The sequence below is a fragment of the Cherax quadricarinatus genome, unplaced genomic scaffold (genome assembly GCF_038502225.1).
Source record: "Cherax quadricarinatus isolate ZL_2023a unplaced genomic scaffold, ASM3850222v1 Contig2595, whole genome shotgun sequence".
Lineage (NCBI taxonomy): Eukaryota > Metazoa > Arthropoda > Malacostraca > Decapoda > Parastacidae > Cherax > Cherax quadricarinatus.
In genome coordinates this window covers 1-57,900 of record NW_027197621.1, presented here as the reverse complement: position 1 = coordinate 57,900, position 57,900 = coordinate 1, and the positions used below count along the sequence as shown (strand labels likewise).

Below are 57,900 nucleotides of genomic sequence, written 5' to 3'. Positions count from 1 at the left end.
GGCTTTAATGTTTTAATACACTGTTTGTCTGCTTGTTGTATGAGTTGTGACCAGTGATTGTTGTGGTCTTGGTCTAGGCTGTGTAGAATGTTGTTTCTAAGGTAACTGAGATCTAATCAGACTTGATTAAATCTATGTGTGTTGTAGAGGAAGTGGTTGTGGAATCAGATAATTAGTCTTCTTGTTCTGATTGAGGGTTTGAAGGAATAACGAGTAGTGTGAGTTTTCTTTGGTATTGCGATGTTGGCTGCTTGTGTAATGGTGTCCTGGATGAGATCAAGTTGAGTGTCGATGTCAGAGATAGGTTTGTTGTTGTAGTCATAGGTGAGGTTAGTACTGCCTATGTGTTGTTTGAAAGCATCCCAGTCAGCGTTCTTGTAGGAGAAGGAAGGTGTGGCCGGGATGAGGATAGGGTTGGAGGAGATGTGTAAGATGACTCGGATGTGATCAGAGCCTGTAATAAGGCCAGGTTATATGTAGTGTTGAAATAGAGAGCTGGCTCGGTTTGCCAGAATGATGTCTGGTTTGCCTTCGCCCGTGTGGTTGTAGGTGTTCAAGTCTGGGCCGAGATGAATTAGGTGTTTATGGTTTGTGAAGTTGACTAATTGGTGACCAAGTTGGTTGTTTCTGGTGTGATGAAAGGTGGTGTGTTTGGCATTCGTATCAGCTAGTAGGTATGTTGATGTGTTGGTGTAGTTGAAGACTAAAAAAAGGTTGTGTATGTTGTGAATAGTGTGTGGGCGAGCATAGGTGGTGAAAAAGATAAAGGGGCCAAGGTGGGTGTGTATTCCGTCTGCAAGACAGTGTTGGTGTATAAAAGAGATTGGGAGAAATTCGTGTTTTATATTGGATTTGATAAGGATGACAACCCCATCGTGGGGATCATAGGGGGACTGTAGTGCAGTATAACCATAATGGCAGATACGTTGAGGGGCTTTGAGGCAGGTACTGTTTAGCAAAACAATATCTGGCCTCTCTGCTTCAAGGAGCTCGGCCAGTAGGTGTCTAATTGCAAAGTAAGAACGTATGTTGAACTGAATCACCTTAAACATGATTTAATGGTTTCGTCATAGCAAAGTTGGTGTCATGGGAGTTGACATTTTAGCCCATGATAGCAGTGCCATCAGTGGATGGCACCACTATCAGTGGAGGGGCAGGAAGAGATGGATCTGTTTTTTATGTTCTTTGGTCTGTCTGTCAGAAGTTGGGGCAGGTTCAGGTTTGAGTGGATTTTGTCTGGAGAAGGTGGAGTTGAACCTGGATGAAGTTTTGGTTGTGGTGGAGGAGTGGGCGAAGGTGGATGCAGAGGAAGTGGAGGCTTTGGTAGGGGATGAGGAAGAGGAAGCTATGGCAAGGGGTGAGGAGGTGGAAGCTTTGGTAGGGGATGAGGAAGTGGGTAAGGAGGTTTGGGGAGGGGTGGTCGTAGCAGCAGGAGTAGGGGTGTTGGTGGGAGGAGTAGAAGTAGTGAAGATGAAGAGGGGTAGTAGAGGAGGAGAGCTGGTGGGAGTAGGAAGTGGGGGGTGGGAGAGAGGGAGGAGGGAGAGTTTGTAGGAGACTTAGAAGAGAAGCAGGAAGGAGGGATAATTAAAGATGGAAGATTGTTAGCAGACAAGATTAGGTTAAGGACATGTGAGTAGTCTGATTGGTAAGCTTGAGAGATTACCATCGCAGAGTGGGCAGCAGTGGCGAGTTGACAGTTAGTTTTGTAGTCTAGTGTGGGTGTAGGTGTAGAAGAAGTGCTTGTATTCCAGAAGCGGCCAGTTGCTGAATATCTGGAGCAGATTTGTGTGGATATGCATGAGTTTTTGTAGTGGCCGAATTTGTAGCATTTCAAACATTGTGTGATGGGGTGAAAATTCGGAGTTAAGAGAGTGTTTGGAGGAATGCAGATGGTCTTGGCAAAGATTCCTTGATTGAAGAGTGTAGAGGCGTCAGAAGGAGTTGAACAGCGTATTTTGAGGATGGTGGAGTTTTCAGGTCTGTAAATATCGTCAACAGAGAGACTGTTTTTAGTACTAATGTCTTTAATTAAGTCTTCTTTGTCTGTGTCGTAGGCAGTCAGGAGTGTTTAGCAATGACTGTGCTTTTGGCACGGTGCTCAGGAGTCCAAATAATAGTGAAGCCTGCGTTGAGAAGTTTTTGTCTGGTCTCGGTTGAGGTGTACGTTTCGTAAGAATGTCTGTCAAGAAGGAGTTTGAAGCCTGAGTTGGTTTTAAAGACTTTCAGCTGAGGTGTGCCAGTTATCTGGTACAATAAATTTCCTGGACAGATAGTGGCATGATCAGAATTAGAGTATTTGAGGTTAAGCGAGAAAGAATTGGGTTTGGAAGAGGTAGAGGCAGGGTAGGCCTTAGAGGCAGGAGTAGATGGAGTAGAGGCAGGTGTTGGCGGTAGAGGAGGAGTGGTAAGGGGGAAGGAAGTGGAAGGCATTGAAGGCATCGTAAATCAGATGTGGCGGCCAAATCTGTGAGAGTACTCGGCTAGGCAAGTACGTGTGAAGTAGACACATGTACTTGCCTGGCTATAACTTTAAAGTTTTCTTGTAGAGTCCATCGCTGGATTCACAGGACACTGAGGAGGTGAGTTGTAGCTTGATGGAGCACTGTACGCCCTGAACTGCGAGGAGAGGCAACACTGGCTGTGAGCTGCGAGTAGAGGCAACACTAGCTGTATGGCATGGAGACTTCAGACAGCATCAGGAGTGCAGAGGGAGGCTTCCAGCCCTTGGGTAGGCAGCCACCGACGCACCAATCCTGATGGTGAAGACGAAGGTCCAGTAACCACCACTCGGTGAAGAGAGGCAACACTGGCTGTGAGCAGTGAAAAGAGCCAACACTAGCTGTATGGTGTGCAGACTTCACATACAAGCTGAGGTGTGGACTTCAGACAATGGTGAGGAGAGGCAACACTGGCTGTCTAGTGTGTAGACTACATGTACAGTCTGAGGCATGGAGACTTCAGACAGCAACAGGAGTGCAGAGGGAGGCTCCCTGCCTTGGGTAGGCAGCCACCGATGCACTAATCCTGAAGGTGAAGACGAAGGTCCATTAACCACCACTCTGAGGAAAGTCACTCTCAACACGGGGTAATTAGAGAAGCAAGAAGACTGGCGGTTATATAGTGGATATGGACGGGTAGCAGATGAGGGCATAGTCATTGGTAGGTGGGATTCCCCAGTGGAAGCAGGTCATACCCAAAAGGGATGGGTTAGTTGTAGCAGTCGTGAAGAAGGTCTTGTAGATGTCCTCTGAACCAAGATTCCATGACGCAGTGTCTGACAAGTTGTGCAAGAAAGGTATAAGATACCGACAATATGAAAGTTAAGACACATGTGCAACATCTGGATATCTTTATTGTAGACATTTCGCCATCCAGTGGCTTTATCAATACATATTCTAGGACATAATTAGAAGACAGTAGAACTAACTCCAAGGCTGAGGGGCTGATTACCTCATCTTTTGTATATAGTTCTACTGTCTTCTAATTATGTCCTAGAATCTGTATTGATAAAGCCACTGGATGGCGAAACGTCTTCAGTAAAGATATCCAGATGTTGCACATGTGTCTTAACTTTCATATTGTCGGTATTTTATACCTTTCTTGCAAAACATTTATGCTTGTAGGAACGATAACTTGAACAACACCTGTGTACAACACCGAAATTCCACCAATCATCTCATGAAATTCAGGGACGCCCAATTAGTGATCAAAGAAACTATTTCCGCAGATTCAAGTGCTTTGAATCAGCACTAGTCGCTTTTTCGAATACAGTTAAACAAAACAAAGGCAGCTTCACCATCTCTGAAGTTTTAGCAAGAATCCTCCTGAAAACAGAAAACCCTGCCATCACATAGTCTCTCCTGTTAATAATACACAAAGCACATTACAGAGAGTGAACACTGAAACAGGCCTTCCCTATCCAGTCTATTTTTGTCTAACCTACTTTTGTTACCCAAGTAATAGCTTTTATATCCTTTTACTCACGTACAAGCTAATTGTTTTACCATATTGTATTACTACTACTACTACAACTTATGTCACTACTACTACTACTAGTATTGCACCTCACTCTGAGCCTACAGCCTGTACTGTCTGCACAGACAGTCCATGCTGTCTGCCAGCTTAGTTCATATTTCGCGCCATGCTGGTGCTGCCACCTATAGGCCTTGCCACTTCAGTATGCCCAGACTTGCCTCGCTCTCACTCACACAGCGGCCTAGCAGGAAGACACAAGTACTAGTAGCTCTCTCTCGTGGGATGGCCCTGCCCGTGCCATGGGCACAACACAAGCCTGTGTACCCACCACTACTTAACAATAAACGAAGAAGCCTCCGAAGGAGTTTATCATTAACACCGCGCTACAGCCTACCAAACAAATTCATTATAAATGGTGACAGCAGTGCTCACAGCAGTTGTGTTTGCCTGGAGAGAGGGAGGAAGAGGTATGAAGTCATCTTCACTTCATCATCCCATACAAGAAGCATCCGTCTCTCAACGAGTTATCCTGATGTCGTGTCTGCACTTTTGAGCATCCAGACACAGGTACAAGCAGGATCCAGCCGAAATTTGCCGAAATTCTCCGAGAATTGTATGTGACCCCACGCTACAGTGTCCCACGCTGTTTCTCAAGTCACGTGTTCAGTGTCACTTGTATGTTGCTGTTGTTGTTCAGCTCAGCACAGCTGTTTCAGCAAGCCAGAGGTGAGTTTTGTGGTGATTTCTGCGTCCAGTGTGAGCTTCTCCACGTGTTCGTGGGTGGGAGAGAAGGGGAGGAAGTGGCTGTTCCTCACCTTGCCCATGCACGCCCTACTCACGCTCACCCGTCTACCATACACTCACCACTGCCCACTCCCTCTGCTGTGTTTTCTGCTGTTTTCCATGTGAATTCATTGCCAGAGCTGTGTATCCGAGTGCCCGAGGCCACTCGAAGCTACGTAGATCAGCATGCCACGTAGATCACAAGACGTAGATCCATGCCACGTGATCAGCAAGCCACGTAGATCACGCGCCACGTAGATCACGACGCCACGTGGGTGTGGGCGATGTCACGTGTATCTACGAGCCACGTGAGTTACCAGATGTCCCAGGCCACATGCTGTGGTCTGCTGCCCGCATCACATTGACGTCACCGACGATGCTGCCCGACTTCATGACGTCACGATGTCTGCCTGACGTCACCTCGAGATGTCTGCTGACATCACAGTGCTGCTGACGTCACCTCGCACCATCAGTGTTCAGTAATTATTAAAATATTGTCGAGAAGACATCGGGTTTGTTTGTACGGGGAGTAAATGATAACCTGAGGCTTCTTTGTTTATCACATCGAGAGAGAGCTACTGTGTTTCTAGTAATTATTTTGAATATTGTCGAGAAGACAGTTGAGAGAAGATATATGTTGTGTTAATTAATTCCTCTCAGTCAGTGTTCTCACATTTTAGTATATGTCTTAGTGTCAGTTTTATGCACAGAAAAGCATCATTTGCTAGTTTAAGCCATGTTGTACCATACGTACAGTGGTGTGTTTAAAGTTTCCGTGTGTCCAGTGAGGTCTGAGCCAGACCTGAGTAGCACCACTGTGTTAAGTCACCCGTGTGACCAGTGTGTTTGACAGCTGATGTCAGACAGCCCCCGAGTGACCGAGCCCTCTTGTACAGAAAGCTTTTATGCTCGTCGCTCGTGATGTTCTGCAGAATCGTACCTGCTACGATTCCCATCGAGATTTGTTTCACTTCACCTCCAGACCTTCAGAGTGCAGTTATATGTAGAGAAACAAGTCTGGGGACGCTTAGACTAACCTCTACTATAACTCCAACTGCCGAGAGATGATACTCGCCAAGCCGCAGTTAGCCACTGTCGGCAGGTGCTGTGTCAGCCTCGTGTCACAAGCTTCAGTGAGCAGCCTGCACAAAGAAGATGTCACTTTGACTGCTAGCTCTCTCACTGCAGTCTGGTGTATGATGTTACGACTCCCAGATGTTTCGCCCAGTCGTCTCTGCCACGACTCACTCCACAACTCGCTCCACGCTCGCCGGCAGTGACAGCCCAGCGACAGTACCAGTCGAGAAGTGTCCTCCTGAGTCGCTTGCCAGAAGTCCTGCCCAGTTGCCGAGTTTTGTCGACGCCTCACTCGAGGGCACCAGCATGTCGTGCCCCAGGTTGAGTGAAAACCTGCAGCGACTCCTACGATGACTGCTTCACCGTTCCAGAGGAGACCGTACCCTGTTACGTCACAGCTCAGCCGCAGCGATGTCTCCTGTGTTGCAGTATCTGTCCAGACGCAGGAAGGCGTGCAGTGATGCCCTTCGACGCTCACTGCCTATGACCACGATGTTTAGCACACCCCACATGTTTTTTTCTTCCCTCCCTGTAGGAAGTTTTTTTTTTCCATGTCCATATGTATATATATGTTTTTATTTTGTGTTCTGTGCCCTGTTCCTACGAGAGAGAGACCGAGTTTCTTTTACCACCAGTATTGTCGCGTCGGGACGACGCGCGGTAGGTGGCCGAGCGTATGTAGACAGCCTGTACTGTCTGCACAGACAGCCCATGCTGTCTGCCAGCTTAGTTCATATTTCGCGCCATGCTGGTGCTGCCACCTATAGGCCTTGCCACTTCAGTATCCCCAGACTTGCCTCACCCTCACTCACACAGCGGCCTAGCAGCAACACACAAGGCCTCTCAGCTCTCTCTCGTGGGATGGCCCTGCCCGGGCCATGGGCACAAACACACAAGCCTGTGTACCCACCACGACATTAACAATAAACAAAGAAGCCTCCGAAGAAGATTTATCATTTACTACCCGCTTACAGCCTACCAAACAAGTTCTGCTAAACAGTACCTGCCTCAAAGCCCCTCAATGTATCTGCCATTATGGTTATACTGCACTACAGTCCCCCCATGATCCCTACGATAGGGTTGCCATCCTTGTCAAATCCAACATAAAACATGAATTTCACCCAATCCCTGTTATTCACCAACACTGTCTTGCAGTCAGAATACACACCCACCTTGATCCCTTTATCTTTTTCACCACCTATGCTCGCCCAAACACTATTCTCAATATACACGACCTCTCCTTAGTCTTCAACTACACCAACACACCATCATATCTACTAGCTGAAAAGAATGCCAAACACACCGCCTTTCATCACACCAGTAACAACCAACTTGGTCACCAGTTACTCAACTTCACAAACCATAAACACCTAATTCATCTCGGCCCAGACTTGAACACCTTCTACTACCACACGGGCGAAGGCAAACCAGACATCATTCTGGCAAACCGAGCCAGCTCTCTATTTCAACACTACATATCACCTGGCCCTATTAGAGGCTCTGATCACATCCCAGTCATCTTACACATCTCCTCCAAGCCTATCCTCATTCCAACCACACCTTCCTTCTCCTACAAGAACGCTGACTGGGATGCTTTCAAACAACACATAGACAATATTAACCTCACCTATGACTACAACAACAAACCTATCTCTGACATTGATACTCAACTTGATCTCATCCAGGACACCATTACACAAGCTGCGAACACCGCAATACCAAAGAAAAATCACACCGCTCGTTATTCCTTCATACCCTCAATCAGAACAAGAAGACTAATTATCTGCTACCACAACCGCTTCCTCTACAACACACACAGATTAAATCAAGTCTGATTAGATCTCACTTACCTTAGAAACAACATTTTACACAACCTAGACGAAGACCACAACAATCACTGGTCACAACTCATACAACAAGCAGACAAACAGCGTATTAAAAAACACTAAAGCCTTCTGGAACTTTATAAAAAAAAATCAGAGGCACAACTCCCACCAACAAATTCAAACACATCACCCACAACAAGACACACATCTCAGACCAGCAGACTGCTACCAACATCTTCAAACACATCTGGGAGAACATCATCCACCCTCACCCACCTCACCCTAACGTTATTCGACACATTCAGAATATAGAACACTGGAACACTGCACACACACAAGAAACAACACCAGATAGCCACATACATCTAGACACTCTTACCTCCTTCCAAGAGCTCGACACTCCTTTAAACAACACAGACATTAAAACTGTCCTCAGACACCTTCCTCCCAAGGCTCCTGGTGCCTCTGGCCTAAACCACATTATCCTAAAACACCTTCCTGACTCTATCATTACTGCCTACACAAACCTCATCAATGCTTCCCTTGCCTATGGATACTTCCCTTCCCTCTTGAAAGCTGCTACTGCTATCCTCCTTCGTAAACCCAAAGAAGACCACTCTGATCATAGAAACTATCGCCCTATCAGCCTTCTCAAAACTTTAGGAAAACTCTGAAAAACTCATCAACCCTCGCCTTCGCTGATACCTGGAACACAACTCTCTACTTTCTGATGGCCAGTTTGGCTTCAGAACACAGATCCACACAGGATACCATTAACATCATTCTCAACTACATCCACATCAACACACAACAAAGAAAGAGGACAGCCCTGGTTGCAAAAGACGTTGAAAAAGCTTTTGACACTGTCTGGCATGAAGGGCTCATGTACAAACTTTGCACTAACTTTAACCTGCCTTTCACTACTCGTAAACTCTTCTGCATCTTCCTAGACGGCCGTACCATGAGAATCAAATTCCAAGGCTGTTACTCTGACTACTTCACACTAAATGCTGGAGCACCCCAGGGATCTGTCCTCTCCCCTACCCTCTACATTTTATACACTAACGACATTCCAACACCTGTATACCAAAACTCCATCACACTAGCCTATGCAGACGACATTACACAACTTATCACTCATGCCAATATAGATACTCTCACACACAAAACATAAAATGAGGTCGACATGATAGCCATATGGGAACAAAAATGGAGGATCAAAACCAATGCAGCTAAATCCAGCATTACATATTTTAACTACAGGAAACGTGATCTTCCATTACCTGTCGTGCTCAGAACAGCTGACACCCGCACTTACATCCCCATCACACAATCTGTCACTATCCTTGGCGTTAATCTTGACTACCTTCTTCGCTTACATAGACACATTCACTCAAGATATGCAATAGCTAAAAAGGCCATTGCGGGAATCTACAAGCTGAAACATGCCTCCCAACGCACCAAACTACACCTCTACAAATCCCTAATATTTCCTCTGATAACTTACTCTCCTCTGGCCCTCTCTGTTGCAGCTAAAATGAACTTACTTAAACTGCAGCGTGTCCAGAACAAGGCGCTGCGCTGTGTGCTTGATGTCAGATGGGAAAACTTCGCCACAAGCGAGTCTCTCCATGCCCAATTAGACATCACTGCGCTGAATCTGTACTGGAAGACGCTCAGTGACAGACAGATAGACAAACTTGAGACACGACGCGACTACTAGACCCCTCTCCTTGACGAAGACATTCGCAGACCCAAAAACCAACACATACTTTTCTACTCCTTGTATGATCCTGCTCCTAACCCTATTTACAAATAACCTTGGATTCACTGACAGGTACCATTATCTGACCCACTTTCGCCTTAGCTTTAGGGTTAAGACATACCTCAATTCTACACTCCTCTCTAGTGCTAATCTTTGCCTGTCCCGTCCTCCCTGCTCACCCCACCGGAGTCCCAATAGAAGAGCCTGAATTTCTCTTCTCACTATCTGTCCCGCGATCGCCTTCGCTGCTGGGTTAAGCCCTGGCTCTATTTCTACTACTAAGAACAGTCCTCTCCAGCACTATTCTTCGCCTGTCCCGTCTTCCCCGTTCATCCCATTTGGGATCTTATCTGTACTATCGTTCGTTCGTTCGTTCGTATGTACTGTTTATACAGTCAGTTCACCTCACACGGTCATTGGTCATCGACGATCTCGCCTTTCTCGAATTACCCCATGTTGGGAGAGACTTCACTTAGATTGGTGTTTGCTGGACCTTCGTCTTCCTCTCCACCATCAGGATTGGTGCGTCGGTGGTTGCCTACCCAAGGGCAGGAAGCCTGTTGCTGCCTGAATTCTCTACACCTGTTGACTGCATGCCATGCAGCCACTCTCGCCGCCGCTCGGGATATTCAGTGCTCCATCAAGCACAGTTCACCTCCTCAGTGTCCTGCACCAGGCAAGTACATGTGTCTACTTACACGTACTTGCCTAGCTGAGTACTCTCACTTTTTGGCCGACTGTCACAGCCAATTTCATCTTTTCGTAATTAGACTATGCCTTCGTTGCCTTCCACCTCCCACCCCCCTTCCACTCTTCCCCAACCGCCCACACCTTCCTCTGTTTCTTCTAAATTCAATTCCTTCTCGCTAAAATTCAAATTCTCTAATCCTGATGCCACTATCTGTCCTGAAAATTTGTTATATCGGATCACTGGTGCATCTCAACTTAAAGTTTTTAAAATCAACTCAGGCTTCAAACTCCTTGACAAACATTCCTACGAAACGTACACCTCAACCGATACCAGACAAAAACTTCTCAACGCAGGCTTCACCATTATTTGGACTCCTGAGCACCGTGCCAAAAGCACAGTCATTGCTAAACACGTAAACTACTCTCTCCTGACAGCCTATGACACAGACAAAGAAGACTTAATAAAATATATCAGTACTAAGAACAAAGTCTCTGTTGACGATATTTACAGACCCGAAAACTCTACCATTCTCAAAATACGCTGTTCTACTCCTTCTGATGCCTCTACACTCTTCAGTCAAGTAATCTTTGCCAAGACCATCCGCATTCCTCCAAACACTCTCTTCACTCCGAACTTCCACCCAATCACACAACCCAAACCCTATTTACAAATAACCTTGGATTCTCTGAGAGGTACCTTCTCTGACAGGTACCATTCTCTGACCCACGTTCTCCTTAGCTATTGGGTTAAGACATGGCTCAATTCTACACCCCTCTCTAGCACTAAACGTCGCATGTCCTTTCCTCCCCTCTCACCCCACCAGAGTCCCAACAGAAGAGCCTGAATTTCTCTTCTCAATATCTGTCCCACGATCGTCTTCGCTGGTGGGTTAAGGCCTGGCTCTATTTCTACGACTAAGAACACTCCTCTCCAGCATTATTCTTCGTCTGTCCAGTCTTTCCCGCTTATCCCATTTGGGAACTTACCTGAACTTTCGTTTGTTCGTTCTTATGTACTGTTTGTACCTCACGAGGTTATAGCCAACCCTGTGGACTGTGGGGAGGATGTCAAGGTACAGGCCATCCTTGCACACATACCTGAGGCGCCCATTACCATCTATAACATTCACAAGATCCCAAGACACACCCTCGACATTGCAGAGCTCCTCGCACTAGCATGCTCTGAGTGTATTATTGTGGGTGGAGATTTCAACGCACATCACCCAATGCTGCACTCTCACTCAGCAACCAATGCTGTTGGCAGACACATAGCAATGCTCCTACACGATATTCCAGAGTTAAAGTTGCTAAACAATGGAGACCCCACACACCTGTTGGGTGGCTGCCTCGACCTTACCTTCGGGTCAAGACAACTCGTAGCAGGAGCCACATGGGAAACTCATCCTCACCTTGTCAGTGACCACTTTGCAGTGATCACCACCTTCAACATCAACAGGCCTCCCACAGTTGTGCTGCCTCCTAGATGGGACGTAAAGAGGGCCAACTGGAAGGTGTTCCAGGATTATCTTCATGACTGGTGGTCCACATACTCTCTATCTGAAGACTGTGATACGGCTGAACAGGAGCTAATCACTGTTCTCATCCAGGCAGCAGAGTGCGCAATTCCAAAGAAGTCCACAGGACGCACTCACAAAAGAGACTGGTGGTTCTACAACGACGAGGTGCGGGAGCAGAACCACCGCATCAACTCTTTTAGGAAGCTATACAGGCGTAACCCTACGGCAGAGAACAGGAATACTCTGAGAGCCATTGTGCAGCATGCCCGCAGAGTCTCTCTCAGAGTAAAAACTGAGAAATGGCTGGAGTGGTGCTCAACATTCGGGCATCACACCACCTTATCTGAGATATGGGGCAAGCTCAACATAGCAACTGGCAAGAGCAAGCCGAGGCCACCAGCACACCCGAACCCATCCCAGGAAGCTGAGAAACTAGTGGAGCTTTTCACTTCCAGGGGAGCCTCCACTCAGCTCCCACAGGACATCCGGAATATACAGACAGATCTTCTGCCACAGCGCCAGCTAACGATACAAGCTGCATGTGAGTCGGAAGATGTGACTGATGAAGACCTCACGGACTTGGAACTCCGACGTGCCATTAAGAACACAGGTGACACTGCCCCGGGCATCGATGGTGTTACGTACTCCATGATTGCACGGGCTGGGCAGAGTGGATGGGAGGCCATACTAGACGTCATTAACAAGTCGTGGAGGGCCGGGACACTCCCAGCAGCTTGGAAGAAAGCTACCATCGTACCAATTCCAAAGCCCAAGGACCCAGGCAGTATGAGACCCATATCGCTGACCAGCTGCTTAGCCAAGACTGCTGAGAGGATGGTGTTAAACCGCCTCCTATGGAAACTTGGACCCTCTCATCATCACATATTTGGCTTCACCAAAGGAGTGGGTACAGCAGAGTGCATAACCACTCTACTAAGCCAGATTGCTGATAGTAACAAAAAACCTAGTATCGTCGTCTACCTCGACCTTGAGAAGGCATTTGAGCTAGCCAGCCCCACAGCAATTCTAGCAATACTAGCTCGGAAGGGAATCAAAGGACGCCTCCTGGCCTGGATAGAGTCCTACCTTAGGGGCAGGCAGGCCTGTGTCAGCTTTCAGGGACACTACTCTTCCTTTAAAACCCTGGAAAATGGCACGCCACAAGGAGGTGTGCTCAGTCCTACCCTGTTTAACATCCTTATGCAGGAACTTGTGAGCCTTCCCTTTCATAGTGGTACACAGCTCCTCAACTATGCTGATGATCTTGCACTCGTAGTGAATGGGAAAGGTAATTTAGAACGACAGGCTCAGAGAGCTTTGGACCTAATTACGCAGTCTTGCAAGGAACTAGGCCTCAAGATCTCGGCCGAGAAATCTCTTGCAATGATGTTCAAGGGACCAGATCCTGTGAATAGATTACGTATTCAGGATATAGAACTTGAGTGGACAGGCTCCTACCTGTACTTGGGAATCTACATTGATAAAAAGCTGACCTTTCAGAAACAGGCCGAGTATGTCAGGTCACGTGCTCTACTCAGACTCAACGCCATGAGAGCCATGACGAGGCACCGTGCAGGGGCAAGCAAAGATGTACTTCGCTTGTACTATATACAAGCTATACGCTCGCTCATTGACTACGGTGCACCGGCGTTAGCTCATCTCTTCCCGCAGAGCAGGCAAAGGGTGGAGGTCGTACAAAACCAGGCGATAAGAACTATGCTTGGGGCCCCCATCTGGACCAACACAGTATGTCTCAGATCTGAGGCCCGGCTTCCTTCCTTGGCTGACAGAGTAAGATACATAAACGCCTGCAAAGTAGCCACGATTCTGCACCGGCAGCAAGGTACCCCACTAAGGAGACGGATATTGACAACCATGACACAAGATCCCACACTCTTCACGGACTACTCCTGGATTCGTTCGTTTTGTGCTGCTGGGCGGAAGCTGCTGCCTATACAACTACTCCTTGAGAAGAGTTGTGACCTTCCTGTTGCTGGGTACCATCCACCACCTCCCTGGCGCCCAGATCCAGCCGATGTTTGCATCATGCAGCTACCCATCTCTAAGCGTCTCTGCAGTCAAGACACCCTCAGCAATCATGCTGAGACAAGCATGGCACTGGCAGAGGGAGGCACATGTGCAGTGTATTTCACAGATGGTTCTGTCGACCCTGACAGGAAGAGAGCAGCAGCTGGACTGTACCACAATGGTCACACACAAGGCTGGCGACTCCCTGACCACTGCACGATCCTTCAAGCTGAGCTGGTGGCGATTCAGCAGGCATTGTCACATGCCCTACGACATCGACTCCGACCTGTCATACATGTTGATTCCACCTCTGCAATCAATGCCCTCTCCCATCCTCAACCACAGGACAATGTTCACCTCATCACATCGATCCTGAGCATAATGACAGCCTTAGAAGTTCAGGGTAACAGATCGACATTGAACTGGATCCCCAGCCATGCTGGCATCCGGGGAAATGAGGCGGCAGATGATGCAGCCAAGGCAGCAACAGACTATCCACATGTTGGGATTACTGTCCCCATCAGCCTACGACAGACCAAACTGGTGGCTGCCAGAGCCATGAAACTTATGGGGGAGGTCTTAGGTGATACCCCATCTCAACAGTGGTACCGAGCAGCGACTCAGGGAGAACCCCCTCCATATGATAGAAGCTGGTCCAGAGCGCAGTGTACCGCCATCCATCGGCTTCGTTTGGGCTTTCCCACAGCCAAGATGATGGTAGACAAGGCTGAGGAGGAGATGTGCCAGTACTGTCAGCACGTTGTCCAGCGGCCCCTAACACACTATCTTCTGGAGTGCGAAGTTACTGAGACACTCCGCAGGCAACTAGGAGTGATATTCCCTCCCGAAGAGGACCCAGAGATGACTGCGGCCACACTAGTGTACCATGGAGTCAACGAACCAGACAAGCTGTTACCCGTGATAACGACATATCCTCCTCCTCGCTAGTGTCCATAGTTAGGAGTACATACGGTGTTGTCGCTTATGAGATGCACCAGTTGAACTGACCAGAAGAGTGCTTGAGCAGCATACGTCGCATCATTGTAGAAACCTTTCTCCCTCGGGAGCCAGAGACGGGTCATCGCAAGATTGAGACCCGTGCCAGGACTACGGTCTTGGCGAACATTATACATACATACATGTTAGTAGAATTACTGTTTTGATAAATTAGACACATGTGCAACTCTTGGGTATCTTTATTGAGGAAACGTTTCGCCACACAGTGGCTTCATCAGTCCATACAAAGGAGAATCTTGAAGAACAGGAGGAGAATGAGGTAATCAGTCCCTCAACCTTGAGTCGATGTGGTCAGTCCATCAATCTTGAATAGAATACGGCATACGTGCGGAGAAGGAGCTTATAAACCGTATGGCAGGAGAGGTGCAGCAGTCATAGGTGGTGTCACATTTGTTCAATGTGGAAGTAGGTCGTGCCCAAGAATTAGGCAAGCGAAGAATTCCCAAGTATTAAGATCCCAAGAAGTTGCAGTGTCTGACAGGTTTGTAGATGAATGGTTCAGAGAACCGACATGTTGATAAATTAGACACATGTGCAAGTGGCTTCATCAAGATGACTCTCCTCCTCCTGTTCTTCAAGATTCTCCTTTGTATGACTGATGAAGCCACTGTGTGGCGAAACGTTTCCTCAATAAAGATACCCAAGAGTTGCACATGTGTCTAATTTATCAACATGTCGGTTCTCTGAACCATTCATCTACAAGAGGACATAGAGGAGAGAGCAGACTGCAGACAGTGCTCGCTGACTGATATGCTTCAGGCTGAGGTGAAGAGCTGGTTTGGACGTCAGGTGTTGGGAAGGGTGTTGTGTGTTTGGCTACACTTCGCTGGTGATGGAGCCACTCTTGAGTCTTTTGAAGTCTCTCTTGGACATGTGGAATAGTTGCATTCTGAGGTTGGAGCAGTTCAGATTCGTCACGAGGTAAGATAGTGCGTTTTCAAAAGGAATTTGGTGAGGTTTGGTGCAGGTGTACTTAACAGCTCCTTCTTTCATTAAGTGGAGCATATCAGCTGCGCTCATTTCGGTTGGGAGGTTGGGGGTGGTGTAGAAGGTTAGAGACCCATTAAAGGCTTGGCTTAGGTAACGGTTGCCTGTGGTTTCTTCTTCGGCTACTACTTCGTCGTTGTCCGAGGGTTGTTCATAATGTTCTGGTACTATTTCGTCTTCTGTGACTGTGTTGAGAGGAGGCAGGGAGTGTTGGTCGGTTGTGATTTGTTGGGCTGGTGGTGGGTGGTGAGAGGTGGCAGTAGACGGTGGTGTTGGTTCTGGAGTAGAGTCTTGGTCAGAGATACGAGTAGGACCAGGGGTTGAGGTGAAGTTAACAATGTCTGGAATTAGCTTGAGGAGGTCTTGTGATGGTGGCGAGTCTGGAAAGTTGAAGTTTGGCATGTTGTTTAGGCGAAACAGTTCATTGATTGTTGTGTTGAATGAGCCAGGGTTTGCAGCATTAGTAAGGTGTGCATACATCATACAGTATAGCACCTTGGATGGAGCAGCGTCAGGAAGAGCAGAGAGGGACTGGCTGGGTGGAGATGATTGTTGTGTAGCTTGAAGGAGTTCGGTGGTATCTGATTGAATTTTTGCAATGGCGGCGTATGTTGGCGATTTAGGGTTGTTCTTCTTGGTTTCTTCAATGATTTTCTTAGACAGGACTTCTTTACGTAGAGGGCATTTTGCTGCAAGGGTGTGGTGAGTACCCTTGCAGTTGAGGCAGGTAGGAGAGGTAGTGGTAGTAGAACATTCCTTGAAGTCATGGCCGTCTTTACCGCAGTTTGTGCAGTACTTCTTCCCTTTCAGAGGACAGTCAGGCGTTGAGTGGTGATAGGAGTAGCAGGTCCAGCATGGCGAGATGTGGGCGAAACGTTCGGGTTCTATGTGACTTGGATGGATATGATAGTAGGAGATAGCTAGGCCGTCAGACAGTGCTCTAGTAGCCATCTCGATGTTGGAGAAGGTTAGCTTGATCATTGTAGAGGCGTTGGGGATTTTGGTGATAAGTTCAATCGACGCCCAGGTATTTTGTTCCTCGATAGAGGTCTTGAGATCCTCAGTCGATAAAGAAGTGACGAGTTTGTCCAGCCGTTTGACGAAAACGGAACGTTTCGCCAGCAAAAAAGGTGAAGGGGAGATGGTGAACTGTCGGTCTCTGAGGGTTTTCATAGAAGTGTCGGCGATCAGCTTTGTGGCTTCATAATCGTCAGTACAGACGACGATGAATGAGTCTTTCGTCGAGTGGATGGCTGTAAATTTAACCTGTAGGCAAGTCTTTACAGCGGCAGCAAGGGCAAGTTTAGTAGAGTCATTTATTACTCCACTGTTGGGTTTGATCCTTACACGGTTTGCAAGCATCATGAAGGAGTAAGTCAGGCGCTGGTACGATGACTATAGGTTCCCCTCCCCGACGGGGATCGAAGGAACACTTCTTGAGGTGAGAAGCGACTGTGTTTTACGATGATGTGTTTGGAGTGTCTAACCGTACAGCAAGGAACGAACGAACGAACGAAAGTTCAGGTAATATCCCAAATGGGATGAGCTGAGCTGGGAAGACGGGACAGACGAAGAATAGTTCTGGAGAGGAGTGTTCTTATTCGTAGAAAATGAGCCAGGGCTTAACCCAGCAGCGAAGGCGATCGTGGGACAGATATTGAGAAGAGAAATTCAGGCTCTTCTGTTGGGACTCCGGTGGGGTGAGCGGGAGGAAGGGACATGCGACGTTTAGCGCTAGAGAGGAGTGTAGAACTGAGCCATGTCTTAACCCAAAAAATGCTAAGGCGAACGTGGGTCAGAGAATGGTACCTGTCAGAAGGTACCTGTCAGCGGATCCAAGGTTATTTGTAAATAGGGTTAGGAGCAGGATCATGCAAGGAGTAGAAAAGGTTGTGTTGGTTTGTGGGTCTGCGAATGTCTTCGTCAAGGAGAGAGGTCCAGTAGTCATGTCGTGTCTCAAGTTTGTCTATCTGTCTGTCACTGAGCGTCTTCCAGTACAGATTCAGCGCAGGGATGTCTAATTGGGCATGGAGAGACTCGCTTGTGGCGAAGTCCTCCCATCTGACATCAAGCACCCAGCGCAGCGCCTTGTTCTGGACACGCTGCAGTTTAAGTAAGTTTGTTTTTGCTGCAAGAGAGAGGGCTAGAGGAGAGTAAGTTATCAGAGGACGTATTAGGGATTTGTAGAGGTGTAGTTTGGTGCGTTGAGAGGCATGTTTCAGCTTGTAGAGGCCCGCAAGGGCCTTACTAGCTATTGCATGCCTTGAGTGAATGTGTCCGTGTAAACGAAGAAGGTAGTCAAGATTAACGCCAAGGACAGTGACAGATTGTGTGATGGGGATGTAAGTGCGGGTGTCAGCTGTTCTGAGCTCGACAGGTAATGGAGGATCACGTTTCCTGTAGTTAAAATATGTAATGCTGGATTTAGCTGCATTGGTTTTGATCCTCCATTTTTGTTCCCAGATGGCTATCCTGTCGACCTCATTTTGTGTTTTGTGTGTGAGTGTATCTATATTGGCATGAGTGATAAGTTGTGTAATGTCGTCTGCATAGGCTAGTGTGATGGAGTTGTGGTATACAGGTGTTGGAATGTCGTTAGTGTATAAAATGTAGAGGGTAGGGGAGAGGACAGATCCCTGGGGTACTCCAGCATTTAGTGTGAAGTAGTCAGAGTAACAGCCTTGGAATTTGATTCTCATGGTACGGCCGTCTAGGAAGTTGCAGAGGAGTTTACGAGTAGTGAGAGGCAGGTTGAAGTTAGTGCAGAGTTTGTACTTGAGCCCTTCGTGCCAGACAGTGTCAAAAGCTTTTTCAACGTCTTTTGCAACCAGGGCTGTCCTGTTTCTTTGTTTTGTGTTTATGTGGATGTAGTTGAGAATGATGTTAATGGCATCCTGTGTGGATCTGTGTGTTCTGAAGCCAAACTGGCCATCAGAAAGTAGAGAGTTGTGTTCCAGGTATCTGCGAAGGCGATGGTTGATGAGTTTTTCAAAGAGTTTTCCTAAAGTTTCGAGGAGGCTGATAGGGCGATAGTTTCTAGGGTCAGAGTGGTCTTTATTGGGTTTAGGAAGGAGGATAGCAGTAGCAGCTTTGAAGAGGGAAGGGAAGTATCCAGAGGCAAGGGAGGCATTGAGGAGGTTTGTGTAGGCAGTAATGATAGAGTCAGGAAGGTGTTTCAGGATAATATGGTTTAGGCCAGAGGCACCAGGAGCCTTGGGAGGAAGGTGTCTGAGGAGAGTTTTAATGTCTGTGTTGGTGAAAGGAGTGTCGAGTTCTTGGGAGGAGGTAAGAGAGTCTAGATGTATGTGGCTGTCTGGTGTTGTTTCTTGTGTGTGTGCAGTGTTCCAGTGTTCTATGTTCTGAATGTGTTGAATAACGTTAGGGTGAGGTGGGTGAGGGTGGAAGATGTTCTCCCAGATGTGTTTGAAGATGTTGGTAGCAGCCTGCGGGTCTGAGATGTGTGTGTTGTTGTGGGTGATGTGTTTGAATTTGTTGGTGGGAGTTGTGCCTCTGATTTTTTTGATAAAGTTCCAGAAGGCTTTAGTGTTTTTAATACGCTGTTTGTCTGCTTGTTGTATGAGTTGTGACCAGTGATTGTTGTGGTCTTGGTCTAGACTGTGTAAAATGTTGTTTCTAAGGTAAGTGAGATCTAATCGGACTTGATTAAATCTATGTGTGTTGTAGAGGAAGCGGTTGTGGTAGCAGATAATTAGTCTTCTTGTTCTGAGTGACGGTTTGAAGGAATAACGAGTGGTGTGAGTTTTCTTTGGTATTGCGATGTTGGCTGCTTGTGTAATGGTGTCCTGGATGAGATCAAGTTGAGTATCGATGTCAGAGATAGGTTTGTTGTTGTAGTCATAGGTGAGGTTAATATTGTCTATGTGTTGTTTGAAAGCATCCCAGTCAGCGTTCTTGTAGGAGAAGGAAGGTGTGGTTGGAATGAGGATAGGGTTGGAGGAGATGTGTAAGATGACTGGGATGTGATCAGAGCCTGTAATAGGGCCAGGTGAGATGTAGTGTTGAAATAGAGAGCTGGCTCGGTTTGCCAGAATGATGTCTGGTTTGCCTTGGCCCGTGTGGTTGTAGAAGGTATTGAAGTCTGGGCCGAGATGAACTAGGTATTTATGGTTTGTGAAGTTGAGTAGTTGGAGACCAAGTTGGTTGTTACGATCGCAAAACACGTAGACTATTCTCTCCTGACTGCCTATGACACAGACAAAGAAGACTTAATCAAAGACATTAGTACTAAGAACAAAGTCTCTGTTGACGATATTTACAGACCTGAAAACTCTACCATCCTCAAAATACGCTGTTCAACTCCTTCTGACGCCTCTACACTCTTCAATCAAGGAATCCTTACCAAGACCATCCGCATTCCTCCAAACTCTCTCTTCACTCCGAACTTCCACCCCATCACACAATGTCTGAAATGCTACAAATTCGGCCACGACAAAATCTCATGCACTTCCACACAAACCTGCTCCAGATGTTCAGCAACTGGCCACTTCTGGAACACTTGCAACCTCCCCCTTAAATGTTCTAACTGTAGCGGGTCACACACTGCAGTTGCAAACTCCTGCCCTACTAGAAAAGCACATTCTCTCCACCCTCAGAGCCAGCCAACCTCCCTCCCTCCCCAACCCCTTCCCTGCACCTCCCTCCCCAGCACCTCCCTCCCCTTTCATACCTCCCTCCCCTACCCCCAATGCCTGGGCCACCCCACGCACTTGGTCTACCTCTTTTACGCTACACACATCAAACACCAACACACAGACTACGAGCACTTCTCCTTCTACACCCACACTAGACTACAAAACTAACTGTCAACTCGCCACTGCTGCCCACTCTGCGATGGTAATCTCACAAGCTTACCAATCAGACTACTCACATGTCCTTAACCTAATCTTGTCTGCTAACAATCTTCCCTCTTTAATTATCCCTCCTTCCTGCTTCTCTTCTAAGCCTACTACAACCTCTCCCTCCTCCCTCTCCCCCCTCCACTTCCTACTCCAATCAGCTTTCCTACTCCCGTACCCCTCTTCACTTCCACACCTCCCACCAACACCCCTACTGCTGCTGCTACGACCACCCCTCCCCCCACTTCCTCATCCCCTTCCAAAGCTTCCACTTCCTCATCCCTTACCATAGCTTCCACTTCCTTATCCCCTACCAAAGTTTCCACTTCCTCTGCATCCACCTTTGCCCACTCCTCCACCACAACCAAAACTTCATCCAGGTCCAACTCCACCACCTCCAGACAAAATCCACTCAAACCTAAACCTGCCCCAACTTCTGACAGAGACCAAAGAACATAAAAACAGATCCATCTCTTCCTCCCCTTCCAGGAAACGGGTCCGTAGCACCTACAAACACACATCCACTGATGGCACCACTATCAAGGGCTTTAATCCAAACTCCTCCCCCGACATTAACTTTGCTATGACGAAACCATTAAATCACGTTTAAGGTGATTCAGTTCAACATACGTTCTTACTTTACAATTAGACACCTACTGGTCGAGCTACTTGAAGCAGAGAGGCCAGATATTCTTTTCCTAAACAGTACCTGCCTCAAAGCCCCTCAACGCATCCGCCATTATGGTTATACTGCACTACAGTCCCCCTATGATCCCCACGATGGGGCGAACAAACGAACGAAAGTTCAGGTAAGATCCCAAATAGGATGAGTTGGGAAGACGGGACAGATGAAGGATAGTGCTGGAGAGGAGTGTTCTTAGTCGTAGAAATAGAGATAGGGCTTAACCCAGCAGCGAAGGCGATCATGGGACAGATACTGAGAAGAGAAATTCAGGCTCTTCTGTTGGGACTCCGGTGGGGTGAGCAAGGAGGAAGGGACATGCGACGTTTAGCGCTAGAGAGGAGTGTAGAACTAGGCCATGTCTTAACCCAAAAGCTAAGGCCAACGCGGGTCAGAGAATGGCACCTGTCATAGAAGGTACCTGTCAGCGAATCCAAGGTTATTTGTAAGTAGGGTTAGGAGCAGGATCATGCAAGGAGTAGAAAAGGTTGTGTTGGTTTGTGGGTCTGCGAATGTCTTCGTCAAGGAGAGAGGTCCAGTAGTCATGTCGTGTCTCAAGTTTGTCTATCTGTCTGTCACTGAGCGTCTTCCAGTACAGATTCAGCGCAGGGATGTCTAACTGGGCATGGAGAGACTCGCTTGTGGCGAAGTCCTCCCATCTGACATCAAGCACCCAGCGCAGCGCCTTGTTCTGGACACGCTGCAGTTTAAGTAAGTTTGTTTTTGCTGCAAGAGAGAGGGCTAGAGGAGAGTAAGTTATCAGAGGACGTATTAGGGATTTGTAGAGGTGTAGTTTGGTGCGTTGAGAGGCATGTTTCAGCTTGTAGAGGCCCGCAAGGGCCTTACTAGCTATTGCATGCCTTGAGTGAATGTGTCCGTGTAAACGAAGAAGGTAGTCAAGATTAACGCCAAGGACAGTGACAGATTGTGTGATAGGGATGTAAGTGCGGGTGTCAGCTGTTCTGAGCTCGACAGGTAATGGAGGATCACGTTTCCTGTAGTTAAAATATGTAATGCTGGATTTAGCTGCATTGGTTTTGATCCTCCATTTTTGTTCCCAGATGGCTATCCTGTCGACCTCATTTTGTGTTTTGTGTGTGAGTGTATCTATATTGGCATGAGTGATAAGTTGTGTAATGTCGTCTGCATAGGCTAGTGTGATGGAGTTGTGGTATACAGGTGTTGGAATGTCGTTAGTGTATAAAATGTAGAGGGTAGGGGAGAGGACAGATCCCTGGGGTACTCCAGCATTTAGTGTGAAGTAGTCAGAGTAACAGCCTTGGAATTTGATTCTCATGGTACGGCCGTCTAGGAAGTTGCAGAGGAGTTTACGAGTAGTGAGAGGCAGGTTGAAGTTAGTGCAGAGTTTGTACTTGAGCCCTTCGTGCCAGACAGTGTCAAAAGCTTTTTCAACGTCTTTTGCAACCAGGGCTGTCCTGTTTCTTTGTTTTGTGTTTATGTGGATGTAGTTGAGAATGATGTTAATGGCATCCTGTGTGGATCTGTGTGTTCTGAAGCCAAACTGGCCATCAGAAAGTAGAGAATTGTGTTCCAGGTATCTGCGAAGGCGATGATTAATGAGTTTTTCAAAGAGTTTTCCTAAAGTTTCGAGGAGGCTGATAGGGCGATAGTTTCTAGGGTCAGAGTGGTCTTTATTGGGTTTAGGAAGGAGGATAGCAGTAGCAGCTTTGAAGAGGGAAGGGAAGTATCCAGAGGCAAGGGAGGCATTGAGGAGGTTTGTGTAGGCAGTAATGATAGAGTCAGGAAGGTGTTTCAGGATAATATGGTTTAGGCCAGAGGCACCAGGAGCCTTTGGAGGAAGGTGTCTGAGGAGAGTTTTAATGTCTGTGTTGGTGAAAGGAGTGTCGAGTTCTTGGGAGGAGGTAAGAGTGTCTAGATGTATGTGGCTGTCTGGTGTTGTTTCTTGTGTGTGTGCAGTGTTCCAGTGTTCTATGTTCTGAATGTGTTGAATAACGTTAGGGCGAGGTGGGTGAGGGTGGAAGATGTTCTCCCAGATGTGTTTGAAGATGTTGGTAGCAGCCTGCGGGTCTGAGATGTGTGTGTTGTTGTGGGTGATGTGTTTGAATTTGTTGGTGGGAGTAGTGCCTCTGATTTTTTTGATAAAGTTCCAGAAGGCTTTAGTGTTTTTAATACGCTGCTTGTCTGCTTGTTGTATTAGTTGTGACCAGTGATTGTTGTGGTCTTGGTCTAGGCTGTGTAAAATGTTGTTTCTAAGGTAAGTGAGATCTAATCGGACTTGATTAAATCTATGTGTGTTGTAGAGGAAGCGGTTGTGGTAGCAGATAATTAGTCTTCTTGTTCTGAGTGACGGTTTGAAGGAATAACGAGTGGTGTGAGTTTTCTTTGGTATTGCGATGTTGGCTGCTTGTGTAATGGTGTCCTGGATGAGATCAAGTTGAGTATCGATGTTTGTTGTTGTAGTCATAGGTGAGGTTAATATTGTCTATGTGTTGTTTGAAAGCATCCCAGTCAGCGTTCTTGTAGGAGAATGAAGGTGTGGTTGGAATGAGGATAGGGTTGGAGGAGATGTGTAAGATGACTGGTGAAAAAGATAAAGGGGCCAAGGTGCAGCAAGGGCCGTAGACGTGGCTTATATACTGTAGTGAGGTGAGGTGAAGCAGGCGGAGGCGGGGTCATAGTGGTACCATCCACTAGTCGAAGTAGGTCTTCGTCCAAAGGTTGAACAAGTGTTGAAGAATTCTTTGTAACAAGATCCCATGATGCTGCAGTGTCTGACAGTTGTGATGAATGGTTTGGACTGATGAATGATATGGACTGTAGATGAATGGTTCAGAGAACCGACATGTTGATAAATTAGACATGTGCAACTCTTGGGTATCTTTATTGAGGAAACGTTTCGCCACACAGTGGCGAATTCTTCGCTTGCCTAATTCTTGGGCACGACCTACTTCCACATTGAACAAATGACTGCTGCACCTCTCCTGCCATACGGTTTATAAGCTGCTTCTCCGCTGATATACCGTATTCTATTCAAGATTGATGGACTGAACACATCGACTCAAAGTTGAGGGACTGATTACCTCATTCTCCTCCTGTTCAAGTTTCTCCTACGTATGGACTGATGAAGCCACTGTGTGGCGAAACGTTTCCTCAATAAAGATACCCAAGAGGTGTGCAAGAAAGGTATAAAATACCGACAATATGAAAGTTAAGACACATGTGCAACATCTGGATATCTTTATTGTAGTAGACGTTTCGCCATCCAGTGGCGAAACGTCTACTACAATAAAGATATCCAGATGTTGCACATGTGTCTTAACTTTCATACCCAAGAGGTCTTGAGGATATCTCTCCAAGAGAGAACCCGCAGTAATGGATTTAAATTAGATAAGTTTAGATTTAGAAAGGACATAGGAAAGTATTGGTTTGGAAATAGGGTAGTTGATGAGTGGAACAGTCTACCTAGTTGGGTTATTGAGGCTAGGACTTTGAGTAGTTTCAAATTTAGGTTGGATAAGTACATGAGTGGGAGGGGTTGGATTTGAGTGGGACTTGCACATCGGAGCTTGTTTCTTGGGTGGCATTGAAAATTGGGTTGGTCAAATGTTTGTTAGTGGGATGAATTGTAAAGGACCTGCCTAGTATGGGCCAACAGGAAATATAAACAAATGCAGTATAATGTGATCCTTTATTGACAAAGTTTCACCCACACAGTGGGGTTTTTCAAGTCACACACTGATCTACCTGGGGTTGGAAGGTACGAGAGTATTTATAGTCATGAACATTAAAATGGTATAAAATACCGATAGGTTGTTAGGTAAGACATATGCAACAGTTAGGTATCTTTATTATGAAACGTTTCGCCTACACAGTAGGCTTCTTCAGCTCCATCCTGTCACTTCTTCTCCATATTGTTTCATACTATGGAACAATGCTCTTCTCCAGACTGAGGGACTGACCACCTCAAAACTTTAAGGGTGATGGACTGATTACATCGTCTTCAAGTATCTTCTGCTTCTATCAACTTTTCTGTACTTGACTGAAGAAGCCTACTGTGTAGGCGAAACGTTTCATAATAAAGATACCTAACTGTTGCATATGTGTCTTACCATTTATAATGTTCAGAATGTTGAGGTCAGGTGGAGAATGCTGCATCTGATGATCTACCGGGTGGGGTTATAGAGTCTTGGGTAGCTTGGCAGGGGTATTGGACAAGTTGTAGACCTTCTGCAGTGTTCTATGTTCTTATGTGGGATAGCGATGAAGAAGTTTCTTGGCGAGTGGTTCAGCTATGATATAGAAGCCATTGTTCTGGTTAAAATTGTTGGTTATAGAGATAAACGATGATTCCAGGATTCTTCTGTATTGAGTGTTGTCTTCTGTGGCTATAAGTCTTGAATTTCTGTAGTTAATTAAATGGTTGTGTGAATTGCGATGTTGTACACAGGCATTCCTTGTATCGTCAGTCCTGCTTGCATATTGGTGTTCTGAAATGCGTGTTTGGAGGTCTCTTGATGTTTCGCCCACATATTTGTTGCAGTCATTACAAGGGATTATGTATACCCTGCAGAGGATGGAGGCTTGTCCTGTCTACTACTGGTGATGTCCTTGATGGTCGTGGTTGTGGAGGTAGATACTTGGAATGATGTTTTGGCAAAGATGTTGGAAACATGTTTGGCAATGGAGTTGTTGGGGAGGACTATGTATCTCTTCACGGCAGTGTCTTCTCTGGGTGTGTTGAAGATGTTTAATGCCCGCCGTCTGCAGTCTGATTTTATACCATTTATTTCCATGGGCCAACAGGCCTGCTGCAGTGTTCCTCCTTTCTTATGTTCTTATGTTCTTTGGGACGAAATTGTTAGAGCTTCTGGACTCAGTAACAGTCATAGTAGGGGACTTTAACTTTAGTCAAATTGACTGGAATTCTTTGACAGGTAATCTAGAGTCCAGTGACTTTATGGAAACAGTTCACGACTGTTTTCTGAAACAGAGCGTAAATGAGCCTACCAGGGGTAATAATTTGCTAGACCTAGTCTTGTCAAATAAGGAAACACTCGTGAATAATCTGGAGATCACTGAAGAGCTTGGCGCAAGTGATCACAAATCCATCACTTTTAGCATTAATTGGGAATGCAAGAATAATGATAATACAGTAAAAATCCCTGATTTTCGTTCTGCCGCTTATAAAGGACTTAGGGAACATCTGTCTAATCTTGATTGGGGTTATCTAGCTAATGATTTTATTGACGATAATCATACTTATGAATATGAAGGGAACTGCTTTTATGATTGTTTTCTTAATAATGTACACAGTGCCCAGAGTATATACATTCCCCAGAGAGAAATTAGATCTAATAACAATCCAAAATGGGTTAACAGGAGGCTAAAGCATCTATTAGGGGAGAAAAGGGGAATTTATAGGCGCATCAGAAGAGGAGAGGTTAACCTTACTGACCAATATGTTCAGCTTAAAAGAAGTAAAAAAGGCGATTAGAAAGGCTAAACGTGACTATGAAATTAGAGTTGCTAATGAATCAAAGACTAATCCAAAGGGGTTCTTTCAAGTGTATAGGACGAAGGTGAAGGAAAAAGTAGGACCTCTGAAAACTGGGAATGGACAGCTGACGGATAATGAACTGGAAATGTGTTCCTTATTTAATGACTATTTTTTGTCAGTTTTTACACAGGAAGATGTAAATGAGATTCCAATAATTAACAATTTAGTTCCTGATGAATTTAAGTTAACTAATATTACTGTGACGAGGGACATGGTTATTAAACAGATAGTCAAACTGAAACAAAATAAGTCCCCGGGACCCGATGAGTTGTTTTCAAGGGTACTTAATGAATGTAAGATGGAGCTTAGTCAGCCATTAACGAGTGTATTCAATGCGTCCATCCTTACCAGTGTTGTGCCAGAGTTGTGGAAGATGGCTAATGTGGTTCCTATATTCAAATCAGGGGATAAGTCCACTCCTTCAAATTACCGTCCAATAAGCCTGACATCTATAGTGGGCAAGTTATTAGAATCAATTCTAGCTGACATTATCAGAAGTCACCTTGATAGATAAATAAGCCGTCGAGTTGATATTAGAGAAATTATTGAAGTACAGAGTTTCACGGGAACTGATTAATTGCATTTCAATTCATTTAAATGAGGAAAATTGACTCAGCAAATGAGCAAATCCAGTTATTAGCAAGGTCATCGAACGGATTAAACTCGCAAGTAAAGGTTCCACTGTATTTGGGAGTGGACTTGTCAGCTGATGGGTCTATGAAAGATGAAATGAATCATAGAACTGATGAGGGGAAAAGGCGATTGGAGGTCTGTGGAGTCTGTCGAGACGAAGAACATTATTCATGGATGCAAAGAGAAAAATATATAAGAGTATAGTTATAACAACACTCTTATATGGGTGTGAAGCATTGGTGGTGAATTTGGCAACAAGGAGAAGACTGGAGGCAGTGAAGATGTCGTGTCCGAGGGCAATGTATGGTGTGAATGTAATGTAGAGGGAATCTGTATCTTGGAGATTTGAAAGTGTGGGGTTTCTAAAAGTATTACCCAGAGAGCAGAGGAAGGGCTGTTGAGGTGGTTTGGACAGAGCGTGGAGCAAAGCAGAATGATTTGGAGGACATCTAAATCTATAGTAGAAGGAAGGCAAGCTAGGGTTTGTCCTAGGGTGGAGGGAGGGAGTAAAGGAGGTTTTGTGTTTGGACTTCCAGCAGGTGTGCAAGAACAGGTTAGATAGGAGTGCAGACAAATAGATTTTATCACTTGACGTGCTGTTGAATTGTGAGCAAAGTAAAATTTTTGAAGCGATTTAGGAAAACCAGTTAGCCAGACTTGAGTCCTGGAGGTGAGAGGCACAGTTCCTGCTCTGTGAAGGGAATTATCTATATGTTGCAGTTTTATATCTGTAGTGTAGGCATGCCTATGGGAGGACGGTGATGGAATGAATGTTGAAAATGCTTTTTTTTCTGGTCACCCTCCAATAAATAACTCGGGATCGATATGAGTTATTTATCCAGTCTCCCGTGAAGGTAGCTCAATTCTTGACACCTTAGTCCCCTACGTCCCATGCTTCAAACGATAGGTGTCAATGCACTGAACACAGTGACCCAGGCTATCCTCCCTATGGGACATACAGATATATCTAGTAGGTTGAATATTATTAGAGTTAGCTGGTCGGGTGGTCAGCGCGCCGGCCTGTCATGGGTTCAAGCCCCACCCATTCCATGGTTTCAATTATACATCTATCATACAATTTAACACGTGCACTATCATACAATTTAACACATGCTTTTTTCAATAAAATGTTCACACACTCACTCGTTAAAATACCAATGTTTAAAGTTACACTAGACATACTCAATTTCTTCAAATAACATGAACACAAGCGTACCTACCTCGTTGAACAAATAGTTAATAATAATGGCGTCAAACTCCTTCCTTCTTTTATAAAGATCCTTTACCACGGGGACTTTGTACAACTCCTTAGCAAGAGCTGGCAGAGCAGTTTCGAAGACTTGGAAGAACCCACTGATGTTCTTCCTCTTGTCGAAAACGTTAATATTATCCTCCTTGAAATATGGGAGGTCGTGAGGAATATCTTCAATGTTAAGATGTTTGGACGACTTCGGTTGGTTGGTCAACATCAATATCTGAAAATTTAAGTTCAGCTGTATATCAAGGTTAGATTGAGGGAACTTTACGAAATCCACAACAAAAGCTGAATTAAATTCATCATTTGGGAATATTAAAAATATTTCTTTTGTTTTGTAAGCTAAGTTTCAGCTTATTTACGTCACTGTTTACTATAGTCTATTAGTTTTACTCAGTTCATTATGAAATATAAACATGCCACATTTTTGGTATTAGTATTACCTTGTGTCCACGGTCGGCCAGAGCCTCAGCGAGAGGCATGAAGATATTCCTGTGACTCCTGGTGGAGACTGGGAGGAGCATGAGGATCTTATAGGACCTCTCAGGTGGAGACAATTTCCCCATGATGCTTCCCACTAGCATCACCACCAGTACACACATCGTTGTTGACTTCATCTACAGACAGCATGAATTACACTTTTAACATATAAGAAGGAAGTTTTAAATATGCAGTAAATCATTTCGTTTGCAATGAGGATTACGTGAGTGACAACGTCGAGCAAGTTTATCCGATTCTGGAGTGATAGAAGCTAAGATCAAGGCAGAACTATAGCTATGATATGATAAGTGATATGTATGGTGTGACTGAGCTCACCCGCTCACTCCGTTGTTGTCGTGGATTATCGTAGTTTTTGTGTTATAGAAACAGAACTGTGCCAGTAAACTTATAAAGTTTCTCTCTCCTTTGCTTGGGACATATGTAGCAAATACTAGTAGCCAATGATCCAAAAACAAGGAAAAAAATTGTTCGAAAACCTACCTTCACGAGGGAAACTCATGGGCCTAGAGTATCGTGCGAAAAAAAAAATATTAATTTCCGTGAAGGGAAAGGAAGTCTCTGTGATATGAGAGTAATACATAGTGACAGTGTATTTCAAAGTGGTACCATAGTGTATAGATATGATACTACAATAAAGGTTGTGATAATTGTCCCGGCCCGGGTCTTTTCCAAGTGGTGAACCGTCATAATTAAGAGTAAAGTTTTAGGTTTCATTGGTAACTAGCGTTGTAGACAGTTGCCTTCAGTTGCCAGGATTCTATCACGTAAGCCAGTTCGTCTTGCTAATCTTTCCTAAACTGCTAGTCCACCTTATGTATAGTCCTGTGATACCATAAAGTACATTTTTATGGAAATACGCAAAGGTGTACATACTTGGGGAAAATACGAAAGTGCGTAGTCTCGTGAAAATGAGATAAACCCTCTAAAGTTGACAGTGAACGCAGTAAACACAACAAAAGAATTGTCTTCCAGAAATCCTTCCAGCAGTCGTTACCGTAGCTAATATCAGTGACAACGGTTCTTAGTGTGGTGGATTGAGGACTAATCTAGAAATTTCTTTCTTCTATAATAGAAATGCGACATGTATACATTTGTGGAAATATGTAAACACTGTAGAATTGGCTGAGGTCACAATTTACTCAACAGAAAACCCAATATTTTTCTAGAAAATTTTCTTGACCAGTCGCTCGACCATAGGTAATAAATAGTATTAAAATAGCAGTTAAATTAGGCTGTATAAGAGGCAGCAGAGGTAACACCCTCAACATGTACAAGTTGCCAGTCACCAAACACACAAGGACGGTATCCGGGGATCAACGCTCCAGCGGCGCGATCCATAACCAGTCCTCCCTGTGGATCAGGGCATGATCAACCAGGCTGTTACTGATGGCTGCACATAGTCCAATGTACGAAACAGCCCAGTTGATCCAGCACCAACTTTAAGTATCTGTCCAGCTCCCTCTTGAAGGCAGCCAGGGGTCTATTGGTAATTCATCTTATGCCTGGTAGCTGTTGAACAGTCTTGGGCCCCAGACATTTTATGTGTTTTCTCTTAGTGTTCGATTGGTTAGAAAGTTGAAGATCCATCTCCCCACTTTGCCAGCTATTCCTTTAGCTCGTATTTTGCTCGCTGTTATCAAACTACAGTATATATACCAACATATAAAACAAAATATTAGCCTACACTACCCTACCAGGAGAATTGTTCAAGTGTACAGGAGAAAAAATTGTATTGGATACTGAAAATATGTAAATCTCTATAAATTATATATATATCAAACTAGAGTTTTATACCAGCATATAAAACAAACTACTTTTACCCCCAAAAAAAATTGTTGTAAAGGATACTGTATCTATATAAGTCTATAAAAAATCATATATATATATATGTCGTGCCGAATAGGCAGAACTTGCCATCTGGGCTTAAATAGCAACGCTCATCTTGCCATATAGGACAAGTGAAAATTTGTGTATGCAATAATTTCGCCAAAATCATTCTGAATCTAATGAAAAAAATATATTTCACTGTTTGTTTAGTATTAAATTATTGTAAACAAATTTAAAATATATTTAGTTGGGTTAGGCTAAGATAAATTGTTCTTCTTATAATAAGGTTAGGTAAGTTTTCTAAAATTCTTTTGGAGCAAAATTAAAAATTTTTACATTTACATTAATGAAAAAAATATATATTTACATATTTAAGAGAAAATGTTAGAAAGGACTTAATTTTAAATGAGTTCTTGCTAACCGACCAGTTTTACATATTCGGCACGACACATTATATATATATATATATATATATATATATATATATATATATATATATATATATATATATATATATATATATATATATATATATATATATATAATCAAACTACAGTATATATACCACATATGAAATATAATACATTCATAGTAGACGTTTACACTAGTTTGATGTATGAGAAACTGTGACTGTAAAGAAAACTATAAAAAACTATTTATACTAATCTACAGCATATAGTGCATCATATAAATTTGTGTAATATGCAGCAAGAGTAACAGATGAAGTCTCTCTTGGACAGCATGCAAACTGGAAAATGGTCACATGGATCGTGTATGGACTTTAAGCAATCAACCACTGTTGATACTCATCTTACTGCTTGGTGATTTCAACCTAAGGCATACAAAATGGAAGAATGTAGCAAATAATGTTATAGCTGAAACAATCCCCGGAGGTAAAGCAGATGAAATGTCACACACACATGAGCTACTAAGTCTCTGCGAAAAACACACCTTAAGCAAGTAGATAGTGGAGCCAACAAGACTAGAAAACACACTTGACCTTATCTTCACAAATAATGAGGACCTGATAAGAGACATAAGAATATCAAAAACAACTAATTCCGATCACAACCTAATTGAAGTCCAGACGTACATGCATAGGGGTTCAGTTCAGCAGAATGCATGTACCTGTGAAGGTGTCTTCACAAAATACAATTTCAACAACAAGAACATCAACTGGGACCAGGTAAACCATGTCCTAAACGAAACATGATGGGAAGATATCTTAAATGACATGGATCCAAACCAGTGCCTTGGTAGGATCAACTTCCTGGCAGCTGAAACATGTTCTAGGCATATTTCCCTAAGAAAGAAGAAGAGCAGGAGTAAACTGGAGAGAGAAAGACGCTCACTCTTCAGAAGACGACGAAGAGTCACTGAGCTCCTCGGGAGTGCTAGAATATCTGATACGCGAAAGGAGGCGCTGACCAGGGAAGTGGAAACTATCGAACTTAAGTTAAATGACTCTTACAGGAACCAGGAAAGACCGGAGGAGCTTAAAGGTATTAGTGAAATTGAAAGAAATTCAAAATATTTCTTTTCATATGCCAAAAACAAGGCAAATACCACATCTAGTATCGGGCCCTTACTCAGACAGGATGGGACTTACACAGATGACAACAAGGAAATGAGTGAAATATTGAAATCCCAGTACGACTCTGTGTTTAGTGAACCACTAATCGGTCTGAGGATCGACGACCCAAATGATTTCTTTATGAATGAGCCTCAAAACTCCATAAATATATGCCAGATTTCCGACATTACCATAACTCCGATAGATTTCGAAAAAGCCATTGACAACATGCCCATGCACTCAGTCCCAGGCCCAGACTCGTGTAACTCTGTTTTCATTAAGAACTGCAAGAAACCCCTCTCGCGTGCCCTAAGTACACTATGGAGGAGGAGCTTGGACATGGGTGAAATTCCACAGTCACTTAAAACAACGGATAAAGCCCCACTCCATAAAAGTGGCAGCAAAGCATTAGCTAAGAACTATAGACCAATAGCTCTGACGTCCCACATCATAAAAATCTTTGAAAGAGTGCTAAGAAGCAGGATTGCAAATCACCTGGATTCCCAAAATCTGCACAATCCAGGGCAACATGGGTTCAGGGCAGGTCGCTCCTGCCTCTCACAACTACTGGATCACTATGATATGGCCTTGGATGCACTGGAAGAAAATCAGAATGCAGATGTAATATACACAGACTTTGCAAAAGCATTTGACAAATGCGATCATGGCGTAATAGCCCATAAAATACGTGCTAAAGGAATAACTAGGAAAGTGGGGAGATGGATCTTCAACTTCCTAACAAATCGAACACAAAGAGTAGTGGTCAACAGAGTTAAATCAGAGGCTGCCATAGTGAAGAGCTCTGTTCCACAAGGCACAGTACTCGCCCCCATCTTATTCCTCATCCTCATATCAGACATAGACAGAGATATACATCACAGCACCGTATCATCCTTTGCGGATGATACTAGGATCTGCATGAGGCTGTCATCTGCTGAGGACGCGGTTAACCTCCAAGAAGATATAAACAAAGTTTTCCAGTGGGCAACGGTAAACAATATGATGTTCAATGAGGACAAATTCCAACTACTCCGTTATGGAAAACTGGAGGAGATAATAACTAGAACAGAGTATACTACTGACTCCGGCCATACAATAGAGCGGAAAAATAATGTAAGGGACCTGGGAGTAGTAATGTCTGAGGATCTCACTTTCAAGGATCACAACAGTGCCACGATCGCACGTGCAAAGAAAATGATAGGATGGATAATGAGAACGTTCAAAACGAGAGATGCCAAGCCATTGATGATCCCTTTCAAATCACTTGTTCCCTCTAGGCTGGAATACTACTGTACATTAACATCTCCATTCAAAGCAGGTGAAATCGCAGATCTAGAGAGTATACAGAGATCCTTTACTGCACGTATAAGTTCTGTCAAGCACCTTAACTACTGGGAACGCTTGGAAGCACTTGACTTGTACTCGTTGGAACGCAGGAGGGAGAGATATATCATAATCTACACTTGGAAAATCTAGGAAGGAATGGTCCCAAATCTGCACACAGAAATCACTCCCTACGAAAGTAAAAGACATGGCAGGCGATGCAAAATGCCCCAAATAAAAAGTAGGGGCGCCATTGGTACACTAAGGGAAAACACCATAAGTGTCCGGGGCCCAAGACTGTTCAACAGCCTCCCATGAAGAATTAGGGGAATTGCCAATAAACCCCTGACTGCCTTCAAGAGAGAGCTGGACAGATACCTAAAGTCAGTGCCGGATCAGACGGGAGGCCTGGTCATGGACCGGGCCGTGGGGGCGTTGATCCCCGGAAACACCTCCAGGTAACCTCCAGGTGTGTGAAGGACCTGGGAGTGATATTATCAGAGGATCTCACTTTCAAAGATTGCAACAATGTTTCTATCACATCTGCTAAGAAAATAAGATGGATAATGAGAACCTTCAAAACTAAGGATGCAAACTCTTGACAGTTATCTTCAAATCACTTGTTCTCTTTAGGCTAGAATATTGCTATACACTAACTGCCCCTTTCAAGGCAGGTGAAATTGCAGATTTGGAGAATGTACAGAGAACTTTCACGGCACACATAAATATGATAATGCACATAAGCTACTGGAAACGGTTCATGTCCCTTGATCTGTATTTCCGTGAGAAAGATAAATGATAATATACACTTGGAAACTCGTGAAGGGACTAGTCGCAAGTTTGCTCACGAGAATCACTCTCTACGACATCAAAAGACCGAGCAGGAGATGCAACATCCTCCCATTGAAAAAACAGGGACGCCACGAGTACGCTAAGAGGACAACACAATTAGTGTCCGGTGCCCAAGACTGTTCATCTTCCTCCCAGCATATATAAAGTGGATTACCAATAGACCAATGGCTGTCTTCAAGAAGGCACTGGACAGTCAGTACCTGATCAATCGGGCTTTGATTCGTACGTTGCTGCCTGCGGCCAGCAGTAACAGCCTGATTCATCAGACCCAGATCCACCAGGAGGCCTGGTCAGAGACCGGGCTTCGGGAGCGTTGATCCCAGAAACCCTCTCCAGATATACTCCAAGTATAAAATTTCATATATTATTCTTAAATAAAACGTATCCACAACTGCAATAATCTGAATCTGTTACGATGTTCGTTCAGATTAGGAAAGAGACCATTTTGAAAAACTGTAATACTGCCTGGTAAAGTAATTATACATCTTCCTGGAAAAGTATAACAGTATACACTAAAAAAAATATTTCAAACAGATATATGTTAAATATATGGTTCGGTAAACCATTTTTTTACTCAATACAAAGTGTGTAATTAGATCATGTCAGAAACATGGTTCACATGCACCTGGAGAAGAGAGGAATGCAGAGGAGAGAGAGAGATTTTGGGAGATGTTAAGTGAATGTATAGGAGCCTTTGAACCAAGTGAGAGAGTAATTGTGGTAGGGGACTTGAATGCTAAAGTAGGAGAAACTTTTAGAGAGGGTGTGGTAGGTAAGTTTGGGGTGCCAGGTGTAAATGATAATGGGAGCCCTTTGATTGAACTTTGTATAGAAAGGGGTTTAGTTATAGGTAATACATATTTTAAGAAAAAGAGGATAAATAAGTATACACGATATGATGTAGGGCGAAATGACAGTAGTTTGTTGGATTATGTATTGGTAGATAAAAGACTGTTGAGTAGACTTCAGGATGTACATGTTTATAGAGGGGCCACAGATATATCAGATCACTTTCTAGTTGTAGCTACACTGAGAGTAAAAGGTAGATGGGATACAAGGAGAATAGAAGCATCAGGGAAGAGAGAGGTGAAGGTTTATAAACTAAAAGAGGAGGCAGTTAGGGTAAGATATAAACAGCTATTGGAGGATAGATGGGCTAATGAGAGCATAGGCAATGGGGTCGAAGAGGTATGGGGTAGGTTTAAAAATGTAGTGTTAGAGTGTTCAGCAGAAGTTTGTGGTTACAGGAAAGTGGGTGCAGGAGGGAAGAGGAGCGATTGGTGGAATGATGATGTAAAGAGAGTAGTAAGGGAGAAAAAGTTAGCATATGAGAAGTTTTTACAAAGTAGAAGTGATGCAAGGAGGGAAGAGTATATGGAGAAAAAGAGAGAAGTTAAGAGAGTGGTGAAGCAATGTAAAAAGAGAGCAAATGAGAGAGTGGGTGAGATGTTATCAACAAATTTTGTTGAAAATAAGAAAAAGTTTTGGAGTGAGATTAACAAGTTAAGAAAGCCTAGAGAACAAATGGATTTGTCAGTTAAAAATAGGAGAGGAGAGTTATTAAATGGAGAGTTAGAGGTATTGGGAAGATGGAAGGAATATTTTGAGGAATTGTTAAATGTTGATGAAGATAGGGAAGCTGTGATTTCGTGTATAGGGCAAGGAGGAATAACATCTTGTAGGAGTGAGGAAGAGCCAGTTGTGAGTGTGGGGGAAGTTCGTGAGGCAGTAGGTAAAATGAAAGGGGGTAAGGCAGCCGGGATTGATGGGATAAAGATAGAAATGTTAAAAGCAGGTGGGGATATAGTTTTGGAGTGGTTGGTGCAATTATTTAATAAATGTATGGAAGAGGGTAAGGTACCTAGGGATTGGCAGAGAGCATGCATAGTTCCTTTGTATAAAGGCAAAGGGGATAAAAGAGAGTGCAAAAATTATAGGGGGATAAGTCTGTTGAGTGTACCTGGTAAAGTGTATGGTAGAGTTATAATTGAAAGAATTAAGAGTAAGACGGAGAATAGGATAGCAGATGAACAAGGAGGCTTTAGGAAAGGTAGGGGGTGTGTGGACCAGGTGTTTACAGTGAAACATATAAGTGAACAGTATTTAGATAAGGCTAAAGAGGTCTTTGTGGCATTTATGGATTTGGAAAAGGCGTATGACAGGGTGGATAGGGGGGCAATGTGGCAGATGTTGCAAGTGTATGGTGTAGGAGGTAGGTTACTGAAAGCAGTGAAGAGTTTTTACGAGGATAGTGAGGCTCAAGTTAGAGTATGTAGGAAAGAGGGAAATTTTTTCCCAGTAAAAGTAGGCCTTAGACAAGGATGTGTGATGTCACCGTGGTTGTTTAATATATTTATAGATGGGGTTGTAAGAGAAGTAAATGCGAGGGTCTTGGCAAGAGGCGTGGAGTTAAAAGATAAAGAATCACACACAAAGTGGGAGTTGTCACAGCTGCTCTTTGCTGATGACACTGTGCTCTTGGGAGATTCTGAAGAGAAGTTGCAGAGATTGGTGGATGAATTTGGTAGGGTGTGCAAAAGAAGAAAATTAAAGGTGAATACAGGAAAGAGTAAGGTTATGAGGATAACAAAAAGATTAGGTGATGAAAGATTGAATATCAGATTGGAGGGAGAGAGTATGGAGGAGGTGAACGTATTCAGATATTTGGGAGTGGACGTGTCAGCGGATGGGTCTATGAAAGATGAGGTGAATCATAGAATTGATGAGGGAAAAAGAGTGAGTGGTGCACTTAGGAGTCTGTGGAGACAAAGAACTTTGTCCTTGGAGGCAAAGAGGGGAATGTATGAGAGTATAGTTTTACCAACGCTCTTATATGGGTGTGAAGCGTGGGTGATGAATGTTGCAGCGAGGAGAAGGCTGGAGGCAGTGGAGATGTCATGTCTGAGGGCAATGTGTGGTGTGAATATAATGCAGAGAATTCGTAGTTTGGAAGTTAGGAGGAGGTGCGGGATTACCAAAACTGTTGTCCAGAGGGCTGAGGAAGGGTTGTTGAGGTGGTTCGGACATGTAGAGAGAATGGAGCGAAACAGAATGACTTCAAGAGTGTATCAGTCTGTAGTGGAAGGAAGGCGGGGTAGGGGTCGGCCTAGGAAGGGTTGGAGGGAGGGGGTAAAGGAGGTTTTGTGTGCGAGGGGCTTGGACTTCCAGCAGGCATGCTTGAGCGTGTTTGATAGGAGTGAATGGAGACAAATGGTTTTTAATACTTGACGTGCTGTTGGAGTGTGAGCAAAGTAACATTTATGAAGGGATTCAGGGAAACCGGCAGGCCGGACTTGAGTCCTGGAGATGGGAAGTACAGTGCCTGCACTCTGAAGGAGGGGTGTTAATGTTGCAGTTTAAAAACTGTAGTGTAAAGCACCCTTCTGGCAAGACAGTGATGGAGTGAATGATGGTGAAAGTTTTTCTTTTTCGGGCCACCCTGCCTTGGTGGGAATCGGCCGGTGTGATAATAACTAAGGCCTACTTTTACTTGGAAATAATCTCCTTCTCTCAAACATACTCTAACTTGAGCCTAACTATTCTCGTAAAAAATCGTCACTGCTTTCAGAAACCTACCTCCTATTCCAGACATTTGCAACATCTGCCACACTGCCCTCCTATCCACCCTGTCATACGCCGTTTCCAAATCAATAAATGCCATTAAAACCTCTCTATCCTTATCTAAATACTGTTCACCTATATGTTTCATTGCAAAACATTTGGACTATACTCCTACCTTTCCTGAAGCCTCTTTGTTCATCTGCTATCATACTGTCCCTCATACTCTTAATTCTTTCAATAATAACTCTTCCATACACTTTACTAGGTATAATCATCAGACTTATTCTCCTAAAACTTTTACACTCTTTTGTCCTCTTTGCCTTTATACAAACGAACTGTGCATGCTCTGCCAATCCCTAGGTCACTACCCACCACTCCAAAACTATATCCCCACCTGCTTTTAACATTTCTATCTTTATCCCATCTCAGCTTTACCCCCTTTCATTCTGCCCACTGACCCACACACTTCCCCCACACTCACAACTGGCTCTTCCTCACTCTTACAAGATGTTATTCCTCCTTGTCCTGTACACAAAATCACAGCTTCCCTATCTTCATTAATATTTAACAATTCCTCAGAATTTTCCCTCCATCTTATTTATAACTATCAAATCCATTCGTTCCCTCGGCTTCCTCAACTTATTAATCTCGCTCCAAAACTTTTTGTTATTTTCAACAAAATTTGTTGATATATCACTCTCTGAATTGCTCTTTTTCTCTCCATTCACTCCTCCCTCCTTGCATCACTCTATAAAAACCTCTCATATTCTAACTTTTCCTTCATTATCATTCCACCAATTGCTCTTCTTCCCTCCTGCACCCACTTTCGTGTAACCACAAGCTTTTTTTCTGCTTCAGCAGAAAAAGAACTTTTGCTTTAAGGACTGTTACGGATCGAATCTTGATCTTTAGCCAGATTAGTGCACTCTGTAACAATACACTTCATAGAATGAGAAGATACTTCCAAACTTAGAAATGTAAGGCTTAAATACTTCTTAGGTATTCTTAAATATCTATTAATATCACTTCGTCAGAAACTTTCATTCACATAACAAAACACTTTAATAGAATGTACATCATAGACCCCTTCTGTTCACTACACTTGTTAATCAGAGGAATATTACTGCTTCCTCAAGAATGACATTACTTGTACGCAAGTATATACATTGAGAAGGAACACTATCACTGAGTAACTCCCTGGCCTAAGGAATATATCACTTAAAGTTCTAAACTTGACACAGGTCGTTACATCGTAAACTGAGGGTAACAATATATAAGTGTCCGCAGACTTCACTTCATAATAAACCTCAAGCTGGTTCAGGAGTTTCTACAACATAATTCTCTATCCAAGTGAGAATAAGGTGGCGTACTGGAGGGGTAGCTCAGTCAATGCACACTGAGTCGGCCATTGACCTCTTCGCTTTCGGGCCGGGAGGTTGTGCTGCACCTTAGCTCTTGCATTCGTCACACACCCTTGGTGGAGAGCGGACGTTGGCTCTTGTGCTTCTGTCTGTTGGTAGCACTGCGAGATTTTCTCAAGCTGGCGCAGGCTATCAGGAGACGTGTCAACACTGTGTGCATAGAAGTGCTGAAAGGTGCGGTGTATAACACAAATGCATCTGTTCTACTGCCTGCTATCTTACGAGATACATATGGAATCAACAATGAAGATCTGTACGGCATTGCATTAAACAGCTCAACGAGAATATTCATGAAATTTGTGACGACTGTGACGTATGACAAGATGGTGGATCAGTACCAGGATGTGTGTATGAAAGTTAACCCTGGTTTGGAAGTGAGAATGAGGGACGTGTCTAAGTACTATACTTGTGTAAAAATACGGAATGCCCCCTTTGAGGCGGATGAAGAAGACATCAAAGTGTCGTTTGAGGAATATGGAGTGATACATCAAGCAACGATTGGACGATGGGCAGATGGTATGTATGCGGGACTGCGTGAGGGATCTTTCACTCTCAAAATGTCCTTGCGACGATCCATTTGTAGCTTTGAGTGATTTTAAAACTCAGGTATATGTCACATATGCCGGGCAAAGGAGAACCTGTCGATTGTGTGGTGCATTTGAACATGTTGCTGCACAGTGTCCACGACGTTCGTCGACCGGGACACAGGGGGGAGGGACAGGAGGGGAAAAGGAAAGAGAGGTGATGTCCCAGTCTACAGGAGAACATATTCGGGCACGTAGGCTGTGGAGTGAGATTGTGGATGACAGTCCAGAGGAGTGTGCTACGTTACCGGAGGTAACACAGAACGTTGAGAAAATATGTATGGAGGAAGAGGTGGAACAAGTGGATTTGGGTAGTGAAGTGTCGGCTGCCATAAATAATGTTATACAGGAATTTTTCAATGATCACCATGAAGCTGGAATGCTGAATATAGGCTTGCGTGAGCAACATACGAATCAGGGAGGGGTACATGAGGGAGGCAATGTGAGTAGGAGGGATGGGCAAACACAAGGGCTCTGTGAAACTGTAGTTGAAATACACAAGGAAAGAAAGAAATGATCACTGTTGCGGCTTCACGTAAGAGGGAGGCAGTTGCCTCGGACAGTGATGATATTCTTACGCCTGCACAACGTTCGGGTAAAAAACAAACAGTGGATGTGGCTAGGAAAGTCAGAGGAGGAGGGGGTAAGGGGAAGGAGAAAGACGTGACTAGGAACGAGCACAGTGAAAAGAATACTGGTCAAAAATGTAAAGAAACACATGACAAGAGATCGATTGGTAAGCCCCCGTTAGCATTTTTAAGTGTTTAACATTGAATACAAATGGACTCAGGGCCGAAGTGAAGAGGAGGATGTTCAGTGCCTTTTTAAGGCGATATGGGGTACATGTTATCCTTTTACAAGAACATAATTTTAAGTTTGGTCGGTATTTATTAGTTGACGGGTACAAAGTTTATGCTGGGTATACAGGTAAACTCAAGGGAGGTGCTGCAGTTTTAATAGCGGATACCAGTCCATTTCAAATGTTACACTGGGAAGAAGGGGGGATGGGAGACTAGTAAGGGTGGATGGTACATGGGGTGGGGTTCCTGTGTGTTTAGTAAGTGTTTATATGCCTGCAGACAGCAATAGGCGCGTAAAGGAAGATTTTGTGAGGAATGTTCTTATTCATCATATTGTTAGAGGATAGGACCTTGGGTAGCTTTAAGAAGAGGTTGGACAAATATATGAGTGGGAGGGGCTGGGTTTGATTGGTGTCATTGAGTATGGGAGTTGATTCTTGGGTAGTTTTGGGTAGGGGTCGTTTTGATAAGGACCTGCCTTGTATGGGCCAGTAAGCCTTCTGCAGTGTTCCTCCATTCTTATGTTCTTATGTTCTTATATATACATTATTTGGGGGGGGGTTTGGAATTGTGTGATCCATAGGAAGGATGTAGAGCCGAGAGGAGCCGGGTGTGTGTTGGGGGTCCTACGGGATGCTTTAGGGGGAGCAGGCTTGGCGGATGTAGTGAGGGGGGAGGGGTGGAACGTGGAGCATACTTATGTGAGGAGAGGATATGCGGCACGATTAGACGTATTTATGCTTCTCCCGGGTTACAGGTTGCTAATACAGAAATTATAAACGTTGTGTTTTCAGATCACAGAGGACTGGTCGTGGATGTGGGGTGGGGAGGTTTACCAAAGCGTTACATGAGTTATTTGAAACTTAATGTGAGATTGTTAGATGAGCAGGAGGACGGTGTTAGTTTTGTTGAGTGGTGGACAAATGAGTGGACCAAGGGGAGAAAGGGAGGTGATATACTACGATGGTGGGAGGAATATGCTAAACCAGGAATCAAAAATTTTTATATGAGGAAAGGAAAGGAGGTAAGTCATTGGAAATATGGCTTACAGAGATATTTGGAAGGGCAGTTGAAACAGTGCTATGAAGGTTTCAGTGGGGTTTATCCAGTACAAGAGATTGAGGGCATCAAAGCGCAATTGATGGAAATGCAGAATGCAAGATTTGATGGTGAGAGATTGAGAGGTGGATTGGAAGATGTTTTATGGGGAGATAAGCCATCCGCCTGTGTATTGCGGCGATTAAAGACACGACAGAGGATAATGACTATGATGAAGTTGGACGTACATACGGATGTGGGAGGGTATACGATGGGACAGAGGTTAGTAACTACGGAAAGTATGAGTGGTTATGCTGATAAGTGGTTTGAGATATATATGAGAGGGGGAAACAGAAAGATAGGAGATCTGAAGATTTTAGAGAAGGGGATACGGAGAAACCTAGAGTCAGCAGATAGAGCGATGATAGAGGGGCCTATAGATGAAGAGGAAGTGTGGACGGCTTTAAAAGGGATGAGTGTCGGGAAAGCACCTGGGATAGATGGAATCCCAAATGAATTTTATTTGAGCAACTGGGATGTCATGAAGGAATTCTTGGTGCAGTTGGTGAATGTGATGAAGGATAAGGGAAGCATGAGTCTAACACAAAGGACAGGTGTAGTAGTTATGGTTCCAAAGGGGGAAGTACAGAATAACATCCTAGATTATAGAGGTTTATCATTAATGTGCGGGGATTATAAATTGTTTGCCAAGGTTTTAGGTAATAGGTTGCGTAAAGTAATTGGGAAGGTTATAGATATGGGACAGATGGGTGTGCCAGGGCGAACAATGTTTAGTGGGCATGGGAGGATAAAGGGTTATATAGAGGAGCGTAGGATGGACGGCGGAGGTGTTCTTGCTTTGGATTGGAAGGCGGCTTATGATTGTGTAGAGAGAGAGACATTATGGATGATTATGAGGAGGATGGGTTTCGGTGAGGAAATTGTGCAGTGGGCGGAAACTTTATATAGAGGTGCAGAAATACGAGTGCAAATAAATGGAAGGGTGGGAAAGATGGTTAGTATGGGTAGGGGGCTGAGGCAGGGATGCCCCATGTCTCAGATCCTATTTGCATGTCTGCAAGACCCATTATATAGGTTGATAAATGTAGGAGTAAGTGAGGGGGGGTAAGACTTAGGGGTGCTACGGGTATAGTTGGTTATGTTGATGACACGACGGTCTTAGTGGGGGGAGAGGAGGGGTTAAAGAATGTAAACAGAATTGTTGAAATATTTAGTGGAGCAACAGGTATGAGTGTTAATAGTGAAAAGTCGAAATTACTGGAGGTTGGGTCATGGGTGGGAGGGGAACTGGGAAATAAGTATGGATGGCAGGTCGTAGAGCAGATAAAAATTTGTGGAGTATTGTACAGAGGGGCAGCGCAGGGGGCTAGAGAGGCAAATTCTAAAAGGGTAGTGCAACGGGTCTTGCTTAGGTTAGGGGGAATAAGAACGAGTGGTTTGACTATACAACAGAGAGTCATTGTGGTTAATACACTCATTTATCCTAAATTGTGGCACGTGGCTGTGGTGTACCCCTTGGTGGCGAAAGATGTGCGGCAAGTGCAAAGGAAAGTACTGAATTTTATATGGGGATATGGTTGTCATTGGCTGAGGCAGACGGTTGTAATGACACCGCTGGCGAAGGGGGGTTTAGGTTTAATTCCTTTGGGTAGCAGACTGAAGAGCATGTACGTGAAGCATTGTTATCTGAGATTGGGTGGGGAACGTGGTGTCAGAGTGAGGGATGTGATGGAAGATGTGAGGCGGTGGTGGGGAGGGTAGGGACTTAGAGGAGTGTATGAGTATTTTGAGATGCTTATTACAAGTAAGAAATCCGGGAAATGTAAAGGCGTGTGTTTTGGGGAGGTTGGAAAGGTGTCAAGAGGTGTTGGAAGGAGAGACTGTTTTTCCATTATATAATTGGACACGAATCTGGGGAGTATTCAGCAAGTTACGGTTGAAGTCAAGGGTGAGGGAAACTATGTATAGGTTTTTACATGGGATTTTGCCAACTAAAGTACGACTGTATCAGATGGGAATTTTGCAGTCTCAATATTATGTTTTGTGTGTGGGGGGGGGGGAGGAAACAGCATATCAAGTGGTGTATTTCTGTGTGCATATTGAAAGGGCACGTCTATGGTTTCGCAGTCTTGGATATGGTGGGTGGGAGTGGGTTAGTGGTATTAAGGGCACTGAGTTTGGATATAGAGGGAGTGGGAGATAGTGTGAGGAGGGCCGTCATGTATTTAGTGGCAGATTATATCTATATATCGTGGCGATGAGGGAGGTGGGGAGGTGGGGGGGAACGAACAATGGCTTTAGCAGGACATTTCTAAAAAACAAAGTGTATAAATGAGGTAGTGTATGGACGTAGATGGGCTATAGATTTTCCGGCATCGTATAGAGGTATGACTGTGAGAGGGTTGCGCGATTTAGTGTTGTAATGGTTGGGTGGACTGGTCTCTGCATAAGGGGGGGGAGAATGAATTACATGGACATAGAATTGCTAGAATATCATGAATCTTAAGCACTGACTACACTGTAGTGGTGTTTTCATCGGTATAATGAATTACATGGAATTAGAACTGCTCGAACTAGAATTTTAGCACTGTTTAACTGTAGTGATGTTTTCATGAGAAGCGAGAGGCGGCTTATCTATTCGATTAGGTGCTAAAATGTTCTATTATCAACCTTAGTGTGTGAAAGAGCAAGTCTGAAATTGCTCTGAAACTTGTCAATAAACATCTATATGTTGTTGTACATGATAATAATACGTGTTTACTAATATAAAATTACAAAGAATCTGGGAACAACTATTTTAGCACTGTAATACGAAGTATGGACCTAATCATTAGTTTCAATATCTAGTGTAATCTGTTTTCAATATCTAGTGTACTGTTATCATATTAGTTGACATTCTTCACTGTTGTAAAGTTGTGTAATCATCTATATATTGTCCTGAAGTGTAATTGTTGTTAGTATTTTATAAGTTCTTTGAATAGTTATAAGATGTTGTGAAGTCTAGTGCAAGTGTTTTATTTTTTGCACTGTGGTAAAGGAGGGGAAGTATGTAAGTTATTACGATGGAATCATAATCACATATAATACATGTGTGTACAATGTATATAGAAGTTATTATTTTGTATTAATTCTTAGGTAAATTTCATGTCAAGTATATTTAAAATTTACATGCATATTGTAATATATTTTGATGATACAAAGCATTTTGTTGTGTAATCTTGTATTTCTTAAAAGGATGAAAAGCATAGGATGAGGAATATTTTGTAAGATCAAAGATAAATGTGTTTGTGTATTGCAAATATGAAAATTCTTTTTTTTTCTGTGGAGAACTAGATGAGGGTTTTTATATTTGATAAAAGTATTGCAATGTTTTAAAATAAAACAATAAAATATGGAGTACATCAAACTGTTAAAGTAAAAGTTCTTCCTTGTGGTTTAGCGCAACTTTTTGAGTATATTAATAACAATAAAGTAAAATTGTGGAGGGAGGGGGGTGAGTCACCTGCATCATACTGTGTTAGGTGTATATCAGCACCATTATGAACAGTGTTACTTTGTGGACTGTGGAAATAAATGGTATAAAATACCGACACAATGGAAATATAAACACAAATGCAGTATAATGTGATCCTTTATTGACAACGTTTCACCCACACAGTGGGCTTTTTCAAGTCACACACGGATCTACCTGGGGTTGGAAGGTACGGGAGTATTTATAGTCAGAATGTTGAGGTCAGGTGGAGAATGCTGCATCTGATGATCTACCGGGTGGGGTTATAGAGTCTTGGGTAGCTTGGCAGGGGTATTGGATAAGTTGTGAGTAGACCTTCTGCAGTGTTCTATGTTCTTATGTGGGATAGCGATGAAGAAGTTTCTTGGCGAGTGGTTCAGCTATGTTATAGAAGCCATTGTTCTGGTTGAAATTGTTGGTTATAGAGATAAGCGATGATTCCAGGATTCTTCTGTATTGAGTGTTGTCTTCTGTGGCTATAAGTCTTGAGTTTCTGTAGTTAATTAAATGGTTGTGTGAATTGCGATGTTGTACACAGGCATTCCTTGTATCGTCAGTCCTGCTTGCATATTGGTGTTCTGAAATACGTGTTTGGAGGTCTCTTGATGTTTCGCCCACATATAATTTGTTGCAGTCATTACAAGGGATTATGTATACCCCTGCAGAGGATGGAGGCTTGTCCTGTCTACTACTGGTGATGTCCTTGATGGTCGTGGTTGTGGAGGTAGATACTTGGAATGATGTTTTGGCAAAGATGTTGGAAACATGTTTGGCAATGGAGTTGGTGGGGAGGACTATGTATCTCTTCTCGGCAGTGTCTTCTCTGGGTGTGTTGAAGATGTTTAATGCCCGCCGTCTGCAGTCTCTGATGAAGTGACGAGGATAGTGGAGTTTGGAAAATACTTGTTCAATTATAGTGCATTCTTCCTCAAGGAACTCATTGCTGCAGATTCTGAGTGCACGCAGGAAGAAGCCTATAATTACACCACGTTTGGTTTTGGTGTCGTGGTGAGAGTAGAAGTGGAGAAGATCGTTTTGGTTGGTGGGTTTTCGATAGACTTTAAAACGAAGTTCGTGGTCAGCTTTGCAGAGCAGAACATCAAGGAAAGGAAGAGTGTTGTCGACTTCTTCTTCAAGTGTGAACTGGATTGAAGGCTCGACCTGGTTGAGCTTGTCTTGGAGAGCTTGAACGTTGAAGCGTTTAGGAGTTATGAGGAGAATGTCGTCAACATAACGGAGCCAGGTGACAGACGAAGGAATAATGGTGGAGAAACGTTCGGCTTCTAGATGTTCCATGTATAGGTTCGCCAGGACTGCACTGAGGCCCATTTACGTCGATCTCTTGCGCAGGAAAATTGACGATTCACTTGATCTTCCCATTCCAGCCAGCGATTTCATCGACCTCTATGTGTTGGCTTTACGTCTCTTTCAGCAGACTTTTGGACTACCCATGGGTTCGCCACTCAGTGCAGTCCTGGCGAACCTATACATGGAACATCTAGAAGCCGAACGTTTCTCCACCATTATTCCTTCGTCTGTCACCTGGCTCCGTTATGTTGACGACATTCTCCTCATAACTCCCAGACGCTTCAACGTTCAAGCTCTCCAAGACAAGCTCAACCAGGTCGAGCCCTCAATCCAGTTCACACTTGAAGAAGAAGTCGACAACACTCTTCCTTTCCTTGATGTTCTGCTCTGCAAAGCTGACCATGAACTTCGTTTTAAAGTCTATCGAAAACCCACCAACCAAAACGATCTTCTCCACTTCTACTCTCACCACGACACCAAAACCAAACGTGGTGTAATTATAGGCTTCTTCCTGCGTGCACTCAGAATCTGCAGCAATGAGTTCCTTGAGGAAGAATGCACTATAATTGAACAAGTATTTTCCAAACTCCACTATCCTCGTCACTTCATCAGAGACTGCAGACGGCGGGCATTAAACATCTTCAACACACCCAGAGAAGACACTGCCGAGAAGAGATACATAGTCCTCCCCACCAACTCCATTGCCAAACATGTTTCCAACATCTTTGCCAAAACATCATTCCAAGTATCTACCTCCACAACCACGACCATCAAGGACATCACCAGTAGTAGACAGGACAAGCCTCCATCCTCTGCAGGGGTATACATAATCCCTTGTAATGACTGCAACAAATTATACGTGGGCGAAACATCAAGAGACCTCCAAACACGTATTTCAGAACACCAATATGCAAGCAGGACTGACGATACAAGGAATGCCTGTGTACAACATCGCAATTCACACAACCATTTAATTAACTACAGAAACTCAAGACTTATAGCCACAGAAGACAACACTCAATACAGAAGAATCCTGGAATCATCGCTTATCTCTATAACCAACAATTTCAACCAGAACAATGGCTTCTATAACATAGCTGAACCACTCGCCAAGAAACTTCTTCATCGCTATCCCACATAAGAACATAGAACACTGCAGAAGGTCTACTCACAACTTGTCCAATACCCCTGCCAAGCTACCCAAGACTCTATAACCCCACCCGGTAGATCATCAGATGCAGCATTCTCACCTGACCTCAACATTCTGAACTATAAATACTCCCGTACCTTCCAACCCCAGGTAGATCCGTGTGTGACTTGAAAAAGCCCACTGTGTGGGTGAAACGTTGTCAATAAAGGATCACATTATACTGCATTTGTGTTTATATTTCCAACAAAGGTAATGAACTCACAATTTACAAAGGTAATGAACTCACAATTTACAAAGGTAATGAACTCACAATTTACAAAGGTAATGAACTCACAATTTACAAAGGTAATGAACTCACAATTTACAAAGGTAATGAACTCACAATTTACAAAGGTAATGAACTCACAATTTACAAAGGTAATGAACTCACAATTTACAAAGGTAATGAACTCACAATTTACAAAGGTAATGAACTCACAATTTACAAAGGTAATGAACTCACAATTTACAAAGGTAATGAACTCACAATTTACAAAGGTAATGAACTCACAATTTACAAAGGTAATGAACTCACAATTTACAAAGGTAATGAACTCACAATTTACAAAGGTAATGAACTCACAATTTACAAAGGTAATGAACTCACAATTTACAAAGGTAATGAACTCACAATTTACAAAGGTAATGAACTCACAATTTACAAAGGTAATGAACTCACAATTTACAAAGGTAATGAACTCACAATTTACAAAGGTAATGAACTCACAATTTACAAAGGTAATGAACTCACAATTTACAAAGGTAATGAACTCACAATTTACAAAGGTAATGAACTCACAATTTACAAAGGTAATGAACTCACAATTTACAAAGGTAATGAACTCACAATTTACAAAGGTAATGAACTCACAATTTACAAAGGTAATGAACTCACAATTTACAAAGGTAATGAACTCACAATTTACAAAGGTAATGAACTCACAATTTACAAAGGTAATGAACTCACAATTTACAAAGGTAATGAACTCACAATTTACAAAGGTAATGAACTCACAATTTACAAAGGTAATGAACTCACAATTTACAAAGGTAATGAACTCACAATTTACAAAGGTAATGAACTCACAATTTACAAAGGTAATGAACTCACAATTTACAAAGGTAATGAACTCACAATTTACAAAGGTAATGAACTCACAATTTACAAAGGTAATGAACTCACAATTTACAAAGGTAATGAACTCACAATTTACAAAGGTAATGAACTCACAATTTACAAAGGTAATGAACTCACAATTTACAAAGGTAATGAACTCACAATTTACAAAGGTAATGAACTCACAATTTACAAAGGTAATGAACTCACAATTTACAAAGGTAATGAACTCACAATTTACATTTTATTAATCTAAGGAAATTTCAATTACTGGATAAAACAGATAATGACGATCTGTATCATTTCTACTATATTGTAACTCCTCTGTTTCAATACTTTCACCAACTTCACGAGGTCTCCCACTTTTCCAAGTGATATTTTTGTTAACAATTTTGGGAAAGTGGCGTTTATACAACCCGAAATCAATACATATTCAAGGCTGACTAAACTTTCACTGATAAACAAAAGGGTTGTAAGTTTGAAACCTACCAAAAGATGCATTTTCCTCATATCGCAGTGAATGAGGAAATTAAGTTTTTAATAATAATTAACTAACGTAGTTATAATAATAATAATATTATAATATCATTATTAAAATTATGTTAATAAACTATTATTTTTGTACCTGCTAACATCTTTTGACGATATTAGACTGCCATCATGTTGTGTTGATAATGATCTGTTATGGTAAACACGAGGAAATTAAATCTTCATCAGAGTACAAAACAAATTCTGGCCACAAAATAGAGCGAAACACCAACGTCAAAGACCTGGGAGTGATCATGTCGGAGGATCTCACCTTCAAGGACCATAACATTGTATCAATCGCATCTGCTAGAAAAATGACAGGATGGATAATGAGAACCTTCAAAACTAGGGAGGGCAAGCCCATGATGACATTCTTCAGGTCACTTGTTCTATCTAGGCTGGAATATTGCTGCACACTAACAGCACCTTTCAAGGCAGGTGAAATTGCTGACCTAGAAAATGTACAGAGAACCTTCACGGCACGCATAACGGAGATAAAACACCCCAATTACTGGGAGCACTTGAGGTTCCTAAAACTGTATTCCCTGGAATGCAGGCGGGAGAGATACATGATTATATACACCTGGAAAATCCTAGAGGGACTAGTACCGAACTTGCACACGAAAATCACTCACTACGAAAGCAAAAGACTTGGCAGACGATGCAACATCCCCCAATGAAAAGCAGGGGTGTCACTAGCACGTTAAGAGACCATACAATAAGTGTCAGGGGCCCGAGACTGTTCAACTGCCTCCCAGCATACATAAGGGGGATTACCAACAGACCCTTGGCAGTCTTCAAGCTGGCACTGGACAAGCACCTAAAGTCGGTTCCTGACCAGCCGGGCTGTGGCTCGTACGTTGGTTTGCGTGCAGCCAGCAGCAACAGCCTGGTTGATCAGGCTCTGATCCACCAGGAGGCCTGGTCACAGACCGGGCCGCGGGGGCGTTGACCCCCGGAACTCTCTCCAGGTAAACTCCAGGTTATCACCCTAATACACTCTCTCGTTTGTTATATTATGGAAAATCACTGAGATGTTACAAAGTAGTGAAGTTCAACAGTTCACAGTCAACTCACTTTGACGGAAGACACTCAAGTTGTGTGTTGTAGTGAAGTTAAACTCACAGTCCCTCACTGTGAAGGAAAATGTACTAATGCGATGCAGCCCAACACAAGGCATCGCCCCATGACAACACTGGCAACCTTGTACACAGATGCCAACCATGACATTTGTAACATACTTAACATTCTCTTCACAAATATTATTCTCAAACTGTGTTTACTAAAATGCCAAGCATATAAATCTTTTGGTTCCTATATATTTTCTTTACATAATATAGTGAAATATTTCCAATAAGTAATAAGCGTAAAATATATAGATTAACCTTATCATCATGAGTGTAATAAGCATCAAATGAAATCTTTGTTTCTTCTCGTTAATAAGCTACCGTATTTCAATTGTAAATTACGTTTATGTTTATGATTTAAGAACGTAAATAAACAACGAAAACCATTCACTTACTTTGGGTAGGAAAGATATTGGTCACTGAAACTCTTTTAAGAGTGCACGGGAGAAGACAGGAGCAACGAAAAGTGTAATAGACAGGACACAGAGACATAGAAGAAAGGCCGCCTTTCTGCATATTTAAGTGTCTAACTATAAATGTGAATGGCCTTAGAGCTGAAGTTAAATGTGTATGGTTGGAGGATGTTTTGCGGCGTTTTGACATTGACGTGTGTTTTATTCAAGAACACAATTTTAAGTGTGGTAGAGAGTTGAGGCTGAAAAGTTTTAGGATGTATGCTGGTAGTTCAGGGAAAGTAAAAGGTGGGGTGGCAGTGGCAGTGAGGGAATCCAGCCCATTTCAAGTGCTCTTGTGGGAAGAGGGGAGGATGGGAGGGTGGTGAGGATGGAGGGGCTATGGGGGGAGATTAGGGTGTGTTTTCTGGGGATATATATGCCGGCTGATAGTAACAGACGGGTAAAGGTGAATTTTGTACGGGAGGTTTTGCTTTTCCACTTGCGGGGTTTACCCATGGTTTCTATAGTAGGTGGTGACTGGAATTGTGTAAACAGAAATAAGGATGTGGAGCCGAGAGGGGCAGGGTGTGTGCTTGGGGTGTTGAGGGATTTGTTGAGGGAGGTGGGGGTTTATGACATAGTCAGGGGAGATGGGTGGAGAGTGGAGCACACGTTTATGCGGAGGGGTTATGCTGCCAGATTGGATCGCATTTATATAACTCTTGAGATTACAGTGGAACGTGTGCTGATGGTAGACTTTGGTTTTTCGGACCACCGTGCCGTTTTGGCAGAGGTGGCGTGGGATGGTATGGTTTGCCGGTATGCGGGTTATTGGAAAATGAATGTGAGGTTACTTCAGGGGGAGGGGGAGGGGTTGTCATTCAGGGACTGGTGGAGGCAACTCTGGGAGGCACGCAACAACGAGGAGGATGTATTGGGATGGTGGGAGAAGCACACTAAACTGCGAATTAAGGAGTATTATCAGCAAAGAGGACGGGATGAGGCATGGTGGAGGTTTGGTTTACAGAAATACCTTGAGGGGCAACTCAATGATTGTTATGAATGGGGAGGGGGTGGTAGTCATGGGGATATAGAGGATCTAAGGGGAAGATTGAAGGATATACAAAATTCTTGCTTCGATGCGATACGTGTGAGGGGTGGGTTAGAGGAGGTACTATGGGGAGACAAACCGTCAGGATGTATTTTGCAGAGGTTCAGGGAAAGGCAGCAGAGGACCACGATCATAGGATTAGAGGCACGTAAAGGGGTGGGGGATATAGGGTGGGGCAGGTACTAAGTACCACTGATGGAATGAGTAACTATGCTGATTATTGGTTTAGGGAGAATTTTAAGCAGGGGGAGGGTGGAGGAAGGGAGGGGGAGATTATAGGGGAAGGAATTCTGGGAGTTTTAGGGGAGGAGGAGAGAGCGGTGCTAGGGGGTAGGATCAGTGAGCAGGAGGTGGGGGAGGCGGTAATGAGCTTGAGTAGGGGAAAGGCACCGGGGATTGATGGGATCCCTAACGATTTCTATATTGCACATTGGGATTGTATGAAGGAATGTCTGGTCTCTTTGCTTAACTGTATGAAGGAAGGGGGAGTGCTGGGGGAGATGCAGGGCACAGGGGTAGTTGTTTTGGTTCATAAAGGAGGGGGGGGGGAGGACCCTGGGTGCCTATAGGGCGATCTCCCTCATGTGTGCTGATTATAAGCTTTTTGCGAAGGTTTTAGGTAATCGCATGAAGAAGGTGATTGACCTTGTTCTACATAGAGGACAGTATGGGATACCAGGTCGAAGTATGCGTGAGGGGCATGGGAGAATTAGGGATTTTGTGGAGGGCAGACAAGGGGGGGGGTTGTCTTGGGGATCGATTGGAAGCAGGCTTATGACTGTGTAGATAGATGTATGTTGTGGAGTACTTTACAAAAACAGGGTTTTGGGGATGAGATTGTGCGGTGGGTGACTACTTTGTATACGCCTGTGAGGGTCAGAGTACAGGTTAATGGGAAGTTAGGGCTGCCGGTGCAGTTGGGGAGGGGTTTGCGACAGGGTTGTCCCTTGTCTCAAATCCTCTTTGCATGCATGCAGGACCCATTTTACAGGCTTATAGAGGAAGGAGTGTGGGAACGGGGAGGGGAGGGTCCTGGCAGATGTGGGATTGTGGGGTATGTGGATGACACCACAGTTTTGGTGGGAGGGGAAATAGGATTGGGGAATGTGGGACGTATAATAGAGATTTTTGGTGGGGCGACCGGGATGAGGGTTAATGGAGCAAAGTCTAAGTTATTGGAAGTAGGTACGTGGGTGGGGGGGGGGAAGTGTATGGGTGGAACGTTGTGGATAGAATTAAGATCTGTGGGGTTGTGTACATGGCGGATGCTGGGATGGCACAGAGGATAAATTCAAGGGAAGTTGTGAGTAGAGCGATGGGTAGGATGCGAGGGTGGAGGGCCGGGGATGTAACATTACAGCAGAGGGTGATGGTGGTAAACACTCTTGTGTATAGTAAAGTGTGAGGAGTGGCAGAAGTCTGTCCCCTGAGGTCGTGTGATATTCAGGAATTGGAGAGGGGGGTTCTGAGGTATGTGTGGGGTTATGGGAGGCCATGGCTACGGTAGGAGGTGGTGATGACGGGCGTGCGGCAGGGTGGGCTGGGTCTTACACCTTTGGACACACGAGCGAAGGCAATGTATGTGAAGCAGCGGTACCTGAGGGCAGGAGGGGAGAGGGGTATAAGGGTGGGAGTGGTCATGGAGGATATGAGGAAATGGTGGAAAGGGAAGGCGTTATTGGTGTGTGAAGATATGGTGCGTAATTTGTTGACAATACGGGATGCAAGAAAAGTAAGGGTAAGTAGGCTTGGGAGGACAGGTAGGCAGAGTGAGGTGATACAGGGAGTAGATACATACCCGATGTATGATTGGAGGGGCATTTGGGAAGACTTTCGAAAGATTAGATTAAAGCCGAAGGTTCGTGAATTGGTATATAGGTTCTTTCTGGGAATTCTAGCTTCAAGGTCTGTGCTATATAGAATGGGTTATGTAGGTGTGGGGAATTGTCTGCATTGTGGGGAGGAGGAGACGGCTTTTCATGCTGTATATTTTTGTGAAAACTTGGCGGTTGTACGGACATGGTTAGCGAGGGGTCCTAGGTATAGTGGCGGGGGGGTGGGGCGAAAAAACATTTCGACTTTGAGGGCTTTGCTTTTTGATGTGGGCGGGGTTTCCAAGGACATTCAGAGGGCAGTGATTTATGTGGTGGCAGATTTTTTATATTTGTCTTGGGGTATGCGGGAGGTAGGGGGTGATTGTAGGGTGCGGGCACTTGGGGCGAGTGTGTATCATATGGTTTGCAGGAATGGGCTACTATATGGGAGGGTGTGGGTAAATAGTTTTCCTTTGGGTTATCGTAATCTGACGGTAGGTGTAATGTTAGGGTTGTGTGTAGGGTAGAGCTGGGATGGGTTGTTTTCCCTAAACTGTCACTTTTGTTTTGTTTTGAGATCTGTGGAGGGTGGAATGTGGAATAAGAGTGTGTGGTAGTGGAGTATGTGGGTGTGTAGTCGTTAAGCATGAGGGGGGGGGGCATAGTGGGGGGTTAGTTAATTATTTTATAGTTAAGTGAACAATAGTCAGATGTTGTGACGTCTAGTGTAAGTGGCATTTAATTTTGCAATGCGGAAAAGGGGGTGGGTTGTAAGTAATTATGATGGGATCATAACGACATGCAATTGAATGTGTGTACACAGTATTTAGAAGACGGGAAGGAGTTGTGAGACTTGACAATATTTATATTAAATCTTAAGTAAATTTTTATGGAATTCTGTGTAATGACAATGTTCACCTCGTAGTCAGGTGATAAGTAGAATAGAAATATTCATGCTAATTGTAATATATTTTGATTGATGAAATATACAATATTGTATTTAGCATAGGAGTAAGGGATAAAAAGCATAGGGGATGAGGGATATTTTGTGTCAGCACAAAGAGGAACCAGCAGTGTGTATTTAGGAAATGAAAATTTATGTTTTGTGGCGGAGCCGATAATAGGGTTCTTTTATTTATTTAATGTATTGCAATGTAATTTTAAATAAAATAATATATATATATATATGTCGTGCCGAATAGGCAGAACTTGCGATCTTGGCTTAATTAGCAACGCTCATCTTGCCATATAGGACAAGTGAAAATTTATGTATGCAATAATTTCGCCAAAATCATTCTGAACCTAACGAAAAAAATATATTTCACTGTGTTTTTTTAGTATTAAATTGTTGCAAAGAAATCTAAAATATATTTAGTTGGGTTAGGCTAAAATAAATTGTTCTTGTTATAATAAGGTTAGGTAAGTTGCAGTATGACCTCTGGACTTCTGTTGCTTACACTTCTTGATATAAATCCCAGTAATCTATTTGCCTTATTACGTACACTTAGGCATTGCTGTCTTGGTTTAAGGTTGCTGCTTACCATAACTCCCAAGTCCTTTTCGCAATCTGTATGGCTAGGTTCTACATTATTTAACTTATAAGTTATGGACACTCCCGAGCTTCAGAACCTTGCATTTATCTACATTGAACTGCATCTGCCACTTTTCTGACCAAGAGTAGAGTTTGTCTAAATCCTCCTGAAGTTCCCTAACATCTACGTTTGAATCAATTATCCTACCTATCTTCGTGTCATCGGCGAATTTGCTCATATCACTAGTAATTCCTTCATCAAGATCATTGATATATATTATAAACAACAACGGGCCCAAGACTGATCCCTGTGGAATGCCACTTGTTACTGATCCCCACTCGGATTTAACCCCATTTATGGACACTCTCTGCTTCCTGTCTGTGAGCCATGATTCGATCCACGAGAGCACCCTTCCCCCAATGCCATGAGCTGCCACTTTCTTCAACAGTCTTTGGTGCGGAACTCTATCAAATGCCTTACTAAAATCTAAGTAAACAATATCAAATTCTTTATCGTGGTCAACAGCCTCAAAAGCTTTACTGAAGAAAGTTAATAAATTAGTTAGACAAGACCGGCCTCTTGTGAATCCATGCTGAGTATCCTTAATCAAGCTATGCTTATCGAGATGGCTTCTTATAATCTCAGCTATAATTGACTCTAGTAATTTGCCTACAATTGAGGTCAGGCTTATTGGGCGGTAATTTGACGGTAACGACTTGTCCCCTGTTTTAAAAATAGGAATTACATTAGCCATCTTCCACATATCAGACACTACACCTGTTTGAAGAGATAAATTAAAAATATTAGTTAATGGTTCACAGAATTCCAATTTGCATTCCTTAAGAACCCTTGAAAAAACCTCATCAGGACCCGGTGACTTATTTTGCTTCAGTCGGTCTATCTGCTTCACAACCATTTCACTAGTGACTGTGATGTTACATAATTTATCTTCTTCTGATCCACTATAAAAATTAATTACCGGAATATTATTAGTGTCTTCTTGTGTAAAAACCGAGAGAAAATAATTATTTAAAATCGAGCACATTTCATTCTCTTTGTCAGTAAGATGCCCATAGTTATTTTTAAGGGGACCTATCTTATCTCTGAATTTTGTTCTATAGACCTGGAAAAAACTTTTTGGGTTAGTTTTACAATCCCTAGCAACTTTAATTTCATAGTCCCTTTTAGCTTTTCTTATCCCCTTTTTAATGTCCCTCTTAATGTCAATATACTGATTCATAAGATGACCCTCGCCTCTTTTGATACGCCTATAAATTCCTTTCTTATGCCCTAGTAGATATTTCAGCCTATTATTCATCCATTTTGGGTCATTTCTATTTGATCTAATTTCCTTATAAGGGATAAACGTTCTTTGAGCAGCATGTATTGTGTTCAGAAAACTGTCATATTGATAGCTCTCTTCGTTACCCAGTCAACAGATGATAAGTGTTCTCTAAGCCCATCGTAATCTGCTAAGCGAAAATCTGGGACAGTTACTGAGTTATCCCTACTATCGTACTTCCATTCAATTCTAAATGTAATTGATTTGTGGTCGCTAGCACCCAGTTCCTCTGAAACTTCTAAATTATTAACAAGGGATTCATTGTTTGCCAGAACTAAGTCAAGCAGGTTATTTCCCCTTGTAGGTTCTGTCACAAACTGCTCCAAAAAACAATCCTGAACTACTTCTAAGAAGTCGTATGATTCTAAATTTCCAGTCAAGAGATTCCAATCAATATGACTAAAGTCTCCTAGAATTACTACATTATCGTGCCTTGTGGTCTTAACAATTTCCTCCCATAGTAGTCTCCCTTGGTCCCTATCTAAGTTTGGGGGACGGTATATCACTCCTAAAATCAGTTTTTCATGCCCCTCTAAAAATTCTATCCAAACAGACTCTGTATGTGTTACTTCAGACTTAATACCCGTTTTTATGCAGAGTTCAAACGATCTCGGACATACAATGCCACCCCACCCCCCTTCCCGATACTTCTATTTACTTGGAACAATTTAAAACCCTGAATATGACATTCTGCAGGCATGTCCCGACTTTTTGAATTAAACCACGTCTCAGTTAGGGCAAATACATCAATGTTACCTGCACTAGCAACTAATCTCAACTCGTCCATCTTATTCC

At 43.6% G+C, this 57,900-nt stretch overlaps 1 protein-coding gene across 1 annotated transcript; it reads right to left on the bottom strand.

Annotated features, from left to right (window-relative positions):
- Positions 1-2,663: 2,663 nt before the first annotated feature.
- LOC128703117 (uncharacterized) lies at positions 2,664-50,931 on the bottom strand. Its single transcript, XM_070081401.1, has 4 exons — positions 50,862-50,931; positions 29,074-29,247; positions 28,596-28,850; positions 2,664-2,810 (listed from the first exon to the last, which is right to left on the bottom strand). The coding sequence occupies exons 2-4, from the start codon at positions 29,245-29,247 to the stop codon at positions 2,664-2,666; spliced, it is 576 nt and encodes a 191-aa protein (XP_069937502.1). The 5' UTR covers positions 50,862-50,931.
- Between the last annotated feature and the right edge of the window lie 6,969 nt (positions 50,932-57,900).

Bases quoted from the DNA above. Each gene is read 5' to 3' on its own strand.
- LOC128703117 (XM_070081401.1), bottom strand. From the start codon at position 29,247: ATGAAGTCAACAACGATGTGTGTACTGGTGGTGATGCTAGTGGGAAGC. The intron at 28,851-29,073 runs GTAATACTAATA...TTAAATTTTCAG, and splicing joins TGGCCGACCGTGGACACAAG to ATATTGATGTTGACCAACCA. The intron at 2,811-28,595 runs GTAGGTACGCTT...CACTGCTCACAG, and splicing joins TTAACTATTTGTTCAACGAG to CCAGTGTTGCCTCTCTTCAC.